This window comes from Astyanax mexicanus, chromosome 4 (assembly GCF_023375975.1).
Source record: "Astyanax mexicanus isolate ESR-SI-001 chromosome 4, AstMex3_surface, whole genome shotgun sequence".
Taxonomy (NCBI): Eukaryota; Metazoa; Chordata; class Actinopteri; order Characiformes; family Acestrorhamphidae; genus Astyanax; species Astyanax mexicanus.
In genome coordinates, this window is record NC_064411.1 from 39755689 (window position 1) to 39827777 (window position 72089).

Below are 72089 nucleotides of genomic sequence, written 5' to 3' on the forward strand. Positions count from 1 at the left end.
CCATAAAACAACTAAAAATAAAACAACCAGCAAAAAATCCCCAAAAAATAAATATTAAAAAACTACCAAAAAAAGTTTACATAAAAAACAACCATAACAAAACAAAAAACTACCCCCTCAAAAAAATAACCACATAAATATTGACACATTAAAAAGGAAAAAATAAAAGATTACAATAAAAAAAGTTGGTAGATATTTTTAATCAGATTTTGGACTTTTTTTTATTGTTTGTTGGCTTATTGCCAACATTGGAACGTTCATGTCAGTGACGTTCCAGTTCAGTTTACCGCTGTGGATATAACTATGACGTCACTGTTGAACAGTATAAAAGGTGCAGCAGCGCGAAAAAACTTCAGTCGTCAACGGATATTTGCAGCTACAACATGTGTTCAGTTCGAGGGATACTAGGAGCAGCCAGCATTGCAGCTCTAGCTGTAGCGGCCGGTGGATCATTTTACTACCTGTACCGATCCAGAACTCAGAAGCCGACGACAATGGAGGAGACCATAATCACTCAAGTGGAAGGAGACCCTGAAACGGTGGAGAAGAGGCAGGCTGAGCCGATGGTTGAACCTGTACTCTCCGAAACTGTGATGGAGTTGATGGAGGAAGATGGAGGAGTTGACTGCCCACAAGAGGAAGATCAGGCCACTCTCATTATGAATGAGGCACCAGAAGCTCCTACCCTGCTACAGGTCAGCGACTTAACAGAGTCAGAGGAAGCTGAGGTGACCCTTACTACAGAGCTTTGTGAGAGTGTGGTGGAAATACTGGTGGAAGATGGAGGAGTTGATTGCCCTCAAGAGGAAGATCAGGCCACTCTCATTATGGATGAGGCACCAGAAGCTCTCAGCCTGCTACAGGTCAGTGACTTAACAGAGTCAGAGGAAGCTGAGGTGACCCTTACTACAGAGCTTTGTGAGAGTGTGGTGGAAATACTGGTGGAAGATGGAGGAGTTGACTGCCCACAAGAGGAAGATCAGGCCACTCTCATTATGGATGAGGCACCAGAAGCTCTTAGCCTGCCACAGGTCAGTGACTTAACAGAGTCAGAGGAAGCTGAGGTGACCCTTACTACAGAGCTTTGTGAGAGTGTGGTGGAAATACTGGTGGAAGATGGAGGAGTTGACTGCCCACAAGAGGAAGATCAGGCCACTCTCATTATGGATGAGGCACCAGAAGCTCTTAGCCTGCCACAGGTCAGTGACTTAACAGAGTCAGTGGAATCTGAGGTGACCATTAATATAGAGCTTTGTGAGAGTGTGGTGGAAACACTGGTGGAAGATGGAGGAGTTGACTGTCCACAAGAGGAAGATCAGGCCACTCACATCATGGATTGGGCTGCCAGCCTGCTACTGGGCACTGACCCGGCAGAGACTAAGGAAGCTGAGACGGAGGCTGAATGCAGACCCGAAGCTGAATCCGAAAAGAAGCAGAGGAAACGAGGGAGACGAGGAAGATCACGAAAACTGCGAAGACTAGGAAGACTACGAAGACGAGGAAGACTAGGAAACTGAGGAAGGAAGCTGTATAAGTAGAACAGTGTAGGATTAAGTGGTTTTGTGCCAACGCAAATTAGAAATAAATCTGCATGAATCAAAATTTCAGTGTAAGTGGTCTTTTTTAGGTCTTTTAGTCCTTTTGAAGTCTTGTATGTGAAGTACAGTAGCACACTCCATAAAAAAAAAAAACACAAAAATAATTAAATATGAGAAAACAAGCAAAAAAATAATACATAAAAAATCAACCACAAATAAAAAACATCCATAACAACCAGGCTGAAGCTGAGGTGATAGTGGAGCCTGTACTCTGCGAGATTATGATGGAGTTGGTGGTGGAAGATGGAGGAGTTCACTGCCCCAAAAAGGAAGACCAGGCCACTCTTATTGTAGATGAGGCATCAGAAGCTGCCAGACACTGGTGGAAGATGGAGGAGTTCACTGCCCTCAGGAAGATCAGCCCTCTCACATTATGGATGAGGCATCAGAAGCTTCCAACCTGCTACTGGACACCGACCCAGCAGAGACAGAGGAAGGAAACTAAGTTAAAAGATGTAACTGCTACAGAAGCTGAGACAAAGGCTGATAATGAGCAACCAGGAGGTTGTTGGGGCAGAGGTGGGATGCGAACTTTAGTCACGAAAAGTAGGTAGTTAGAGCAGGTATTTATAGGGCGGTTTATTGATAAGAGGTGGAGTTAGAGCGTGGAGTTTGGGCGTGGTCCTTCTCCCAAACTTTTTTTACATAACATCATTTATGGATATGAAATAAACCAAGCAACAAGAACAGATTGATCATAAAATACTTATCATCAGTAGATGATAAAAATACTAAAAAAATATATCTGTGCAAGTAAAAGAAAAATCTTTAGTAAGATGTATTTGAATAAAATGTAATAGTTGAGACCAAAACTTGCTGCTTTAGAAATATTGGCAAAACAAGTGAATAACATCTTCAGAAGCACTTTTACAAAATGTGCAGTCAGTTTCCATATCACACTTATATTTTAAAAGAAAATTCTTCACTGAGTAAATTTTATATATTAATTTCAGCCCAATTTCTCTCACTTCATTGGAAATTAAATATTTTAAAGGTAAAGACCACACTATACACTCTACAATACTATTCCAAAATGATATTACTTAAGGAATTGTAGCAATGTCTTTCTGAAATAATTCTCTTATCAGTTTATTATTTTGCTGCTGTTAAGCTGAAAGCATACTCCCAACATAAGTATCCAGTAAATCAAGTGAGTGACAAAATGGCCAAGGAACGTTTACACCTCTCAGTAGTAAATTTGCACCAACTGGTATAGCATTTATCACTGTAAAGTATTCCTTAATCTGGATGTCAATTTTGTATTTATTAATTAGGTCAATATAACTGTATGGTCTACTATTTGATTCAAGTAGTTGACCAACTAAAATAAAATGATTCCAGTTTTCATAAAAAAGCGACTTGCTTTTGTAGAGGATACTTTGTTATTCCAGATGTAGTATCTGTGAGGAGAAAAAGTGTGCTTATACAGGAGAAAACATGTCAAAAGCATTAGTTTATGAAAATTTAAGATTTTTTGTTCATCATAGTTACACGATAAGTCAAACTTTAGTCCACCAATTTTGGAAAGCACAATATTCGGGATTAAATTCCAGAGAGAAGAAGGATTATTTATTACATTGTTTATTCAATTAATTTTAAATGTGTTATTCAAAATTGTAAAGTCAAGAAAATGAAATCCCCACATTTACTTGTATTCATTAATACATACTTTTTAATAAAATGTATTCTATTTTTCCAAATGAAGTTAAACAACATGTCACTTTTTCAGCATTTTGTTTATTTATCTATGTCCAGAGCAAGAGCAGAATATGTTAATCGAGATATCCCTTCTGCTTTGGAGAGTAAAATTCTTCCTTTAATGGTCAGATCTCTTTGTAACCATGCATTTAATCTCTTTTGTGTTTTTTTTTTCAACAAGGGGAGTAAAATTGAACTGACACCTACTTTTCTAATCCTTAATTATTTTAATTCCTAAATAGTTAACTTGATCTCTAACTGGAATACTACAGATGATGTCAGCATTACAATCTTTTATAGCCATTAACTCACTTTTTAATTAAGGCGAAGGCCATAAGCCTTAGAGAAATTATCAATCAGTTCTATATCAAGAGGAATTTGAGAGTCATTATTTAAGAAAAGTGTTGTCTCATCTGCCAGTTGGCTAATGATAATATTGTTTATCTTCTATTTTAATTATTTTTAATAAACTACTGGATTTATGAAGAGTAAGAAATTGGGAATCAATTAAAAATAAATAAAGCAAAACAGGACAACCCACGTGCCACCATACATTTTCATTAACTCTGAACAACTATTATTTTTGTGTAATGTTTTAACAGCTTTACAAAAAAAAAACTCTTCAAAACTAACCTTAGATAGAGCTTGTAGAATGAATCCATGAAGCTTTATAGAAATCAAGGAACAACATAAAGCTATTTTCACTGACTAATTCAGTGTAATCCAACAGATCTAAACCCAATCTTATATTTTGTAATATGTGTTTTTCTCATAAACCCTGATTGGAATTTATCTAACAGAATCCAAAACCTCTTTGATCCTTCCTGCAGAGATCGACAGTGAACTCTTTTCGGCACAACACCAGCAAACTCCGGCTGCATGTTTACAGCATACAGCATCAGTGCCCTTTCTGATGAGAGCTGAGTGTTACAGCAGAAAATCACAAACAGGACAGAGTTACCCGAGAACCAGCTTTAAACACTGTAGCACGTTTTACCGTCTTTTTTTATGCAGTGAAACAAAACTAGAGATGTTTGGTGCTTCTGGCTCGTAGTTTTAGTACTGCAGAAGCGCCCTCTAGCGGGCCCGTTTTGATTATGTAAAGTAGAATGCTTAAAAGCGTCAAAAATTCTAAACACACCGACCAACTAACCGACTCATATTCTTTAGTACTGCTTTAACTACCTGCATGCTAATTGTCAGCCATCTACATGAAACCAGCCGCCAGAAATCTTTCTCCAGCAGAGATAGATAGAATCTATCTATCTATCTATCTATCTATCTATCTATCTATCTATCTATCTATCTATCTATCTATCTATCTATCTATCTATTGTGAAGTGTTATTTTGCAAAAATGATGTTCTTTATTGCATTAATTCTATATAAAACAAAGGCAATACATCACAGTGAAAAGTGATTTTAGCAAAAAAAAAAAGAGGGGAAGATAATCTTGTAGGCAGAGCGGGACACAAAATGTATTCTATTAAAAAATATAAAGAACTAATAGTGTGGCAGAAAAATAAACTGTTGATGGGAACAAAAGCTGTGAGTTATATTGATACATAAACATTATTTGTAATTTATTATGTAATATGTATTATATGTAAACTTCACCAGAAGCATGATGGGAAATAATCTCAGAAAGAGTCTAGTTGCAGTCTTGCCAATAGTTTCCCAGTCTTTGTACTAGTATGTGAGAGGGTGTCAGACTTTAGTCTGCTTAAAGTATTTTCAGAGTATTTTCAAAGTCGTGTAGTGTACGGACAGCATTACATTTTCACCAAGAATTGGACCTGTTTTCTTGGACCTGCCCTTATGGCTGTACACATCACAGTACCTATAGGTGGCGGGCTGGGTGATAAACTGAAACTGAACTGTGGTGAAGAAGAGCTGAAATAGGAAGAAGAGGCATATGAAGAAAAGGAAAATGATAAGAACCTACAGGCAGATGGAATAAACTGCTGGTTTATTCCTATATTAACCATCCAGCTAGTTATATCCGGCTAATGTCGCATTTCATCAGCTTTAACCGCACCTGCTTTTAAACAGCGTCTTCCTGCGCTCGCGCTGACATGTGACTCTTATCTTTTACTGCGAGGATATTTTTAATTCTCTATTAAAAGTCCTGAACTTGGCTGCGCGGTCCGTGTGCCAGCAGGTGAACGAGAGGCTCAGAGGAGAAGCAGAGCTGGGAGTTCATCCGTTAACGAGTTAAAGGTATGAAAACAACCAAGCTAATCTCACCTAGCTAAAGCTAAGCTAAGATAGCCTAGCTCCGTAGCTGTCAAACAGCGGAGCCGCCTGGGGCTGGTTTCTGTGCGGCTAACGCAGCGTTAGCAAGGTTAGCTTAGCTATAAACAGCTAGCTGACGTTACAGTTATAGCTTCACTTACTGCTCGCCTGGTTCTTCTGAAACAGCTTAATGTTGTTTCTTATTTAAGGGGTTCGTTTAAAGACCCTCTAATGGTGCTTTGTGGCTAAATGAACATTTGATAACTGTCTATTTAACATCATAGTATTGGTCTAGGTAATACTAGTTAGCTAACTAGTTAGCTTAGCTGTCTAGCTGGGCTGCTTAGTCAGCTAGCTGGTTAGCCAGCTAACTAACCTACCTAGGTTCGATACTGTAACCCAGATGTACTATTTTTTAGTATACTGTGTTGAGAATAACTCGTTTATTTCTAAATAAGGCGGTCTAATGCCTGAGTTCTCAGCAATGTTGCTTTATAATGAGTTTTTTTTGTCTTTTAAAGTTTAGTTTCCTGTATCAGTAAAGTTATTCCTGCAAAAAAAAAAAAAAAACTAACAATTTAACAGTTAACGTTACCTAGGTTAAGTAAGCTAATAGACACTAGTCACTTAACTTAGCTAAGCTAACGAATTCAGTTAACTAAGGCTGTATTCGGAATGGCATACTACTATACTGCGTACTGCATACTGCACTAGTATGTACTGCATACTACACACTGCCCAGTATGTAGTATTCGGTACTGCAACACTTTTGATTGTAGTACCCTACATGGCCCCATGACACACCAGTCAGTCCTCTGTAGTGCTCCGAATTCCTCACAGTGAGTTGTAAACAGAAACAACCCAAGAAAGTTCCAGTTATATTTAAATACGGTTTCCTATTTATTTTAGTAGATTACTATTTTCATCTATGTAAGTACCATCAAGAAGAAAACATTTAAACAAACTCTCATTCATATTTACACAATCTCAACAATAAAAGAAATGAGACACGTTGCACAAGTGAAACAATTTTATTAATTTGTATTCAAATCATTCCCTTATTTAAAAGAAAAATATGTAGTAAAACTGAGGGAATTATTTATTAAATCAAAAGAACGATTTTTTAAACAAATGTAATTATTTATTAAATTAACAGAACGATTTATTGGAATTATTTATTAAATAAAGAGAACGATTTATTAAAACTGAGGGAATTATTTATTAAATCAACAGAACAATTTTTTAAACAAAGGTAATTATTTATTAAATTAACAGAACGATTTATTGGAATTATTTATTAAATAAAGAGAACGATTTATTAAAACTGAGAAAATTATTTATTAAATCAACAGAACGATTTTTTAAACAAAGGTAATTATTTATTAAATTAACAGAACGATTTATTGGAATTATTTATTAAATAAAGAGAACGATTTATTAAAACAGAGGGAATTATTTATTAAAGTAACAGAGGCTGTATTCGGAATGGCATACTACTATACTGCGTACTGCATACTGCACTAGTATGTACTGCATACTACACACTGCCCAGTATGTAGTATTCGGTACTGCAACACTTTTGATTGTAGTACCCTACATGGCCCCATGACACACCAGTCAGTCCTCTGTAGTGCTCCGAATTCCTCACAGTGAGTTGTAAACAGAAACAACCCAAGAAAGTTCCAGTTATATTTAAATACGGTTTCCTATTTATTTTAGTAGATTACTATTTTCATCTATGTAAGTACCATCAAGAAGAAAACATTTAAACAAACTCTCATTCATATTTACACAATCTCAACAATAAAAGAAATGAGACACGTTGCACAAGTGAAACAATTTTATTAATTTGTATTCAAATCATTCCCTTATTTAAAAGAAAAATATGTAGTAAAACTGAGGGAATTATTTATTAAATCAAAAGAACGATTTTTTAAACAAATGTAATTATTTATTAAATTAACAGAACGATTTATTGGAATTATTTATTAAATAAAGAGAACGATTTATTAAAACTGAGGGAATTATTTATTAAATCAACAGAACAATTTTTTAAACAAAGGTAATTATTTATTAAATTAACAGAACGATTTATTGGAATTATTTATTAAATAAAGAGAACGATTTATTAAAACTGAGAAAATTATTTATTAAATCAACAGAACGATTTTTTAAACAAAGGTAATTATTTATTAAATTAACAGAACGATTTATTGGAATTATTTATTAAATAAAGAGAACGATTTATTAAAACAGAGGGAATTATTTATTAAAGTAACAGAGTAATTTATTAAAACTGATGGACTTATTTATTAAAATAACAATCATTTATTAAAACTGAGGGAATTATGTATTAAAGTAACATAATAATTTATTAAAACTGAGGGAATTATTTATTAAAATAACATAATAATTTATAAAACTGAGGTAATTATTTATTAAAATAACAGAATAATTTATTAAAACTGTATGTTGCTGCACACTGCGGAGGGTCCCGGCCGCGGAGAGCGTTCGGCGCGGCAGCGGAGGGTCCCGGCCGCGGCGGAGAGCGCTCGGCGCGGCAGCGGAGGGTCCCGGCCGCGGAGAACGCGCGGCCGCGGCGGCGGAGGGTCCCGGCCGCGGAGAGCGCGCGGCCGCGGCAGCGGAGGGGCCCGGCCGCGGAGAGCGCGCGGCCGCGGCAGCGGAGGGGCTCGACAGCGGTGAGCCGATACTTTCCAAAATAATTCCCTTAATTTAAAAATATATATATTTCCATAATTTGAAAATCTCTCGCACTCGCCACCATCTTGTTTTTTTCTGAAGCGAGCTGGAGGAGCCAGCCGCAATGCATGTTGGGATGCAGTACACCACGAAGACAGCTCTCCATGCACACTGCGAAATCGGAGCGGAGTAGTACACCATCCGGGTACCTGTAGTGCACTACAGATCCTCAGTTTGGTCGCATACTGCGTACTGCATACTGGCTTTAGGCAGATTTAGTACGCGAGTAGTATGTAGTATGCCATTCCGAATACAGCCTAAGTTAGATACTAGCTGTTAACCTAGTAAACATGTTTACTTGTTTGTAAACTAAGCTAGCGTAATTAGTTACCTGTCTAAAAAGCTCTGGAAAAAAATAAATAAATAAGAGACCACTTCAGTTTCTGAATCATTTTCTCTGATTTTATAAATATTCTCCTATTTATATGTATATGTTTGAGTAAAATAAACATTGTTGTTTTAATCTATAAACTACGGACAACATTTTCTCCCAAATTCCAAGTAAAACATTCTCGTTTAGAGCATTTATTTGCTCTCAAACAATGCAAAGAAATCAAGTTTATATTCATAAAGTTTTAAGAGTTCAGAAATCAAAATTTGGTGGAAAAAGTTGTTTTTTAACCACCCTTTTTTCAGGCATCTTGGCATGTTCTCCTCCACCAGTCTTACACACTGCTTTTGGATAACTTCATGCCACTCCTGGTGCAACAATTTAAGCAGTTCGGCTTGATTTAATGTCTTGTGATCATCCATCATCTTGATTTTATTCCAGAGGTTTTTTAGTTTGGTAAAATCAAAGAAGCTCATCATTTTTAAGTGGTCTCTTATTTTTTCTACCCCTGTAGCAGCTACCAGAGGGAATCTCAGTGCTTCTGTCAGAAACCTGTGAATAAATCTTTTATGTGGCAGTCACGTTCATATTTGACCCTATTTTTTTCTTAAATGAAATACAAGGAGGTAATGTTTACGCCGTGTTTAATATAAAAGCTGCATGTAAGTTAGTGAAGGGGTTTTCTTACTATTACAAAAAAACAAACAAAAAACGTAAGTTATTATGTATGAACTAGAAATCTTAATCGTAACCAAGAATCGCTTATACGTTTGAAGAATATCATAATTGTACAATATCAACTAGCTCTGGGTTAGCTACTGTAACAGTATCTTTGTAACATGTTGTTTAAAGAATAATTTGTTTAGTTCCATGTTTCCACACTTCAGTAGTATTGCTTTATAATGAGTTTGTCTAGAAAAGTTCAAAAGTTTAAATCCGTATTCCTGCTAAATAAAAACCTTAACAATTTTAGCTCACCTGCCCAGCTGCTAGACACTAGTCACTTACCAACTAACCTATCAAGTCAAACTATTTACTTGTTCGTAAACTTAGCTAGTTACCTTTTTACTGATAAAAAAAAAAAAAACAGACTTAACAGCTTAAGCTAAGTTGGAAGCTTAAATTGTGACCAGTACAGGTTATGTTTTGTTTGAGTGGAGTTGATGATGAACTCCACACTGAATTGTGGAATGGCTGTACTTGTGAGATATGTATCTGTGTTACAGCTCATATTAACTCTTTAATATTAAGCACTCAGTCACTTCTTTTCTCTTTGGCAGTGTGAGAACTGAAAGCATCATATGTGTCACCTGGAGAAACAAGATAATGGCAGATGACAAGGATGTGCTGCGAGACGTTTGGTTTGGACGGATACCGACATGTTTTACACTGTACCCAGACGAGGTCACAGAGAGGGAGGCAGAACCATTTTATGTAAGTATCGTGGTGTGAACCAGCAAAGCTGGTTAAACAAGTAAAAACTTTCTATGGTTTTAAAGGGCCTGTTATAAGTGCAGTTTTGAAGAGTATGAAACATGTATGTATGTATGTATGTATGTATGTATGTATTTAATATAAAAAACACTGTTTCAACTTCTAACATTTTAATATAACATTTGTACAAACTCCAAAAAAACATGATCAGGATTTATCATCATATTTCAAGCATTGGCAGCTCTTGTCATTAGACCATCAGCCAGTATTTTTTTTATGTGAACTGTAAAGTACCCCATGGTAATGTGTGGGAATTAGCCTCCCAAACTGCCCACCGCCATTCCCCCAGTCCCATTTCCACACTTGTGGTTACCATATAGAGACAACAGCACGCAAACAGTGTGCTGAAGCTGTGAAAATGGAAGAGCTAGCTATTAATGGACCAATAGAATAGCTTTAAAGCTTCAAAAGCGTCATGCTTTCTATCAATTTGTTTTGCTAAATTGGAGTGTTACATGTATCAGTTTAGCTGCGCTAGTATGTTAAAGGTAGTGTTTTAGCCAGGACTGCTTTTGTTTCGGCCAATCAGAATAGAGGTCACATTCGATTGGAATAGAAGTCACTAATATGTGATTATTTAATACAGATAATTCAGAATCTGGTTCAGGCTTTCTTTGTGTTAATATTTTCTTTAGATTTGTAGTCCTTGGTCATGCTCATTTACACTGTATTTTTTTTTTCATCTTCTCTTTTTCCAGCTCCTCCTTCCAAGGGTCAGTTATTTGACGCTGGTGACCGATAAGGTTAAGAAGCACTTTTTGAAAGTAGTGAAGACAGAGGATGTAGGGGAGATGTGGTTTGAATATGAAGGTACACCTCTTAAATGGTAAGTGATGACAGAATTTGCTCAGTTTCTGGAAAGAAATATGTATTATTATTGTCTTTTGTTTCTGATCTGTGCCTCCAATATCAGACCCTTTCTTTTTAAACTTGGCACTTTGGAAAGTTAGATTTTATTATTCATTTATTATTCATAAAGATTATGATTTTTGTGTCATTGCATGCTTAAAGAAACAAATTCTGTGAAAATTTGTGAACACAAATTCCAACAATGAACCCAACTTCCTTTAAATAAAAACACACAACAAGACTTACATCAAAAGTTAAAAAAAAAACAAAGTTAAAAATTTTGAATTTATTTTGTACTGTTTGTAAATATTTAATTGTGTTGCTTTTCTAAGTGTAAATACATGCACAGCCTTAAGAGACATGCCCCTCCACATTTAAAGCATTCATCTGTGTCCATATATAATTATTCTATTGTGCAAAAATGCTAAATGTGTGTAAATTGTTTCTAATTGTTTGTTTGATTCAGAAAATAAATAGAAATATTATTGTAATAAGATTTGTTGTATTATGTAATTACTTAAGAATCAAACAGCATGATATTCTTGATATTTGGTTGATTTGGATATGGGCTTTGCCTGATTTTAAAAATGTTTTTAAAAAAAAATCAGTTTGGTGCTGTTTTTTAAACAGTTCCTGAGATCTGCCACTAGATGGCGATGCAGGCTAAGAATTTTGATAGTAGTGTAAAGTGTCTGGGCAAGCCTGCATTTCATTTATCATCAGTCTTTTACTTTCTCTCATTTTTTTTCTTCCTTTTTTAAGGCACTACCCGATTGGAGTGTTGTTTGACTTGCATGCCTCAAATACTGCTCTCCCCTGGAGTGTCACTGTGCATTTTAAGGTATGTGGACTAATTCTGTGACCATCTAGAGACTTTGTCTTTGACTGCTACTATAAAACAGTGTTTGTTTTTCAGGCTTTTCCTGAGAGAGACATCCTCCACTGCTCCTCCAGCTCTGTGATAGAGGCCCATTTTATGTCCAGCATTAAAGAAGCGGATGCACTTAAACATAAAGGCCAGGTCATTAACGACATGCAGAAGAAGGATCACAAGCAGCTGTGGATGGGCCTGCAGAACGGTAAGAGTAGCCCGAGTGCAGGAGGAAGTAGCTCACTGTTCTGGAGCTTATTAACAGGTAGAGAAATAAGAATATCATGATGCTGATAGACTTTTAATGACGCATGAAGTATGTCAAAATAATTTGCAAAATTTACCGGCTGCACTCAAGATCTAATAATAGCAAAGTTAATTATTTAATATTTTGCACTAAATCCAGTTAAACAGGACATACTGAAAAAATCAAAATAACAAAACTATTTTGTGTAGTTTTGGTGTTACACTTATGTATGACAATAACAATGAAATTATTGCCCACACCTAATAGAATTTAGGTATTGGATTGGATGTTTTATCAGTTAAAGATGGGACATAAATCCAGGCATATTTTAGATGCATTGTTATCTGCTATTTTAAGCCAGATGCAGTTTTGGTCCATTGTTTTAGCAGAGCGCCATTTAGTGTTCTCAAGTTGCAATTAATGAGCATTATTCTGTGAGGAGCATTTTCACAAGGTAACAGCACACTTGAGGCTGCTCTTCACATATCATAGATGAAGGGATTTCATTAGGGAGGACGTCTGAATGGATTCTAAAATATAAAACACACTGGTGGGCTGTAAAAAAAAAAATTATATATATATATATATATATATATATATATATATATATATATATATATATATATATATATATATATATATATATTAATAAATAAATAAACAAAACCTTTAATTGGTTATGACTGGTAAAAGCGAGTCATTACATTGGTTACAGTTGCAGCCATAGAAATGTTAATTACAATGACATTAAGTTCAGTTACAACCAAAATAAGATGTGAAAAATTACATTAGCAAAGTGGCAGTTCCACCTATAATAATGTTTTTAACAATTACATACATAATATTTTTAGCTAATTGTGTCTGTGATACTATTTAAGTTTTGTACATGCTTTGGAAATTCTGCATTAGTACCGGTACTAATTGCATCCATAGTAAACAAACAAATAACTTAAACAAATAACATGCACAAATTTTACACCAACATTTATAACAATAAGTGTTATTCATAATGATGTTTATAAAAGTTCCATAATAATTATCTAATAATAACAGGTACATCTTTGTTAATTTTTCTAAATAACATGTAACAATTGCCTAATAAAAATATATACATAATAACATTTGTAACAGTATCGTAATCAAAGTAATGTGTAATAATTTGAAAAACAGTTGTTTGTATTTGCATTAGTAACAACTGGAACAATTACATAACCATATTTTAATTTTATAACGGTTACCTGCAAAATAACTTTTGTAACAATTATGTAATAGATTGCCTCGATTATATTATTTGTAAACATTAAACATTTACAACTTTATAATCTAAATGATATATGTAAAATTTGCATAGTACTAATTACATCCATAATAATACATTTGGAACAAATTTTACTTACAATTACAATACATACAATTGCTTAATAAGTGTTATTCATAATAATGTTTATAACAATTGCATAAGAATTATCTCCACAATAAAATTTGTAGCCGTTACATAGTAGCAAATATATCTTTAATAAAATTTCAAACTAAAAATGTAAAATAACTTCAAATAAATCCATACATTTTGTCAGTTTTGTCATTTTAGAAATGTGTAACTAAAAACTATTATGTCTGTATTTGCATAAGTAACAATTACATCTGTAGTAACATATAGAACAATTACATAAACATATTAGTATTTGCAACAATTGCATTTATTTGACATCAATAAAAACATTTGTCAAGACACACATACAATATGCAACATGATGCATAATTATTTTAACATTTGCAGCAACTGCTTAGTAAAAGTTTTATTCTTACGCGCAAATTTCGGTATAGAAGAGTGTGGCTGTTTTTTCTAGTATACACAGTGGAGGTAAGATTTAATTTTAGTGTAATATTGCAGTATATAAATGTATCATTAACACTCAGCACTAAGCGTGTTGTATGCAAAGGTGGAATCTCACATTATCAGCGTTGGACTGCTGCACGTGCAGCAAAAAAGACATACTATTAAGCATAGGTCACACACTGCACGAGGCAGAGGTTATAGTTTAGTTTAGTGCAGAGAATGTTTTTTGAACTGAGGAAACCAGAAGGCGTGCACAGCTGAAACTCAAATGTGAGAGTGAGTCCGCTGAAGCGAGAGAAACAGAAAAGTCTTCGTTCCTAATTAAAGGTGAAAATGAAAAGCTGTGACGAGAAGACGAGTGAGAGCTTTGAATACTAAGTTTCAGTATTCAACTGTCTGTGTGCCGGCAGGGCAGGAGGAGATGTGTGACCTTGTGAAGGGTAGGTCAGGGTGGGGTGGGGTTGGGGTGGGGGAGCAGAGAGAAAGTAACAGTTGTTAGTCCTGAATTCTAACACCCTGGAGAAGCTGTGATCTCTGCTGCACAAATCTCAGAGCCGCACATGTCGCCCTCTCTGATCTGCTTCCTGCTCTAACCAGCAGTTTAACAAATCATTAAGTGCACAAATCATAAACAGCATACGGCAGGTTTTAGATGTAATGGAATGTGATGAATAGTTTCAGTACATCAAGTATTACAAGAAATAAGAACAGGAGTTTTTGATATTTGGGTTAAATGCTTTCCACTGTGGAGTTTGTAGTTTACACACAGGGTAATTCCAAGCCATTAAAATCACTTGTCATAGTAGTACAGTTTGTTTTGTTATATATGTATATTATATATATATATATATAATGTGTGTGTGTGTGTGTGTGTGTGTGTGTTCATTGTAATATCTTGTACATTCAAGGTTTAAATGTTAAAAACCTCAGAATAAACTTACAGACATAATATCTGTAATCATTCACATAATACATATTATGGTGATGTTTATTTTATGGAGCACAAATGGCAGGTTAATTTGAGCTTGTTTTGGAATTCTGACGCCCCACATTAACTCTGGTACTAACCAGAACCTTTAAGAATCAAAATGTTGCCAATTAAACACTAAATTCTTGTAACAAATGTATTACATAGAATCAAAATGTTGCTGATTAAATTCTTTTAAATATTTGTAATATTTAGGCTCAATATGTTTTTAAAGTATTTATTGTAATTTATCAGTGACGTACAGTTATGTGCAAATGAATGTTCTTATAATTAAAGATTAATGCACAGTGAAAAAACTTTCTTTTTTGTTTTCCAACCTCATTGTGATTATTTCTAATTATTAGTGCTGACAGGTGACAAAAATTAATAATTAATTACATTATCTGTGATTTAATCTAAATTTATCACATTTAATCACACATCATCTAAAGCATTTTAGACTCTAAAATTCAGTCAGATTTTAACTGAGGATCGAATGAATGAATAACTGGCATACACTTGCCACACAGCTGCCTATAATGAACATCAGTCAGCAACAGATGCTGTTAATACTGTATATTTATTTTAATTCTACACAAATTAATTATAGCTTCTACTGTTTTCACCTAAATGTTACAAATCTATTATAGAAGTCGCTCACACATGCCAGAGCTATGTGTGCATTATGCATTATTGCTAATGGCTAACTGCTTTTGCAAGCTGAATTGATCAAACTAATTTTTGGTAATAGATGGGTAGTACTGGGCTGGTTAGATTAATCATTAATTTTTTGTGTTTAATGTGACAGCTCTACTGATGAATAATTGTATTAGGCCTAGATCAGCTTTCTGTGTCATTTCACGACCACGTCTTGTTGTGGGTGTGCCTCAAAACATTGCGTTTCACAGCTTTTACAGTGTCCTTCTAATTCTTTTTACACAAGGGAAGCTTTTTAGATTGTGTGGGTAATGGGAAAGAATAAATGTGTGTGGATATGTATTAAAAGTAATTTCATTGACATGGTATACATATATATATTTTTTCAGCAGATAAATTTGACCAGTTCTGGGCCATGAACCGCAAACTGATGGAATATCCCACTGAGGAAGGAGGCTTCCGCTACATTCCATTCAGGATATATCAGGTATATCAGGAAAAAAAGCGTGTAGTAAGAACACCTGAGATGTGCTTGTTATTTTTGATCAGCAATTACCAGCAGGTGGGGTTTTAGTCAGAATTTATTTTCTGTTTGCATGAGTGGACCACATTTACTGAAGGGTAGGGGGGGGACCTGTAACTTGCGCATTTGCGATTATTTGTTCTTGCAGAGTTTAAGTTTGTCTTTAGCTTGTTCTAGAAGTACGTTTATAATGAGAAGGGTAGTGGAGTCGTTTTGTCCACTGATTAATCTACATTTCTCTAAAATGCTGGTTCTTCTTAAGTGGCATCTACTGTTTACCAGGACCATTGTAAACAAAACGTATTCTTAAAGTTTTACCTGGTTAAATTAAAAGTTGAGACAAATAATTAAAAAATAAATGATTAGATAAGTCGTTTTAAAACAAATAATATTTATAGAAAATAATTTCTATTAATGTTTTTAGAATTTGTTTATTAATTTTTGAACTTCAGCTTAAGAAAAATGCTTTTTTTTTTAAGAACATTTTGAACATTTAGTTTATTGTCAGTGTTAACCTATATTTAACACTTCCTTTGTCCAGCTATTGAAATGCACAAGTTGGACTTTAAATGATTAAATTAAGTTAATTTAAGTAATTAATTAAGTTAAGTAATTAAGTTAAATGATTTTTTATTGATATTCTATGTTTAAAACTTTTCAAATTTCTTCATGTCTGCACATTTTAGTAAACAAACCCATGTACTTTCTTTTTCATTTGCTTAACTTGTTCCAGTATGCTAAAATTAGAATATCATATTTGCAGTACACATAAAAAAAAAACAATAAATCATGTAATTTGACCAAACATTTTCAAAAGAATATACTGTTAGTTGAAAATTGTGTTGTAGAAGTAAAAGAATTGCACTTAATTACAGAACATACAAGCAAAATAAATTTTAATTATTTAATTAACTTAATAACTACACATAGTTTTAGAGTTTAGAGTTTTAGTTATAATATAGACTGAGAGTTAAAAACAAAAAGAAGAAAGTCAAATAGATGAGCTTGGGGCAAGTACATTGTAGGTTTTATTGTGTAATGAATTATACAGTAATATAAGAAACTAACAATTAATTAGATAGTAGTTATATAATCATAATGCAGTGTCAGGTTACTTTGTAATTAAAGTTGGTTTATAAGTGTAAATTCTTTAGACATAGTTATAATTAGTTATAGTTATAATTCATCTAAAATTGTACTGTAGAGATTTTGTTTCTGTTAGAAAATTGAAAATGTAAAAGAACATTTTTTTTGTTTGTTTGTTTAAGTAGTAGAGTCATCTTTGAAACCTGAGCATTTCTGTAGAAGTTCTAACTCCTGGCCAGCAGATATATTTTCCTTGGTATACGCGCAGGTTTTTTAGCTGGTGCAGCATTTATGAACGTTTTGCAAAGTAATTGTATCATCCAGTCTTCATGTGATCATAAACCACATTTTAGATCTCTTGGTTTATGAGAAATGTATGATGTTTGCACGCCATGGAACACTGCTGCTTGTTGTAAACTTCCTGTTTATTGATTTAAGAACTGTGCCAGTAAGTTCTGATGTTTTGTTTAGGGTTAAATTTGAGCTGAAGTCCATATGTAGTGTCTTTACTGTAAGACTTTTATTATTTACAACAGTGAAATGCTTTCACAGTAGGTTTAAATGTGGTGCTTTATTTAAAATTGTTTTGTTCATTTCTATTTCACCTTTTTAATTACAACCTACTTGAAATTACTCAAGTAATGGTTTAATTTTATTATATTATATTGCTGAAATGTTTCTAGCCATGAAGAAATGTTATATTACAGAATATAGTGATTTAATTATTTAAGATGTTATTGTTTTGATATCCTCCACATTTTAAATTTATAAAATATATTTACAAATGTAAAGTATGCATTTTTATTCATTTGCACTTGTGCTGTGTATTTCCAAGAATTATTTTGGAAATTAATAAAATTTTCAGGAATCAAGTTTATAATCAGAGAATCCTTTACAAACATGTAAGGTTTTTTATAGGTTAGTTTTTAATTGTTAATAATTATATGCTGGCCTGTTTTCTACAAAATCAGTTGTCCTCAGATAGGAGATAATCATTTCAACTTTAGTAAAAATAAAAAAGTAATAATCGAATAGAATAATATTTTTACCACATTACCACGTTTTACAAATTTATCTAAAAAAAATACATTAGATTATGACATAAATTTGTATTTTTTTAAGAAGACGTTCTGTCTCCAAATGGTCTCAACAAATGCTAAACTATAATTACTGATCACAGTAAATACCAATATGACCTTTAATGTTTTAATAACCTTTTTTATATGTTTATTTCTGTAGTTCCTTTATATTTCTTCCATATTGTTTGTTCCTGATGAGGTGTGCATACCCTCTCTCAAGAATCAGTGAATTATAACAGTGGGATCAAAAGACAGGGTAAAACACTAGTGGTTGGAGTTTAAACACAAGTCTTTACATGTAAATTAATAATTAAAAATCACATTGAAAACAACATTGCAAAATACATTTTGTGATACAATAGGATAGAATATTTGCATCTGATGTAAAAAAAGGAAATAAAGGAAAGCTTAAGAGGTGATGCTTCTTCTTTTTTTCATTGTTTGTAGAGTGTGCTGTGAAGTCTTTCACATTCTGGAATTTTGCAGGCGTACAGCCATTCAATTTCCTAAAATACTGGAGGCAATATCGTAGAAAGGGTAATTACACTGTGCCATATCCCATCAAACATGACTTTGGCATTTGCTGTGTGTTGATTGGCAGTGAGGCAGTGAGAAAGTTGAGTGGAAACTGACTAAACCCTTTAGGTTGATATGCGTTTACACATTGTGCTGTTTCCGATTTCCATTACCTTGCAATCACTATAACCGGATTGCTTAACTTCTTTGATTCAAGTCTTGCTGGTAAATGTCATCAAATTTATTCAAGTGAATTCATGAATGTATTTTTATTTTCTTACTCCCAACTTTCCTATGACTTTCAGTGACTTCCCAGTCACAGGTTCCCATAACGGCTCCGCAGGTTGGCTGCCTGTTCCGAGCAGAAAGTGTGGGCTGTATCTGAAATGAAACCTCTAGTTATGTGCATCGCAAATGAGTGTCTATGGAAAGAAAGTGAGTGATCTGATTAGGTCACAAAGGGACTAGATTTACTGGAACGCTGGGATACTTAATCCTTCTGGAAAACTTCTGACGTCACATGTAAACAACCTGCATGCTCAACTTCGGTAGTGCAGCACTAGGCATCTGCTAACTGACTGCCTCCCTACACAGACATTAGTAGCCTCGGGGCAAACGACTTAATGGCTTTCGATGTATTGTATATTTCATCAATAAAAACAAACGTTTTTTAAATGTCCAAAAAAGGATGGATTAGCAATAATACAGATATTAATTCGTATTTTGTTCTACTCATATGCTTGATCATGGATTCTGGGATTCCCCAAACTTGTAGTATACCACAGGTTTCAAGTCCAAGGAGTCCAAGTCCAATATATCCCAATTCATCCAGTCAGGCAGGATCAGATGTGATGGATTGGGGGTAAATCCAAACTCTGTGGAAGGGTAGTTCTCCAGAGGCAGGGATAGAGATCACCGATTTAGATAATTTGACAAGTTGATCATATCTTCAATCTCTACGTTCAGGAATGTCTTAAGAAATAATTGTTCCAGTTCCCAGTTTGACATAATGTGTATGTGGCAGTTCCTTCTGATTTCCTGATTAAGCGACCAATAGAAATGCTCCAAAATGACTTAATACCCTGAAGTTTTTACATCTCGGTAGCGAACTTTGTATGTGTATTTGATTTTTGATCTACAGCTCTGGGAAAAAATTAAGAGACCACATAAAATGATGAATTTTTTTCAATTTTACCAAATTGAAAACCTCAGCTCAACTGCTTGAATTTTTGCACCAGGAGTGGCATAAAGTTATCCAAAAGCAGTGTGTAAGACTGGTGGAGGAGAACATGCCAAGATGCATGAAAACCAGGGTTATTACACCAAATATTGATTTCTAAACTTTGAAAATGAAAATGAACTTTTTTTGTTATTGTTTTTTTTTTTCGTTATTTGAGGTCTGAAAGCTCCAAATTTCAGTGTTGATTAAACAGTACTGCACAACATAAAGTGCTGGGGAAAGAAATCCAGTGGGAGAGGGATAAGGGCTTTAAAACATACAGTTTACACTCAACCTAGTCTTTGTCTCCAAAAGTACCCAAACCCACAGAATACATATTTATATATACTATATACAAGAACCATATTTCCATCTTTTTAAAAAATATTTAAACATTTATAGGCATTTAAATACCTTGTTCAGCTATTTTCTTTTGATTTTAAAGCAATTGAGGGCATGGCAGAAGTAATCGCTGACTAATTGAAAAAAATAATCAATTAGTAGACTACCAAAATAATAATTAGATGCAACCCTACTAGTTGGCTAATTCGTACAACAGCAAACAATTTTTCTCTCTTGTTAAACACAAATTTGTAAAGCAAAACTATTTTTTTTTTCCATTTACATTATTTATTATTATAAAGACCTATTTGGTATACACTTACTGATACACCTAATTAATATTATGTAAATACACATTTATTTAGGTGCATAATTATTCATATAATTGCAACACAGTGGATATTAAATTATTTGGACATATTGATTCTAAGTTGTTGGATTGTTGAGGTGATTTCAGTTTTAATCACCATCTAAAAACTGATGTGAAAAGAGCAAGAGCAGAAAAGCAAGCAATTCTTGCTGCAAGTTACTGTAGCTGTACATTTCAGTTTTCTAAGTATTAACGAAACTATTACATACCCTGTATACACTAGCATATCCTCACGTTGCCCACCTCTCGTCAGGACACCTATAAAAAGGTGATTAAAAAAAAATATCCTGTTACTTTTCTCCGTTCAACACAAGAGGTCAATCTGAGACACGCCCCTTGTCTTTTCACTGCCCGCAGGCTTCGGAGAAAGGCTAGCGATGCCTCGTTGCAATGTGGTCAGCTGCCAGCTTGGGTGTCAGGCGAGCTGAAAAGAAAGTGTCGGCGTCCAGAGTATCGCGCTCCTCATCAGTATTAATGGGCCTTTTCAATGGTGCCGCCCTCAATAATTGATTGCGGCATTTAAAAATGCATCGAAGTAGCTGTCACTTATCGCACTCTCTCCACTCCGGCTCCGGGGCGAGTCGCACGAGAGTGGCCGCTTCCTCGCGCAGTGAGTCAGCTTTTCTGGTAAACCGATCGGGCTGTGAAGCAGCCTGAGCCACCTTCGCTTCCTGGAGCCTGGCGGTGTTAGTTACAGCTCCGACACTCGAGTCACCCATGTCACCGGTTTCCTTTTCAGAGCTCCGCGATTGGCCCCTATTGTTCGCCAGGCCTCTCATTTGTCACCCAGGACCCTGATCCCGAAGAATCAGACATGGTCGGTCGCTGACCGCATGCGAAGCCGTGTGAAAAACTGGACCTGCTCCAACACTCGACACCTAGCGCCGAATGCCCGCCTGGGGCTATTTACGGCCAGCCTTCTCCATTTCATGTTGAATGGCACCTAGTGGCAGATAGATCACCTGTAGTCTACAGGCATAGCTTGTCATGAGTACAATGCTTATTCACACTACAGGCGTTTGTCAGGCTGTCCTCAACAGCATTCTACAGGCTTTGAATTCCTAAGAGTTTCTAAACGAGTACCCAAATACTTGTTTTCTTGCACTCTTCTTGTTATAACCTGAGAATATCAGCCACTGAACTCTACATACACTAAAAGAGCTTTGCTCTTTTGCTCATGTTCATCAGTTTATGGGTGTGAATTGTTTAGGCTAATGATTGATATTGGTTTTTAAGTGTTGGATATCTTTGCATTAAAAGAGATAGTGAGACTAGCCTTAAATAAATGTAGTGTAAAGTGAGAAATTTGTTTTCGATCAATTAAGTCTTACACTGCATTCTGACATGCACACTGACAAAGCCACAAACAAACAAGAATTTTCCATGAGGGCATGCAATTTTTAGTCGCAATTTGGCGACAGAACCACAAGTGACAAATTATTTGGACCAATCATAGTCTATGTTTACACAGCAGATAATAGTGGCCCAAATCTGATTTTTACCTAATATGTGACACAGATGTGTAGGGCTGCAATGATTAGTCGATATAGTCGACAATGTTGATTTATTGAAATTTGTTGGCTACAAATTTCATTGTCGACTAACCGTTAATTTGTAACAGAACTGCATTGCACAAACTGCTGGGGACAGACGCGCAAAGGGAGATGGGTAAACAGGTCCCTCACACAGTTTACCTTAAACTTAGTTTGTGTCCCCAAAAGTGCCTAAACACAACAGATTGCATATTTACTCGCTAAATATCAGGACTCTCCACGTTTAAACAACATCTAGATATTTAAATACCTTTAAAATCTCATGTTCAGTTGTTTCTATTGTTTTTAGAGATGGAGGACATGGCAGAAATAATCGTTGGGTAATCGAAAAAATTGTCAAAAGATTAGTCGTCTATAGAAATAATTATTAGTTGCAGTCCTACAGATGTGTCATGTGTGGTAGTGTGAAAAGAAAAAACATTGAATCTGACGTTTTAATTTCCAGTTTGAGCCAATTTATCATGTACGGTAGCTTAAAATCTGATGCACATCCAATTTGTGGCGACACAACAGTCTTAACAGCCAGACCAGATTTCATGTGATGAGTGAAAATGAAAATAGACGTGAGTAGACGAAAAAATGCACAACAGCTGTGAAAAAGGGTTTTCCTGGCAGGTTAATGAAATAACCGAGCTCATACAGTAATTAATCAAACGTGTCGGTTGTAATAATTTTAAAAGCCTCTTGTGTCACAACAGCTCAGTGTTTCTAATGTATTGGCCAATCACATGGCCAAAAGACAGGACTGCAAGATGTGCCGGAACTTTAAATGAAAAAAAAGCTTGACAATGAAGTTTATATAAAGTGCTGGCTGACTTTAGACTGTTTTCACCTGCTGTGTGTAAGTAACCCTAGATTTGGCACTTCAAGGTCCTCAATTTCTTCTATTTTAACTTTTTGTTCCTACCAGCATTTCTGTTTATGGTCTTAGTAGTTCTAAACTGATAACTACTGTTTCATCTTCTTGTCATCAGTCGCCAGTAAGAACACACGATTAGACAGCTACACCATCCCTAATTGGATATTTTTTAGACCATAATTGCCCAACACTACTAATCTTTGATTGTTTCACAGAAAATCAGATTTTCGATAATAATTGATTTTTTTTTCACCCTACTATCTCTCCCTACTTATACTTCAGAACGTGAGTTTGTTCAATGAAAAGTAAGAAATAACACACTAAATGAGTCACCGAAGAAATTATTATTGTTTTCCAGTTTTTAGAAATTGTAAGATTTATTTCTAGCTTAATATATATGCTTTTTCCCACCGGGTGTTTGTGTCGCAAGTGCTAGAACTTTTCCAATACAAGCTCAATCCTCGGCGGAATGTTTAGAAAATATGCGCGGGTTGGTTTGTGGGAGGCGCCGCTAACCAAGGTAACATGGACAAACACTTCAGAAATGAGTAGCATTTTTTTAGACATTTTAGATTAAAAAGGTAAAATGTCTGTATGTAAAATCAAGATTACTCCATTTTAAAAATCACATGAAAACTGTAATTCGAATTCGAACCAAATTAATCGTAAAAATCTCACAGCACTAATGTTTAGCTATTTTAATAGCATAGTAAGTGCTTTAATTTTATGCACTGTAACTGAAGATCCTGTCAACTTGAAACTATACCCCTCCCCCATTTTTTTAAAGAGACACTCCTTGTGATATTTGTCTGTGAAACTACACTTACATCAGCTTTTGTTTCACTGTACAAGTCATTTTTTTTTCTCATCTCCCCTTTTTTCCTTTTTCGCTTTCCAACACACGGTGGTGAATCAAGCCCTGATATGAGCAGCACTCAGAGTGTTTAGTCATTGCAGCTCAGAGCTGGATAACACGCAGGCGCAGCTGCTGTGGGGATCCCCGTCTTCCCGCTCGGCCTGCGGGTGTGGGTGGATTTGGCACGTCTACATGATGTGAATCCACTAATAGTTGATCTATTCCCCTATGACTTTCCAAATTACGGCTCAGGATGCCATCATGTACAGGCAGCGCACTGGGGTCATCCCGATGCCGTTGAGTGTTTTGGAAAGCAAACGGCTGTATACTAGCAACATCTGGTGGGATCTGTGTGTGTGAAACTGATTTAAAAAAATTCAGTATTAGTACAATATTTAAGTTAATTATATTAGATATTAATAGATTATGTAACTTTGTTTTAAAAGGTGGTGTTATAAATCTGGCATATAAGATTGTGATTGGACTTATGCACTTTTCTCTTGAAATGACAGCGATTGAACTTTTACATAAGGTAGCACAGAAAAATAAAAAACTCTGATTTTTGCACCAAAACTAAAGGCAGGAGCTGTCTTGGCCACAAACGAGTCCTTCCGAAAAATAACCATATATCAACCGTTTCTCTGTTTTAGGAATTTGCTGTAATTTTATTTATCAGTTATTTTTAAATAACTGTATTAAATTTAAAAAGCGACAATGTATTTTATTTCTACTTAAATTTCTTAAATGAGAAATCCAGTGTGAAATGGACTTTGGGTGTACTGAAACATGATAACGAGTATGGACTTTTGTTGAACAGCATTCCAAAATACAGCGCCTTTAACTGATTTTCCCAACATGCTTACAGTGCTGGGGATTGGGGCATAGAGTAACCCATGAAAAGAATTGGTTGTTTTTGCACTGTTCACAAGCTCAACGTAGCTCCACACTTCTTTGGTAGAAATCCAAGGGTCCTGAGAATTAAAACAAGGCGCTGAGAACTTTGAAAGTGCACACAGGTAGATTATTAAAAAAATGTGTTTATACACACACTACCTTACTGTTCCTGCACTTTCAAAGTTCTACTTTGAGATTTCTCTGCATGGGCAACAATATGCCCCTATCTCTAGCATTGTAAGCCTGTTGTGAGCTAAAGGTGCTGTATTTGTGTCGGAGGAGGCATGTGCTTGTCCACATCCCCCTAGTGTTGGGGCATTGCTAGTGATGGGGGGAGTGCAGCAAATTGGGGAGAATACATATTATTTGTTTTTCTTATTTCACTTTGTATTTCTATAATTGCAGACTGTATTCAGGTATCTGTTTCTCTACATACTATATTATCTTCCTTTCACCGTGTTCTTCAATGCTCAGGAACCCACGAGACCACCACAGAGCAGGTATGATTTGGGTGATGGGTCATTCTCAGCACTGCAGTGACACTGGCATGGTGGAGTGATACCTTAGTGTCACTGCAGGACTAAGAATAGTCCGCAAGAAAGAAATTTCCGGTGAGCAGCGTCCTGTGACAACTGATGAACGACAACTGATGACCAACACAAACTGTGCAGCAAAGGCTTACAGAGCTTCTGTCTCTGACTTTACATCTACAAGTTGGACCGTTTAGGTGGGAGAGTATAATAGAGTGGACTGTGAGTAAACACAGTGTTTAAAAACTCCAGCAGCACTGCTGTGTCTGATCCACTTATACCAGCACAACACACACTAACACGCCAGTGCAAAGAAAGAAAGAGAATGACCCTCCACCCAAGTAACAGCTGCTCTGTGGTTGTCTTCTGGGGTTCTGACCATTGAAATACAAGGCGAAAGGAGGACAATAAAGACTGCAAACAAAAATTTGATTAATTATTGGACTTAAAAAAACTACCGTATTTTTCGCACTATAAGGTGCACTTAAAATCCTTTAATATACCCAAAAATCATCAGTGCGCCTTTTAATCCAGTGCACCTTATGCATATATTTTACCAGTCAGGTTGTAAGGAGCAGTAAAGCCACTCTGCTGAAGTACATCATAATACAGGAGTTTCAGTTTAGTTCTCCAGCACCGAGGCTGAAGTAGCATTAGCGTTATCCGCTAACTAAGCTAGCTCTTTTGGCCCTCTCCTAACCCCGGCTAGCACTGCTGGAGCCGCATTAGTGTAAGCCACTAACCATGCTAACTCTTTCGCCGTTAAGAGGCGAGTATACTGAACTGTAGTCTACACATTTACCGCGTTTAAACATGCTACGTGGGACTAGCTAGTATTGCCCTGGCTTACCTGAACACTCAGTTTTCCTCAGTGTAGCGTTAGCTAATTCGGGATTCTAAGGTTACTGTAAATAAATGGAAGCACCACCCACTCACCCAAAATTAACAGTTTTCAGGGGAGAAATCTGTGTAGATTAACATCAAGCACTCATTTGGCTTAAAAAAAAAATGCTTTTTACAGTTTTGTTTACTTAGCTTAGCTTGACTTAACTAAGTTAGCTACCCCCCACCACCACCTAGCGACAAGACCTGCTGAATTAGAAGTTTCTTATATTGTCTCCTAAAATGCGCCTTATAATCCGGTGCGCCTTGTGTTTGAAAATAGACCAAAAAATAGACGTTCGTTGATGGTGCACCTTATAGTGTGAAAAACATTGTATTTAAAGTCTTCTTCCTGTCTCTCTACTGTAGACGATGAGTGACAGACCGTTCATCCAGAAGCTGTTCCGGCCTGTCTCTCCTGAGGGCCACGTTCTCACCCTGGGAGACCTGTTGAAGGAGATGTTCCCTGCTGCCATTTGCCAGGATGGTAGGTTATATCAATGAAACACACACACACACACACACAAACGTTTGATGGTAGGTGAAGCTTATTTTGCTCAGGGAGTTTTGTTTTGCAGGAAGTTTGAAGGAATATGATCTTGTTTTTTTATGCCGCACAAATAGACCACCCTGATTCCATCTAGAGATTAGAGATATGCGTGACTAAGAGGATGAACCGGGTGAGAGGCGGACGGGGGAGCAAAGGCAGAGTTAAATTCACAGCCAAAACAGGAGCTGTCTGGATTTCTCCTCAGAGGAAGTCTGATAAGCAGACAATGGGCAGAGCACAGAGAGAAACATAGAACCCGCAGGTGGAACAGCCTGCATGGTGGAGCTCATCGTCGCATGGCACATGAGAGTGGTATGAGGTACACACACACACACACACACACACACACACACTCTCTCTCTCTCTTTTTTCATCTCTCCAGCTGAGGGGCTTGGTGTTGGTGTTCAGGTGAAAGTGCCCCCTGCGTTTGTTTGGCTTCCCTCACTTCCAGGTTTGAGTTGTGCTCTGATGATAATCTGCTTTAAGTGTCTTTGGCTCTGTGAGGTGGAACCTTAGCTCAGTATAATATATTATCCAGTGTCCTTCATTTATTTAATTTCCACTCAGAATGACCAAAAATAAGTAATAAGAAGTTCTTCTTGTTTTAAAACTAAAAAACACACTTTATTAGGGATGCAGCTATCGATTATTTTAGTAATCGAGTATTCTACTGAAAAATCTATTCGATTAGTCGAGTAATCGGATAAAACATAAAATAAGAGATTTCATAAAATGAGAAATTTTACTTAATAATGAATAATAATGGTTTCATTTTTAAATTCACAACATACATTTCCACATTGCAAGCACAAATAGAAATGAATAAAACACAAAATAGAAATAAATACCACAAGTAATAATTTTAATTAATAATTTGATAAATTAAGTTAAGTTATTTCAACTTAGGATTTCTTGCAAGTATTAATTATAGGGCATTAATAAAAAATAAAGGCATACACATTGGCTTTATGTTGTGCATCTTAGCTAAATGACAATACAGTAAGTTCATGGCCAGCTAATTTTAACATGTATTTATTTATAAACTCCACAGCGCTGAGTTTACTGATTACATAAAGTCTGTATTAAGTCTAGTTGTAATAAATTAACCACCCACATTAGACAGTATTAATAATAATAATCAGCGCTCCACAGCACTGTTTTTGTTATTAAGGTTCATTAATGTTAATCTCATTGACTGATTTATTATGCTCACCGCTTCAAAAACCTCCGCCTCCTCCTGGATCTGATCTCCTCTGTAATATCTTGAGAAAATTGGACTTCGGATTTGCACAGTGTAACTTCTAACACATTATGAGTAAAAAGTATACCTTACATACCTATACATACCTATACCTATACATTTCACCCAAATTGAATCTGGGTGGCCGTTTATGGTCCTAATATAGCAATGATATTTTTGGCAATATATACAAACACTTGGTAATGTTTTATTTAAGAAATTGTACTACTGCAACAATAAATAAAATTAACATTATATTTCATCCAAGTATAACAGTTTTAAACATTTTAATATAAACAAACTTAAACAAAATTAATTCAAATAATTTACCAAGGCTCTGATTTAGTTTAATATTACAATAATGTAACATAAAAACAATGTAATGTACCAAAAGTCTACCACAATACTAAAGTGCAGAATATGTAGAGCATGTATATAAACTACAACCATAAACAATAAGAAAAGTAATGCTGAGTAGTATTACCAGAAATGTATTTTATAGTATTCTTTCAAGATTCTGATAGTGCATCACTGTATGTTTATTATTTTTATTTTTATTTGTATTTTTATTTTATTTTATTTATTTTTTTTGGATGAGGCTTTATATAGGTTTGTGACTTACTCTACTGTTAGGAGTTCATATAATATAAAACACTAAGGCTTTAAATTAAAGCTTTGATTACTATTGGGTTTACTTTGTCCCACAAAATTACACAATAAATGAAGAAATCAGACTTCATTAACAGAAAAAACAGCTGAAGAATTTAAACAACAGACCTTAAAAACAACTTTAACACGGCTTCTTTTACAAAACTAAATATTTTCTAAATAAGTTTAATAAACACGATAAATAGACCTTAAATACTATATGTTTTCGTATTCGAAAAAGATATTTCCTAAAAGCTTTATTGCACAAGTAAGACACAACTTTATCTTTATAACAACGTTATACCCCAAAGCTTCTCAGTAAATATAAGACTTTCAAGACAGGATAATATCACAATATGGATTTTTTTTTATCTTAAATAAATACAACATAATTAATATTAACCACTGTCTTTAAACTTAACATCTGTTGCATACTGCCTCATTTTTTTCTCATGTTAAAGGGCTTTCCTGGCAAAAAAAAAAAGTAACAGATACAATGGGCAATATTGAGGTCAGCACACATTATTAAGGTCACTACCATATATTTCACGTTAAGTCGATAATTTAACGATGATTATTGTGACAGTCCTTTATTTTACTATAGATTTAACAGAAAAGCTTTTATGTAGACAAAAGTCTACCGCAAAAGAGACTTACTACAGCACACTGGGTTTATTTAACCGGGGGATTCCCATGAAAAACGCCAGCCGGGGCCAAGAATGCTCTTTGCCCACCAGTACTAACATCAACATCTCCTGTTAATTAGCATCTGGCCTCAGACACAAAAGAACACTCTGTTTTTTGGCTGTAAGCAGTTATAGTGGATAAGCAGAGACATGTAGTCGTGTGTGTGTGTGTATGTGTACCAGATCCCCTACGCTTCTTCCAGAGTTCGATTTCGAAACGGTAGAGAGCCCATCTTTTTGAGAAACCCCCACGCTCAGCTTTAGAAGTCAGTCAGAAGGGGCGAAAAAAAATCTATTTTTTCTTTTTAATTCTGTTTTTTTTTAAACATCTTCTAAGAGGTTTTGCGGTGGTATTATTTCAAATAAATGAATTGCTCAAAAAAAGCCCCCGCCCATCAAACCTTCACATCAGCCCACGCTCGTAGTGGGGAAACCTACAGCTGGCCCACCCACCTATCCACAAACGCAGTATCACTACTGAGCCGCTAGCTCATCGCAGCGCTCACTCTGAGAGTGCGTTTTCTCAGATGAGGCTGCGTTTGTGTCTCAGTGAGTGAGTGAGTGACTGACTGACTGACTGACTGAGAGTGTGTGAGTGGATGTGTGTGTGGCAAATTCGGGGCATTCCATTTCACTTCTCTGAGTGTTTCAGCCATCACCTCAGACCATAGCAGTGGAAAGGGGTCACTTTCAGAGAAGAATCACGGCCCGACTGCTTCCAACAGTCACTGGAACAATCAAGTCAGATTTATTCAGAACCTCATGGTTCCGCATCCAGAGCTACGCCTCCGTTCTTCTCGTATGACCCAACTCTTGGCCTCTCCGCCTGTGTAATTGGGCAGAAGTGAGCAGTTGCGGTTTGAATAAATAAAGTGTTGGCCATGCTTGAGCAAGAACACTTAATGTTCGGCATCTCGCCGCTGCCACCGAGCTCGACCGCGCTGCAAGCTGTTTTGTGTGTCGTCAGAAACCTCAAAGCACGACACGCCAGCCTACAAGTTCTCCTCCACTCAGAGCTATATTTTTCCTCTGGATTTTTTCGATTAGCAATTCTGTAGAATGAAGAGGCCTGCCCTACAGTCTTCTAAGAAATGTTGAATTCTCCCCAGTGCCCACTTGCTCAGTTCGTTCCACTGGAAATGTGGCCAGGACCCTGGCAGTAGTTCAAGTCAGTCTTGTGCCAGGGCTCTATGCTACTGTCACTAGAGACTGGGAAGTCATATTCTGGTGTTTACCACTGTTTTATACTTGTTGGTGGTACTTAAAATTGTGCTTGGATTATACTTGGAAATCTCTCTGAGTACAACGCTTCTCTTTTTTATTGTTAGTTAATGTAACCTGTAAATCCTTGCTTAAAATCTTGACATTTTTAAGTTTAAGTAAGAATATTGTAGTTGTTCTATAGTAGTTGTGTTCAGATTTCCCGATAAATGGATCAAGGGAAAGGTTCCAAAATTAATTTAAAGTTCAGAAGGCTCTGTCCTGTTATATTGTATTAATTTTTTTTTTCCATTTTATCCCTAATTTACGCGGCCTATTACCCAACCCACTCATCAGTGATGGCCAAACACCAGGAGGGTGAAAACTAGCACATGCCTCCTCCATTACATGTAAAGTCAGCCACCGCCTCTTTTCCAAATGCTGCTGATGCGGCATTGCCTAGTAGCATCACAGGGCACTCGTAGGAAAGCGCAGCGACTCTGTTCTGATACATCAGCTCACAGACGCCTTGCGCTGCGGACATCACTCTTTGGAGTGATATGGGGAAAGAGCGCCATCTACCCACCCGAGAGAGCAAGGCCAATTGTGCTCTCTCTGGTAGCTGATGGCAAGCTACATGAACAGGATTCGAACCAGTGATCTTCTGGTTTTAGTGGCAGCGCTTAGCCCGCTGAACCACTCGGAGCCTCAAGTTTCTGTCCTGTTATGTTGGCATTTTGGAAGTTATATATGTATGTACTGTTATATTTCTAAATCACACAGTGATTTGGGAACTAGATGGGAACTAGAATCCTGTCCCATGAATTTTCATGTCCCATATAAGCTAAAGAATGCTGAACTGTCCTGTGGGATTTGCGTTTGAGATCTCCTGCGTTGAAAGTGGATGTGATTTCTATTAGAGAAGAAGCGTATCTGTTTGCATGGACAACTCTAGCCAGACACCGCTGGTCACTTAGCCTTTGGTCTATTCTCACATACAGATTTCCACCTTTGTGGTTAAAATTTTTAGCGCTGCAGACACTCAAATGCACAAGTAGAAACACTCATAACAGCATAGGCTACAATGTGTTGTCTCAATGCAGAACTGTAATTCGTCCTTAAGTTGGGGCACACAAAATCTGGCGATAACCTCTTTTTTGTAGTCAAATGCGGGTTTAGTTTTTTTTTTTTTTTTTTATATATATATATATAATAATAATTTGACCAGAATTTGACTTTGAATTGTGAGTATGTTTGTCTTTCTCCATTTATAGAGGTAAGCCTGGTGTTGTGTGACTGGAAATAACTGTCCAGTAGCGTTTTTAAAATGAGTGTACAGGCTTGCCTATAAGGACTCTGGATGTGGCTTTCTGAAAGACTCATTATCCAACATTATCCCAGCATTTTGGGGTCAGTTGCATTTTTTTGGGGTGTTGATTACAGGGAAAAACAGTCATTTTTGAGAGAGCGGAAACAAGTATATTTTTAATTTTCTTCTGAAGTAAAAATGTAAGATTAGATCTTCAACGTAGGAAATCCCCATATAAGAGACCCCAATGACAGCAACATTGCCTTGAATTATTATTATTTACTACAGTTTTCATCAGAAAACCTCAAAGATGCTGAACAAAAACAAACATTTACTTGGGTTTTACTGGCTAGATATATTTTGTCTCATGTAAAATATAGCAATATTTAGTTTAGTAGAACTACATGTCATGTTCATCTGTTCTGTTAGTGATATAAGATAAATATTTACATTTAGTTGCAAGTTAGGTACAGTGGTTTTGATTCAATTGCTTTAATAGTTTAAACCCTATCTAAAAGTATAAAAACTTAACAAGGCAGTAAAATGTGTGCATTCAAATGTGTTTGAGTCCTTAAATAACTAACACCTTGTTAACTGTGTATTAGAACACTCAACCTTCCATTTTCAAGGCTGTTCCAATCTATGTTTTTCCCCCTTCTATGTTGGTCTTTGCGTCATTTTACAGGGTACATACAGGGTAGCCTTACAGTAAATGCACAGCACTTCAAAGGGGGGGGTCTCTTTTCCCCATTCCCCCGTAAGTTGAGGTGTTGTGCTATGTAGGCGTCACTGAAAGATTTAGTTAAATAGAGACTCTGAATCAGTCGCAGTGTCTGTGGTATAAAAAGGGTAAAAAAGGTGGCATAGTTCCAGGTCATTCTAGCTTTGACTTACATTGTAATAACTTTCACATTCAGTTGATTTACAGTTTTTTGTTTTTTTGTTTTCTGGTTGCCTTTTTTGCATTTTTTGTGCCTGTCAAGATAATTATGATATTGAGTTATCAAACAATATATGGATTTATTTTACCAACATCAATATTGCCCTTTATCAGAGCTGTTGATTTCTGGCAGTCCTGTTGTCTGCTCTCTGTTTGAGGTCAGGAAAAGTTTGTAGGTAGACTAGAGCTTCTGCCAGAATTTGGCGCGAATTTCGCAGCAGCGGAAACTAGAGCTTAGATTAGCTGCCCGAACTTGACCCAACCCGGGGCCCTACCCAAATTCGGGCTGGGTCAGGCTGATATTTTCACCACTTTTCACGGGTCTGGCTCATGAGAATGGTCTGTGATGTAGGCGTCTGTTTTTTAATGCTATATATATTTTATATAAAACTATGGCGTGATAATCACAATATAGCTAAGTATTGTTACTTAGCTATATTGTGATTATCACGCCATAGTTTTATATAAAATATCAAACTGTTTTTGTTCCAAACTGTTTTTAGATGCACAAGTTTGAATGTTATAATCACGCAGCTCTGGGGCGCACACATGAGCTTGTCCATTTAACTTGCAGTGCTGTGTGTAGCTGTTTTTAAAAAATATTTTTCTTAAATAATAGGTCTATGCTTCTTCAGTGTTCTGAACAGATTTTGCTTATTCAAACAGCCTGAAAATGTTTTTAAAATGCTCAGTTTTAATGCTCTACTTACTAAAAAAATGTCTGGTTTAAATCAGGCTCGAGCTCATAATGACAGTTTTTGAGGCGGATTATCAAAATTAACTATCAAAATTAACTATCAAAAATGTATTCTAATTTTCCACAATACAGTTTTACCTCTGCTGTAGTCTTTTACACCAGCGTCTAAGGGACCTACCAACTAGTATACACTCCATACGCTAAGAGACCTACCAACTAGTGTTCCAAGGAAGGACAGCCAGTGAACCGTCCTGTAAACCGACCTGTTTCTTTTGGCACAAGGTGGACCTGCACAATATTAAGGGAGGTGGTTTTAATGTTATGACTGATTGGCGTAGGTATGTTATGACTGATTCTTGGTAGGTATGTCCAAATATTTGTTCACACCCTCCTAAAATGAATGCATTCAGCTACTTTTAAGTTGCACCCATTGTAACTAATACAGATGTGCAAATTGACACACGCAGCTTGTCTAGTCCCTGTAGAGAAGTATCACCAAAGAATAGTACTCTCTGCAGCAGATAAACATCTGGAATGATGGTGCTCCATCTAATGGTTTTGGGATTTTTAATAATTTATTTTTATTGCCCTGTACAATCAAATCTTTAGAGCAATGCTCCAAAATTGAAGTCAAAATACTTCCCTGGACAGTAGAGGTATTTAATGCATTTTGTTTCTTTTGTTTTCCTTTTTTAAAGAAAAATCAATTACAAAACATTGTTTTTAAATTATTTATTGAAACTCTTCTAAATATCCCAGCAGACAAACCAGCAAAGCACGAAACATTTACCTCAGCAGTGCTAATTTAATCATGGATTTACTTCAGCAGTGCTATTTTAGTAATAAGGAGCCTGTTGCCGCTTTTATTCAAAATCTTCTATACTTTACATTCTATTACAGTAAATACTGAAGTACTGACTTTTCCCTACTTTGGCCGAATGCTGAATGCCATTTTTCATAAATATTTATGGTGGCCAGATACTTGGTGCATCTCAATTTTTACGTCATCCCAAACATATTCAGTGATGCTGAGGTCTGGACACTGAGCTGTTCACCTCAGCAGTTTTGTCTGTTGTATTCTTCTTCATTTTATTTATTTATTTATTTATTTATTTTTGCCTGTTCGCATTTCTTAGAAAGACCCACAGTGATTTCAGACTCAAAGATGACCTATTAATTTCCAGGTTATCACACTGTAGCTATCGGCTTATCTTCTAATTTTCAGTTCAGTTATGCCTGTGCTAGGCGACCTTGCGGAAGATAATTGTTGTGTCATCCTTGAAAGCGTTTGATTGTGTTGTGTAGAAAATGCATCATGGAAACCCGAGTCCAGATGGTTCACATCTGCTGTGTGAAGCTACCTGAGCATGCTTCTTGTATGGGTGCTGTAAATAGAGCATCAATGCCACAACATCCCCTTCGTTCAGGGCTGGTTTTTAGGGCTTCCTGTTAAGGCCTGAAGCTTTCCTGTTTTGGTTTAGAATACCGTCAATCTCACCAATGTCTGATGTGAGAGTGCCATCAATGGTGTGTGTCTGGTGCACCCAGAAGGCAAGCTTCACCCCAACCCACCAGCGTGAGGTAAGTGTGTGGGCTTTAGAGTAGGCAGAAAGCTGGTCCCCACCAAGATGAATGTTTATCAGTTTCATTTCTTAGCAGTTTCATTTCTTAGCAGTTGGATGTTACAGGTTTCAGGTTGTTTGGTCAGACCCAAAGCTTTAAAGAGAACTTTTGATGACTCTATTAGTTCTGACCTAGTTTATTTTCTAAACTGTGCCGAATTACAGAAACACAGAGCTAATACTTAATTAAAGACTAATTTAAATATTTCATTTCATAATATAGGACTGAGGCAATATTTTTGTATTATGTTCAGTGACATTTAGGGCCCTATTTTAGCAATGTTTACGTGAGCCATCAACAACATTTAGGGCAAGTCAGTGTGTCTTTGCTATTGTAATGGCGAGAAAAGTACGCCTTGTCCTAGTGCAGCTCGAAACTTGCAAAAGGCATGTACTAATTCTCTTAATTGTTAATAGGTGTGTTTTAGGCCTAAAGTGTTATAAACTGTTCAGTGTGTCACTTGACATTCCCTTTAAGAGTCAGGTGAGCTCTGATTTGGTGCATTGCTATTTTAGGAGTGCAGCTACCTGGAGGTGCCCAATGCTTCTCAGCAGCGGAAACTGACCTGCTCGTTCAGGCTAGTAGCTGTGGCCTTTGTCATGTCATGTGGTGCGACAATTATTTATAAAGTGATAAATGATATAATAATTAATTTCCTTAAGATGCTTAACATTTTTCAAATACGTTTTCAGAAGTGTAATATGCTTAGAAAGAAAATGTTTAGATTACTTTTTGTACATATAATAATCTTAGATTTTTATTATATAATGTCACAGTCTCTTGTGTAGTGTAGTTAAAAGACTTATTTTTTTCCTCAAATTGCATAAAACTGAAGTTTCAAAAATATCGTTTGTAAAATCATACTGATACGCCACATTTTTTTTTTTTTTTTTTTTTTTTTTTTTTTATAAAGGAGAATTTTGTCTCTGACTTATATACAGGTATATGTCAACAAATTTGAATTGTAGAGCCATGTCATCTGCTTATGTTGGTCCACTGTCTTATATCTTCCCTCTGCTGACAACTTCTATGGAGATGCGGATTTCATTTTCCATCAGGACTTGGCACACGCCAAAAGTGACTATTCTAGTGAATCGAGAAATGTCAAATTTCCACAGAACTGAAATGAAGTAAAATGTACCGTCTGCCTTGCAGATGCCATAGTGTATTTGTAATAGAACAGTATTTACATTTATTAATGTATGGAAATTTGAAATCTAGTAGTATCAATGTATGGAAAATGTAGTAGTTTTGTGAGTTCATTATAAGGGAAGTCAGGAGGTATTTTAGATTCAGCCTGAAACATGCATGCATTATGATGTATATAAGAAATTTCCACCTTGCACTGTATATTTAAAAAAAAAACTCCAGTTTTCCAGAAACAACAATGCCAGTCTTGTATAGATAAGATGCCAAAAGCAGACAAAATCCGCTTTTTACATGTGGACAAGGGTCCATAAAGCCAAATATAAGCTTTTATGTGTTTTCTGCCAAGATAAAGCTGTCTAAACAGTGTGTATGTGTGTGCCTAAACACTGTCAACACAGTTGTGGGTCTGATACCTGGGCTTGGCCTACTGCCACTGTTAGGCCCTTCTTAAGCAAGGCCCTTAACTTTCACTGCTCCTCCCCAGGTAAAGCCGTCTCTTAATTTCTTTTCTGCCCAGGTGTCTATCAGCAGCTACATCTGCTTCATAGCTCAAATACAATACTGAAGAATTGTTGTTATTGTAAGTCGCTTTGGACAAAAGCGTCTGCCAAATGTAATGTAATGTAATGTAATGTAATCCATATTATGGCAAGAACTACTCAACTAAGTAAAGAAAAAAAATACTATTATTTGCACTTCAATATTGTAAGTTGCTTTGGACAAAAGCGTCTGCCAAATGTAATGTAATGAAGAAGCAGAGGAAGCTACAAGGGCTTCCTCCTGAGCTCACCCCGTAATCTGTGTGTGTGTGAGGAGACACACGTGGGCGTCTGAGATTCTGAACTTCTGAAGATTCTGAACACTGTACACGGCCTTGTTATTTCTTTTCTTAGTGAATTCCCCCTTGTGTCATAACGAGAGAAATCGAGGGGGTGCACCCACCCTCCAAAAGAGAACGAGAGAGAGAGAGAGAAAGAATGAACCCTGGCTTCTTCCAGGGAGACACTCAACCCTCACCACTGGCCCTTAACTTTTACTCTCATCACAACCAGGTGTGTGTTTCAGAAGTATCTGTGCGTCTTGTTTTGGTCCCTGCAGGCTGTGCAGAACGTGGTGAGGGCCACTGTCAGTTCTAGGCCTCATCTGCTGGAGAATCAGTTGAAACTAGCTTAGCTTTTCTTAGAAAAGGACATCTCTTAAGATTATCTTAGGCTTTCTTGTATTTTTCTGCAGCTCGGTTTTGTCAGTTGTTTTCTCTATGCGTAACCTTTCTGCTGTTTAAATGTTTGAAACCGCCCTTGTAACGGTTATCCTGTTATTACGTGTACGGCTTGCGTTTGTGGATTTAAACGGTCAAGGCAATTAGTCATAATGAGCCGCATGCATCGAGCTCCGCCCAGCTGTGCATCTTTCTCCGCCCGCTCTGCCAAACCGAGGTTTGATATGAGTGAATGAAAGGGGTGTGGCTTGTGTGAGGTGGTGATGCTTTTGTCAGGTGTGTGTGTGTGTGTGTGTGTGTCCGTCCTCAAACTATCTGTGGCCTAGTGTTAACCCCTGACCCTGTGTACCGCCTTCAGCTAAGACTTGTCACTGTCTGATCAATAGGGCCTGCATGGCAAGTGTGTGTGTGTGTGTGTGTGTGTGTGTCGGTAATGATTACTCACTGTGGCAGTTTATGGGAATTGTATAATTGTAATTAATGGGATGTCAGCCAAAGGTTTGCCAACATGTTCATACGGTAACAGTGGCGGCACTTATTGCAGTGAACTGTTAAATGAATTCATAAATTTCTCTTCTATTTTTGTATCACTGGATACAAAAACATCAGAAAGCTGCTGATGACTTACAAAGCTGCTGAAACAATATAATAAAAAAAACTGTATTTCCTGCACATTATTGATATAAAGAAGTTTTAAAGCAACATTATACATAATTTTGCATATACAGTTTACATATACAAACTGCTTTAAAATCATGCTGATGCTCCAGCAACTCTTTTTAAGTAGAGTTTTGTCTCTGCCACTGTTATTTCTCATTTGATTTTACCTCTGGAATATAATCAAGAGGAATGTGGATGACCACAAGCCATCAAACCAAGCTGAACTGCTTAAATTTTTGCACCAGGAGTGGCATAAAGTTATCCAAAAGCAGTGTGTAAGACTGGTGGAGGATAACCCGCCAAGATGCATGAAAACTGTGATTAAAAACCAGGGTTATGATTTCTGAACTCTTAAAACTTTATAAATATGAACTTGTTTTCTTTGCATTATCTGAAAGCTCTGCATCTGTTTTGTTATTTCAGACATTTCACATTTTCCTCAAATAAATGCTCTAAATGAAAATATTTTTATTTGGAATTTGGAAGAAATATTGTCTGTAGTTTCTAGAATTAAACAACAATGTTCATTTCACTCAAACATTGCTTATACATATAACTAGCCAAATCAGACAAACTGATTCAGAAACTAAAGTGGTATCTTAATTTTTTCCAGAGCTGTATGATTCTAAATGCTTCATTCACTTTCAGTGACTGTTCTGTATCTCTCAGCTTGTCCAAAAATGCTTGTGAAAAGCATGTTCTTTAGTGGTGACCCAAAGTGCAGCATACATAAGCTTAAGAACAGACCATGTGCTGTTCGAACTGACAGTTCTAGCCAGATTCTGCCAGTCAGAATCTGTACCACCTACTGCACTGTTCACTGTGGGTGGTAATACCTTTCTTTGCCTATGATGTATTCAAGGTACACATAAAACACTGTGGATCAAGAAATGTCATATTTCCACACAATTTTGGAAGTGGAATGTAGAATGTGTATCATACCCACTACCAAACCATATAAACTTGCTAACAAATTGCACGTTTTCAGTAAAGATCATTTGAAGCTATAAAACAAAGCTAATTTTACCTTAAGTAATTTGTATCCTAGTTTTTTTTTAATATGCCAACAGTTTCTTTGTGAGATCTCTCAACCCCATGCAGCTGCTTTCCTGAGTGAGTCAGGCTTTTTTGTTTGTTTGTCACTAACTGGTGGAAGATTGTGGCTGTATGAGTACAGTAATCCTTGAGCTTTAAACACAAAGTACAAAGCTGAGCAATCTCTGAGTTCATTTGTGGTTCATTTTTGGGTCAGTTTAGAGGGGCTTTGTTCATATACACTCAGAAAAACCATGACTCTATTGCCTAAGACCACCTGAAAGTGTGAAAACACCCCACTGGGACTGAACTGGTATATCTAAACACACAGTATATCAGTTGTAGCTAGAATAAGTCTATCAAATAATTCAGCTTATAATAAAATTATTAATGCAAACAATTTATAAAAAACATTGTCTGTTTTGCAACCAGCCTGGAATAATTTTCTGATTATATATTTATATATTTTATTTTTACTTTTATTACAATATTACAATTTAAAACTACAGCTTAAACATGTTAAATGTTTAAATGGTATTTTTTATAATGTTTTTTTTTTTTCAGTGCAAGGCAAAATAAAATATGTTTAGGCTATTAATGCCAAAACATAATCGAGAACTTGTGAAAAACTGTGTTTTTAGTATTTGTCAATCTGCCTTCAGTTTCATTTTTTTTGCTTTTCATGTTGGTGAATCTCTACTTTCTGTTCTACTGTAGTACTGATTCTATTGAATTGAGTTTCACTAAATATATCTGGAAATCTAAATTATTCAGCCTATAATGGCAAAGCATTTTTGATTCGTTGGCGTGTCTTCATTGAAAAGTAAAATAAGTTACATTTAAGTCATTTAATTTTTTTGGAAAAAGTGACAATGATGATAAGTCTCAAAAAACTGTGTTTGGTATTTGGGCTTTCTGTCAAACATTTAATTTTGTTGTTTTCGGGCGCATATTAAAACTAGATTTCGGTACATCACTGCTTTTTTCAGTATAATTAAAAAGTTGAGATGCACTGAATATTTGGCAACCAAAGTTATTTAGCTAAAACAAGTAAAAAAAAAAAAACTTACAGCAAATAATGACTTTATTTTATGTTATATTGTGCTGTGTTGGTTTGTCTTCTGGGATGCTGAAAATGTTCAGTGCAATATTTTAAAATGTTACTTTTATAAAAGCTTTTTTTTTTTTTAAATGTGGCTATTTAATTTGTATTATTAGTGTATTTATATATATTTTTTTAATTGGTGAACAAAGTGCTGAAATAATGAAAACCTCAAAAACCTGTGTTGGGTATTTAGCCTTTGGCCAAATGATTCATACTGCTTGATTTGACAAAATCAGTATAAGTAGTAGATGCACAAAAAAATGGCAGCTTAAATTATTAATATAACTTGTATTATAACCTAATATTAAAACTAGGAAAAACAAACACAATAGCTAATTAATGTAATTGTGTACAAAGTGCCTACATGATAGAAAATTTTAAAACAAAAACGTTGGTATTCATTGTTTCATTTTGGTCAGATTTTGCCAAAATTTTGAGATTTTGGCTATCCCTTATTTTTTCTTGGTATAATCTGAAAGTGAAGCAGTGTGTGCGCTGGCGGCTGAGCCAGCATTTCAGTCTCTTGGCCTGAAGCCCACCACCCACCTCCCCTCACTTGGCTGTTTAACCTCACCTCCTCTTCATAGGTCAGGAGGCTAATGTTACTGCTGCCAGCGGCTCCCTGCACTTTTTCCTCAGAGTCCTGGGCAGAACACCATGAGGTCAGCATGGGTAGCAGTGACTAAAAGATGATGGAGAGAGGCTGGACGACGCGATGTGGTCGCTCTGCTCCTGCCAGCAATAAACAGTGGAGCCATTCATGACCTCATACCACATCCAGCCTGCCAGCTTGCTGAGCTCGGCATGCTGAGATTCCACCTTAGCTGAGAAACGTGGACTCCTGGAGTGTGTGAAAGTTGTGAAAGTGAAGAAAGAAGGAAGTTCTCAGCAGCTATTAGATGATTTCTTCAGAAAAAAAGTGTTGCACATCTTATTTAATTACATGACATACACACACAGGACACGCTTTAGTCGACGCTTGAGGCCGAAGGAGCCTCATTAGTCTCTGTCTCTGACCATTTGAACTTTTGCCTGCCCCTCGTGTCTCTCGGACAAGATGATGGATAGAGGTCTTGCAGAGATAGTTAGGAAAAAAAGAGGGAAATGGACACCTCTCTGAGTGACAGGTCAATAAAAGTGACCCATCATTCCTCCAGTGTTCTTCCAGTGAACTTTAGGATGCCTTCACACCTACCTTGCATAGATATTTTATTGTATTGTGATAAATCTTCCTATTTTATCGACAATATACTCAAATAAGCATATCGATGACATTTCTGTTTAATTAGATTGAATGATGTGCAGCAAAAATTTAATAAAAATCAGTGTACTATGCATGGAAATATTTGAAAAACAGTTTTTAACCCTCGTATGGTCTTTGGGTCTGTGGGACCTGTTTTCAGTTTTTAATTTAATAAAAATTATACAATTACCATGGCTCACGTTCTGTGAGGAACATAAATTACAGAACATAAAGAACATAAATATTTTCAATGAGGACCACATTTCTGAACATTCAGAATGAGTTTGAAGAGTAGAAAACATATGCAGTACACACTCTGCCCCTTATGTGTGGTATAGTGGTCTAATGTGATGGTGAGGCAGATGTTACGTTAAATTTCAATAACAATTTCAAACCAATATCAATATGGTTTTGGAAACACTTGCTTTATTTGTACATTTTGTTTTTTTTAATTTGTTTAGAAATGGCACTCGTTTTTGCTAATTTTACATTCATACATGTGATTTAACATGGGTAAAGGTAATATTTAACACGTGTTGTTTATATTGCATGCAATTGGGATGAACTAAAACATAAAAAATATATATTATTTTGAATTAGAAGCCCCAAATGCAATGGGTCCACAGACCCAGCAGGACTCCATGTCTAACAAAAAAGACTTAATAAATAAGGTGTAGGATGCTGCCACTGCCAATGCATTTTGTCTGCTTGTCAATAAATTGTCTTTTAATATCATGAAATTCTATATTTTTACCATATCACTCAGCCCTATCAGTGTGCAATTATGTGCACTACCATGGTGGCTTTTATACTGGTTATTTCAATATCAGTGTTATATAGTTTGGACTTAAATTAGTCAATTTTGCTCATATCATTTTGCCTTCTACCTTGTTTATACCAAACTACAATTGCAGGTGCCATAAATCATGGTCCAGTCCAAAGTGTGGTCAAAAGCAAATGGAGTAAAATAGATCATAATCCAGTTTGTTTGTTTGTATTGTGAAAGCACTTTTTCCTAGATAGTTCGAACTTCACGGACCAATTACATGAAGTTGAGGCAGGCTATCATCACCCAAACATTAAACAATAGAAGAAGAAAAAGACACCTCTGTTGTGTTGAAATTTGACTGCCCTTTATGTACATGCACATCACACAGCAGTACGGTCACGTACGGCTTGTGACTCCTGTGTCTACTGCAACTGTAGATTAACACTTATTTAAAAACAGAAATGACCCAAACACATATATGCAATGCAACAAAACACATAACACTTTCAGGTGTGACAGTACCCTTAATGGATGTTTTTTCTTCTATTTTTCTTTCCTTTCCGATCAGATGAGCCAAAGAAGTACCAAGTGGTGATTCACGGGATCGAGCCACTGTTTGAGACGCCGATCCAGTGGCTGAGCGAACACTTGAGCCATCCAGACAACTTCCTCCACATCTGCATCATCCCGTCACCGAGTGACTGAGCCGTGAGATTTTCAATGTTGTCGCGTCAGGATCTGGACAATCAACAGACGGCTCGAACAACAGATGAACGCGGTTTTGCCTCTCTCCGCCTTGTCCCTGAGGGAATTTATTTTTTCCGGATGAACTTTTCACTTCACTTTTCTTTCTGTGCTTTTTTTTTTTTTTCTTTTTTCTTTTTTTTTAAAACAATTTCTGCGTTCACCTTCATTCGTCTCAAAGTGGCGGAACTCTTGGACAAAAACAGGAACTTTGTTTTTCCGAATCATCTGAAATGAAAGCGGAAGACCACTTGGAAAGCAACCGATTTTATTATGCATGCCATCGGGATGTAAAGAACAAACTATCTGTTTGCTATCTGGTCATCACCGTCAGTATCCAAATGGTATCTGCGTATCGTATCCGTCATGTAACAAGTTAGCCTAGTAGTAACAGTAATGTGCACTTAACTGCTTGGAAAACGTGTCATCACTATGTCCTGTATTTGAGATATACATTTTATATTTTATGGCATTTGACTGACGCTCTTATCCAAAGTGACTTGAGTGACAGAATTGGGCCAATGTAGTGTTGGGAGTCTTGCCCAAGGACTCTTATGGGTATATCACAGCATAGTCACCCAGACAGGGAATTGAACCCCTGTCTCCTACATGATGTGGTAGCTCACAAGCAGGTTGGTGTGGTGATGTATGTGTTATCCACTGCGCCACACCAACCATCAACAACCATATTAATCTAATCGTTTGATGGGAACAGGTAATCAGGACTTTTTAAAAATTTACATTACTAAACAATATAAATATTATTGAGTTATGTTACTTGTTGCTACTGGAGTTTAAAGAACTTGAAAATGTTACACCAGCTGTCAAAGGAATAGCGTGGAGAAAAAGCAAGTTAACATGATTAATTGATTTAGATTCACCAAGACATTTTCATATCTGATGTTGGCTTCTTAATTTTAAAGGTTTAGATGGTCGCTTATCTTAATTTAACAGGTTAAATAATGATTTGGTTAAACAGCTTGAGCACACCTTATTTACCTTATAACCACAGCTATATAGTATTGTTTTGCTTTGAAATTCTTCCTAAGAAAACAGAATTATACCAAACATTGTGCTATATTTAAGATTAAAGTGGTTCCATGTATCTTAAATAACCTTCACCATTAGGAGAAATAGATTTTGGGTGCAGTGATGCATAATAAAGAGTACTCACATTTGTTGAATAGCCTACCTCTGCTCTCCCGCAGTTTTACGAGATCTGGTAACTTTGTGCAGTTTGTCAAAACAGGCTAGAATGGGTATGTCACTGTACTGATCACGACTTCACTTTAAGATGGTGGTGCCTGGAGATGTAGGTTACGCTTTGGGTTGTAAACAGTGATTTTTAATTAACTTCTTGTGCAATTTTTAAAGTTCTGAATGCCTCATTTTTAATGTCAGGGTTGTCAGAGTTCTACCAATGAGGTGTGGAGCTACTTTGATCCTGATTAACGGTGTAAAAAGTGATTTATCTGCAGGGGCAAAATATGCCCTGTTAAAACTCATTTTAGCCTGTTTGGACAAACTGCTAAAAGAAAATGCTGGACCTCAGGAAGCTGTGGGAAAGTGGAGGTGGGCTATTCAACAAAGGTAAGAACTCTTGAAGATGTTTTACTACATCGAGAGACAATTTCACAACAGAGTTCTCCTTTAAACTCAGTTAAGAAGTTTATTGTTTAATGGTTTTTATGGATGTAGTAAGTAATTCATACCATGTTTTCTCTTAACACAATTTAAGAGAGAGAGAAGTCTTGTTCACTTGGGATTGTTATTGTAAGGTAATTACGATGCAATTAGAATAGCCTCCCATGACTTTTGACATGTCTTATAGAAGCTAAACAAACAACACTACATTGACATGTGGGATAGCCTGTGATTTGCTTATCACTTGCTGCATAGGTATTTCTGTCTAGATGCTATCAGTTACAATCATTACTACCCACTGTGCTGTCTACTGTGAGTGGTAATGCCACCCAATCTGTTCCCAATACACAGGCGAAACTGTAAATTAAGGAATGTTAAATGTATAATCCATCAAACGCCAGCTATCGGTCCTTGAAATAGCTCTGGCATCAAGCTAATTCCCGTTTTGGCCAGTCAGTCAGTGTTTAATCTTTGACTCACAAGATAGCTCCTCACAGCTTACACAGGTGTGGGTGTTTCCAATATGTTTGCTGATTTTTGCCATGTCCGAAATGTATGTACAAACGTACAAAGAAAATTAGTATTATTAATAGAAATACGTTTTTTTTAGCAGTGTTAGCCTAGCATCTCCTATTGTAAATGTAAAGAAAAAGCACACATCAGATATAAAACATGTCTTTGATCTCTGATTATAACTGCATCTAGGATCAGCAATGAATCATGTATGTTGATTGTACTGATTTTTCACCAAACTATTCCTTTAAGACGTTTACATCCCTGGTATGCATTCCTGGAATTTCTGACTTTCCCTTCTACGATCATTCAGCAGTCTGACTTGCTCTCTACATGATGCCTTAGATTTCATACTATAACTGCTGTGTCTCACCACCTTCACACCAGCTCATACGCGACAGTACCGCCGCTGCCGCCGTCGCAGTGTTACAGAGCCTCATATATTCTTCAACCTCTCTCTCCTTCCGTCTCTCTCATCATGACTAACGTGCTGCCGATGCTCTTAGATCTTCTCTCGGCGCGCTGTTAATTATCAGTTCCGATCCTGTTTGTCGTTAAATGAGACCACTAAACTGCTGTACTCTGCCAAGCCTCCTCTGAGGGGGGTAATTACAGACACGGTTTACAGGCACGCACGGGGGGGTAGGTGGAGGCGTGAAAAGTACGAATGGAATTATGTCTTGTCTGTGGCAGGAACTGTCATACCGTTTATGCCAGGAAAACGAGGAGAACAAGCTTTTGGACTCTTGGACTCTAGGCGCCATGATGACATCACACGCTCAGCAGATCCCCAGATCCATGTGTCAGACTATGTGACTGCAGGCTGGGAAGATTATGGGAATATGGGAAGATTCAGCAGGAAAGAAGCCTCTTGGGGCGTCTTTTGGAGGATTCTGTCTGGTCACAAGAAAAGTCGAACTGGAGTTTTACCATTCCACTCTTTCGGTTCACCACTCTTCATGACTTGAGATTGATTTTGTTTTTTATTTATTTAATTTTTCCACTGTTTTTTCAATTTTCTAAATATTTCAGAGGTGATGTAAGATGTTAACAGTCAGAGTGGGTTTCCAAAAGAGTTGAGGAGAGCAAGTTTATATATTAATACCCTTAATTTTAGAAGAAAAATGCAGGTGTCTCGACACTTGGACAGATTAGGCCCCCCGGGAACCTAAATCTGTATTTATTTTCTTTATTCTACCTTGAGTGGTGGGCTTATGTGTTATTCCTACTGTAGGACTTCAGTAAAATTTATGGCAGATACACACAGGGTAAAAAATCTCGATGGGAGTAGCTACTCAACCTCCAACACACACACGCATTGGTAGTGATGACCAATATTATAACCCAGTTATATAGTAATAATGATTTTTTTTGTTGGATTTTTGCAGTTTAATGTTCATAGGCTATGCTCCTCACTATAGAATGGGAGATCCTAAAAGATCCTAAAAGTCAGGTTTATGTCAGCACACCCCTGGCCAGTCAAAATGTTGCACAATGAGTCCAGCCTCTCTTCTAGTCTGAGCAACCTGGAGAGTTAAATCTAAACCTGGAGAGCTAAAGCTAGACAAGCAAAGCTAAAACCATACTTCTCCTTTAGATTTATCTCTCCAGATTTATGTTATGCCTACTGCCCATGCCTACTCTCACCTTTATTATCATTATTTATGGTGGAATTGCCCTTTCATTGGCTCTATAGATAAAAATAAAAAAACAATTGTCAAGGTTTTACCTTTTTAACCATAATGTGGTTGATCAGCCAAGTTCATGGTTTCACTTTTAGAAGCAACAGTTTCATACAATGTTAGTACTTTTAAGCGCGTCCAGTAAAGAAAAAATACTTTGCAGTTTAGCAGTGCATTTGGCTATGTTAGATTTGTAACTCCTGTACAAACCAGTACGAAATAAGCACAGTTTATACAACACACATACACTGGTCTTTGCTGATGAACTACACAACTACACCATGGGTTACACAGCTCCTGAGAGTTTTGTAAAATGAAAACAAGAGATTAACTCCAAGCTTATCTGTTCTTACATTAAAGCAGCAGTCTGTATGTTTATACCTTTCTTTTTATTAATAGCAGTAATATTTGTTGCGAGGGGGAAATGTTATAATTAAACAGTGATACTTAAGAGGGAGTGCTATAACGTGCCGTGCAGTGGCAATATTGCACGTTATAGCAAGAACCTCGAGTGTATTATTGTGATCATTCCACATTTCCATTATCGATGTTTACTGAAAGATTAAGAGTTAAAGACGATGCGAAAATATGATCTGTTAGGTTATAAACACTGCGAGTTAAAATAGTTCCATTGCTGCTCTGTTTGTATCTGTGCTGTTTGGCTTGTAAGCGCTGTATCATTGCTAGGTTACCGGTATGTGGCAGAGTAATACGTGGAGCGCTTCAGTTACAGTGCATTACCGGCTGATAACAGCACTCATAGAACTGTAGTATAATTAATGGTTAATCAGTGTCCTGCGTGATCATCCCTACTATGTCTAATTTATCATTCTGAAAACAGAGTTTGGTCTGGTAGTTTTTTTATGTAATGTTGACCATTTTTTTTTATAAATTAACACACAAAATGAACAAATGATACTCAAGAATATCATGCATTTTCTTTTGAATGCTTTGTGCAATTACACATTCTCACCAGAGAGGTCTCTAAACCTCCGTTTCCTCTAAAACGTACAGACTGTTGCTTTAAGTAACATTTAACATTGGTAAAAATCACAATGTGTGCATCCTAACATTCTAACATCCTAACAACGGTTGTCTTTTTTTGTTGTTTGTGTTTTATTCATTTTATTCATTCAAAAAAAAGCTTTAAGGACATTTGAAGTTGACGAGGAACACCTTTGGCTGTTGGGCGTCCTTAATCTCGGCTGAATTTGCTGTGGTTAGCTCAGGTTCAGCGCATCTGTCCATCATATGAGGAGGTTGAGGAGTGCAGTGTAGTCTTCAGAGTGGAAGCTGGGTGAGTCAGAGGTCAGCTTGCTGGGGGAAGTCAGTCGTACTGATTGAAGATTGAAGGTGATAGCAGACGAAATCTCTCCTGTTCTGGATTTGAAGCCTCCGGCATTCTAACTGTGCTTGTAAGTATTTCGGCTCAGCAACATTTGTTTGTGTTTAGTTAGTTTGGAAGGGATGGAGGAGGATGGGGAGGGAAGGGGGGTGGTGGATGTTAGGTGGGGTGGTGGTGGTGGTTTCAGACGATTAACAGCTGAGAGTGATTATTCGCTTATAGGAATAAGTGAGTGTACTCGCTCAGACGCAGACACAGACAGACTGCACCAGGATACAAGTAAGCAGAACTGCTCGGACAGGATGACCTCGCTATTCGTTTAGGAGGCGCATCGTGGGATTGTTTACGGAGTCTGATCTTTTTTTTTTCTCGAATGTGGGCTCCAGATTCCCTCTGTGATTTGAATTAATCTACGGAAATACCAACGCTTAAATGTGTCCCTGCACTCTTTAACACTTTCCAAGCAGTTTCAGTCAAGTCACTTTTACTCACTTTCCTCTCTTCTGGACACTTTTTTCATGCAGTGACTTTTGCTTTTCTGTCTTTTGCTACTGTTAATTTAAAATTTAAAATGTAAAAACGCTCACCATATGATTAAAATGATATTTTGTAACTATGCAATGTTGTCTGATTCTTTGGATGCAATTTTTGATTAATTGATGTGATCTCTGAAATATTTTCATATAACCTGTGGTTCCATAGACCTGTAAGGCTGTTATACCTGTTCTACTGCTCAGCCATTAAAAAAATAAAACCACTTAAAGCAAGTATGAAGACAGCAACATTGATTATCTGGTTTCAATGGCACTGAGCTTTTATTTGTAACATAAATATATATCTTAAAGTGCTTCAATTTCTAAAATTAATTTTTATTTCAAATATCCATTTCAAAAACAGGCAGTATAAAAACAATACAAAAATATATAAACTGTTAAAATAAAAAATTGCAATAAAAACAAAAAACTAATTTATAAGTGAAAAAGAAATGAAAGAAAATAAACACTGTAAAAAAACATGTTTTAAAATAAAAGTAGCATAAAATACCAGTGATAATTAAAACAAATCAATACAAAAGAGAGATTATGTATTTAAATAAATAATAATAAAAAAAAGTCTTTAGCTACCTTTTAATATTGAGTAATGATGTACTATGAACACATTTTAAAACTGAACTAAACTGCTAGAGTAGAAAGTTTTGATAAAATGATCATATAATTGATTAGAAGGCACTAAACAATCGTATTTACTATAGCCAGGCTAACTACTGGAGTGAATGGTGTGGGATAAAATAAGTGAATTAATTATTTAAAAAGTGGCCTATTAAAATAGTTTACTAACCTACATTAAACGTCACATTACATGAAATTCATTGTAAACTAAAGCATTTCTGTTGCTCCATTCATCATGATATTTTGAAAAAAAAAATAGTTTTTAACAAGAAATAAGTGTTGCATGACTGCAAAGTTTGTCTTGGTCTTTGTTGGCAAAATTTTTTCCAAATTAGCTTGTTTAAAAGATGAAAAATTATTGTATTGCATGGTTTTCACAGACAAAAAAAATCTCTAAAATATAAACAATGAAACCAAAATTAATAGAAGTTTGATTTTTGAAGTGTGCTGAAAAAAAGCCAGAAAATGTTAACTCCCTTTAATTCAGGTGGCCTCATTCCCAGTGGAAGGGGTGTGAACAAAATGAAAACAATGTTGTTGCTGAGGGAAAAAAACAAACAAAAAATCTTATTTCTAACATTAATATAATAATTTTTAGCATCGTTTTTAGCTTTCATGGGCAAATGTGAGCGCAGTTTGCTTTCCCAGTCACTGGAGGGGAAAGACAAGCGTATGAGTTTGTGTATGTGTGTGTTGGGGGAGGCTGGTGGGTTGCTCTTCTTTGCGCTGGAGTGGACATCAAAGCAGGCCGAGCCACTCTTCATGAGTTCATTAAGTAAAGCTGTCCTGGCCCTGCTCTCTCATTCCTGTAAAGCCGTCACTAAAAAGATCACAGGCTCCTGTCTCCTCCTCCTCCTCCTTTTCCTCTCCTTCCTCCTGCCGGTCCGTGTTGCGTCCGTTGGCGCATGGTCGCTAGCGCCTTCCTAGTCTTCCTAGACTTGTGTCTTTTCCTATACGTGAGTGGGAAATGGTTTGGGAAGACTTATGACTTTTTTTTTTTTTTTTTCAATCCCAGGAAGGCTGCTTTGAAGCTGGTTGGTATAATGATTAAGCAGACAGGGGCTTAGGCCGCTTTCCCTGTTGGAGACCCCTTGCCTTGATTGAGAACTTTTGCCTTGTCACCTTCGCATGTCTGGGTCTTTCGAACCTGGATGTCTTGGGGGTGTAAAAGTTAAACGAAGACGTCTTGAAGCCCATAACCCAGCCATGGCCTGTTAAGTTATACGAGGTGTTGGGAGAAAACTTTCCCCTCCGTCCTCACCCTCCCTCCCCCCTCTTCGAAGAGTTGAAGAGTACACCTGGATCGGAGCATTGGGAATGGGGGTGGACAACTGTGTAGGAACAAACAACAAAACTCTCCCTTCTTCCAGAGGTGCCCTCTCATTTTCAACAACCACCACCCCCCCTTTCCAGCCTCCCACTGGGGTAGAGCTAACCTGTCATTAACCCAGGCCCCTAATTGGCAGGTGCTGAGGGGCTCTGAGACGCTGTGATCAGTCAGAGGACAGGACAGACCCATGATCATGCCCTCTTCATTCACATCCTTGCAATTTGCTACTGTCTTTGTTTGGCCCCCCCTTGGATCTCCTGACCAAAAGAGAGTCGTGCATCTCACTCTTGGGGTGTTTTCCGGTTAAAAGTCGAAAAAGTGTCTGATCTTTGCATGGCAGAAGGGAAAAGTTGTCGATGACGAGAACGAAAGGCAATGAAAGACAGCTTCGGTGTACTTCTGTGCATGTTCAAGTCAGACTGGATATGTGGTTTGTGGCTCCTGGCTGGCTGTGAAGAAAGGAAGACTGTAATTTGTTGTACAAAGAAATTTAACTCTTGGCATATGAGGAAATGGCATAATCCAACTCTTGGCGCATGAGAACAATTGGAATGCCCTAGCCAGACCCAAACAACTGGGAGAAACAACTTTCTTGCATGGAAAGCTATCTACTTCTGGAGCCATTCCTGGACTAAATTTGAACCCTGCTATGTGTTGCAGCTGCTGGAACAACAATGCAGTTTCTCCACAGGCAACACCACATGCCCCACGTCCTTGCCTCTCTCAAAAGCGGTCAAAGGTTACAAGTCCTACTCGAGCCCACTGTAGATAATCATCAGTTCATCATGGCTCTAAACCCTTTAAACCAGGTGCCGCACCGCTGGATGTGCTGGTGGTATGACCTTCTTTACAGTAAATGGCACCTCATTCTCATTTGCTGTGTTGCCTTATTTAGAAAGAGAATCAAACAATGTGTTTGAAAGAGCAGATGGTTCTTGTCAAGCCTGGTGGTTTCACTGAGTCACTGTTGCTGCTGCTGCTGGTGGTGGGACCCTACAGGAAATGAGGAAAGTCAATTATCATTCATAATTCAAAAGCTCACATGTGGCCCATAAATTTACATGGAATGTGGTTCGGAAGTCCTAATCATGCTCTGTGATCTGCTGCAGTCATCGTTCCCTGGAACACTAAAGCAAGGTGGTGAACACTCAAGAGTGGAGTTGAGTTGTTAGTTCACGGCAGAGTCAAAGAGTCAGGACCACGTTTTCCAGAACGTGTTGTCATGTCACGTTTACAACGAGAGTAGCGCCACAAGTTCCTTTTCAATACTTTTCAGAAGAGCTAGATGAGTGTTGCTTTTGAATTGGACTTTATTTTTTTTTTGCTCTTCCTTTCTACCAGCTTCTTACTGAAAGTCAATCTCAGATGGCTGCTGACCCAAAGCTAAGGCCTTTGTCGGAGACCAGTGTCCTGATATCCTCTACTTCTGCCTACGCTCTGTATGTCTGGGTCTGCTCCCCATCTGTTTTGTCTTTAATGTGTATGGCCATGCTTTGGGCCTGATGGGACACATGGGAGGCATGTTACACAAAGGCCCCATGGGGTCTTTTTGAGTCACTGTCAACTGTTTCTTTCAACTGTTTAAAATTCTTCGCTGGAGAATGCATGTTTACTGTAAGCGGAATTCGCAGTGTCTGTTTTCTGGAAATTTCTGTGGCGTCATGAAAGATGAGCATTCTTTCAGCCCAAAATAAAAGTTTGTTTTTGTGTGGGCTGAAGACTTGAAAGCTGTAGACGTTGCCACACAATGTTTATTACGAATGTAGACACAGATGGTGACCTCGGCATTGAACTGTGTAGGTGTGAATAGTCTTGAATTGCATTACGTACTTTTATCCAGAACTGGACCTGAATTTAGTTATGATTGGCAGGGACATGGATAAGAGTGGCTCAAGCTGCCCTAAGAGGAGTCCCAGACCACTAAAAGTAAAAGCATCAAGTTGTTTTTTTTTTTTTTTTACTTTTTATCATTAACAGAATTTTTTTAATAAAAATGCAGCTCCCTCAGTGCAAATATATTATCACTTTCCCTTCATGCTGCTGCGCACTGGGCACGCGTGTGCCCACATGCTCACAAAATTAAACAGCATTTTTTTATGCTGTTGTGGTTTGATGTAGTAAGCTAATGCTGAAGGCTGATAATCAGGCACTGGTTAAACCACAGCTAAGAGGTTATCTGTGGTGCTAGTGTTGGTCGGTGGTTTGTGTGTTTATATTAAAGACAAGGTTCTAGACTAGTACTGTCTGTATGTGTCAGATAATTAATGCTATATATTCCGGGTATTTTTAAGTAGCTTTCAGTTTTTAGCTGTTTAAATTAGACTAGATGATGGAGAATGCAGTTGTGGAAGGTATTTTTGATGTAAAATATGTAAAAAAAAAAAATGTGCACCCCTTTTATCTTCTTATCTACTGAAAAGTGCTTAAAATGACAGCAACACACCTGCCCCTATGCATAATAGTTTATGTATCTGATCTAAATGTAAATTATTCTACTATTTCTGATATAAGACATTCATCCCTTCTGGGAACTCCAAAATTCCAGGACCATTCAGTGCTCAGCACCCGTAAACCTCTGATCCTAGATTTGCGCTTTATGATTGAGGTTTTGCATGCAAATGAGTGGGAATATGAGCTTCTCCCGTCTTACTAGGGTATTTTTCGTGCTCCGAGTGTACCAGCAGGCTAGGGTCTCCATAATCTGAGCAGCAGCTGGAGTCTGAGAGAGTATTGCCATGCTCTCTCTAAGTTGGTAGATGGCGCTCTCACCCCACATCACTCATTGACATTCACATTTACGGTATTTAGCAGGCGCCCTTATCCAGAGCGATTTACAACAGTGCTTCGATGTTACTTCAAATATCCAGAGCTAGTTTGTAGACTAGGATCAAGAGATGCACAGAGCTTGATCATGTTTAGAACCCTAGGAACCTAGGAACCACTCCAAGTCTAACAACAGTTTGAACAGGTGTCTGTTGGCTGATGTATCAGAGTTAGCGAGCTGGTGCTTTCCTCTAAGTGCACTGGCTACCCAGCGAAGTTGCATCATCATTAGCAGCTTGAAAAAAGGCAGGGACTGACTTTACATGTGTTTGAGGATGCATGTACTAGTCTTTTACCCTCCTAGTTTTGGGAGAATTGCTAGTGATAGGAGGCGTTTATAAGAACATGGATTAAACAGAAATAATTAACATTTTGCTTTTCGTTAAGCCAAATTAGTTCTGAGGACAGTATAGTATTAGTAAGATGGCTGATCTATGGTCCAGATCCTCAACTCTTGAGGGTGATCTCACCCTGTGTTTTTGACCTTAAATGAGTGCTACTCTAAGACGTCCAGACTCGCCCACTCCACAACGGTAAACCACGATTACGAGAGCAATGGAAGCTTCTTTGTGAATAGCTGAATATTCTGTTTCCCCAAGAGTAATAATAAGATACTGGAAAGAAAACAGAGCACCAGTTTAAACGCATAGCGAAAACGCTGAGTCAAACAATGAGTTCCATGATTCGTTTAGTCGTTTGATTTAAAATCAAATAGGCCTAAGCTGGACTTCGATCTTTATGTGGATAGAAGCTTTTACATGAATTTGACTTCGTTTAGATATGATCAATTGACTTGATTGTTCCTTGAATTAATTGAATGTTCCCCAAATTAATATTAAACTGTTGAAAGTGTGTGTATGTGTATTTTTTTTTTTAATAATAATAATAATAACAATATGACGAAGACAAGAAAGGACACACACAGTTTCATTAGGTCAGTGAACATTTATATCATAATTTACATTTGAACAAGTTGTACTTAAATAACTATGTAAACCAGTATGTAAACAGAGACAGATTAGTTTCTTTTTGTCTTTTTTTGTTTGTTTGTTTAAAGCTGAAGATGTGGGGAAGACTTTGGTCATAGTTCAGGAAAGAGATAGAAAAAGAAGTTCGGAGATGCTACTGCTTTACGGCACGTCTTGTTGCCTTCAGAAAATAGATCATCTTAATAGCTGGACTTAACAAAACCTGGTCTGAAAAGAAATAAAAAAAAAAGTACAGATACAAGACAAATGAGGAAGATGAGGAAGAACCAGTGCATATAAAGACCAAGGCGCTTTGGTTTGTGCCATCCATGAGCGCAAAAGGGGCAAACAATAACAAAACAAAAAAACCTCTACAGAACAGACAACAGCTAAAGAGCAACTAACACTTCATAGACACGCATTGCTCTTTAAGTAAGTGAACTTTGGTAACTAGCTCCGCATTCCTTGTTTATCCCCAATCCCCTCCCCCTTTTGGTATCAGTATTGCTCCAAAAATATTAGTGAGTGAGTAGAGACGTACTCTCAGCTTTATAGCCAGTGTGCTACATGCGAGCAGACCCCTGTTCATTTGGACCACGTGGAGAGCTGCACTCCAGGACATTTGGTTTCTTCTTCAAGTAGAAAAGCAATAAATATCATATATGCCTCTGACTTCCTTCAGAACACACAAATAGAACTATATACACACACACACACTCATAATTTGAGGTAACTTGTTGAAAAATTATAAAATGCCCTTTTTATACAGAGGAGTGCTCGACAGAGATTAAAGAAAGGCCTGTGGGGAAAGTCATCTAAAAGCAACCTTGCCCTGCTGCCCCCCGACATTTGAAACAATGTGATTGTGGCATATTCAAAATTCCATCAAAGCCTTCCACAAAAAGAGCTACCTTTGTTTTGTTTTTTAAATACCAGCCTGCATATAAGAAATTAAAACCCTGAATTAAGGTGAGCTCCTTATTTTTGTTTGACATTATCACAATCAGAAGCCAAACAAATTAAACAGCTAATGCAGGCTGCAAGAAACTATGTACAAAAGAATGACAAAAAAGACAAAAGAAAATATACATAACATCCAATTGCAATGATTACCAAGTCATTGTAAACATTTTTTGTTTTTAAAGGAAAACAAATCGGACAATAAATTAAGGAGATTGCATACTAAACTGAACCAAATATTATTAAAGATTAACAATTAGAAACATCAATAACAACAATAATATTACTATGAATTTAAGAGTAGATGATTGTCTCTAAAGTAAGTGTAGGACACATTGGACCGCTAGCAGTCTGCAACAGTGCCTCTTAGCCCTGAGTACAAGAAGTCCCTGAAGACAAAGGCCTGAGCCTGGCTCCTTTTGAAAAGGATTTTGTACACCTGTGGCTGTCCACCGCTCAGACCCAGGGAGCTGGAGCTGATGGACAGCGTGTCTTTTAGTGGCTGTGTGCTAGAGATGGGGCTAAGGCTCCATCGCCTCCACAGTCTCTTGTTTCACCTTGACGGGCAGGAGTTTAATGACCGATGTCTCGCTGCTTGGCTCGTACAGGCCGTAGGAACTGGAAAGATGTGGGCCAAGAAGATCACTGCCTTTGTGGTACGATGACTTGAGGTCCATTTCCCGGCTGAAGAGCAGACTAAGGATCTGCTTCTCCACCAGCCTCTCCACATCTACGCCTTCGATCTCCTCCAATCGGTCAGCGTGGTCACTGATGTCGAAGCGCTCAATCTCCTCATTAATGCGATTGAGCTCATCTAGGCTGCAGCAGGGAGATGGCATGGCAGCCAGGCAGTATCCCTTAAGGTGAAGGCGAAGGCTGCAGAGGTGGATGTAGTTGCGGTGACAGTGCGGGCACTTGTGGGGGCGCTCTCGTGTATGCAGCCGTTTGTGCAGCTTGAGGTGAACAAACTGTGTGAACTTTGCTGGGCAAAGCTTGCACTGGTAGGGCTTTTCACCTGAGTGTAGTCGCAGGTGGGTCTTCAAGTTACTTGTGCTACTGAAACGCTTGTGACACACCTATGGAAACAGAACAAATGCCTTTAGTATTTAAAAAAAAACCTTCACAGGTTCAGAGGTGTTGAGTAGAGTAATGAGTGGAGACCAATCTCACCTGGCACTCATGGGGCTTCTCTCCTGTGTGGACCAGGTAATGCTTCTGCAGGTGGGCCAGCTGGGTAAAGCCTTTATTGCATGTCTGACACTTGAAAGGACGTTCACCACTGTGGACACGCAGGTGCACCTGAGAAGACAGTTGGGGGAAGGGGGGAAGTTAGATACAGAGTACCATTCATAGCATGAGGCATGTATATATTGAGAGGATTGAAAAAGAAGGGAAAGAGGGGGAGCAGCAGAGTGACTCTTACCTTGAGGTTGGAAAGTTGTCCAAAGGTCTTGCTGCATACATTGCACTCGTACTTGATTTTGCCATTCTGCTTTTTCAGAGGGTATGGCAGGGTCTTGTAGCCTGCTGGGCCTCGCTTCATCTTGCTGAGACGGATTTCCTCATCCTCCAGACGTCCAGCGCTTGGTTGGGCTGAGGTAGGGTTGGCAGGCTGCTGGTCAGGGGAGGCTGCACAGCCAGCCGTGGGGGATCCACTAGCAGGGACATGAGGGTGTCCATGCCCATGCAGGGGTTTGTCCTTCGGGGTTGTTGCTTGAGGGAAGGCACTCTTGGGGGGTGGGATCAACAGGTCCCTGTATGGTGGCGGCAAAAGCAAATTCCGGCCTCCCTCAGGAGGAAGCATGGCTGAAGGGTGGGGCATGTGAGGAGGCAGTAGGCCATTGATGAAAGGGTACATGCGGGGGAACACACTCCCCACTGGAGGAGCCCCATTCATAGAGTAGTGGCTCAGAATGTAATGTGGATTGGGGTAGAAGGAGGAGATAGGAGTAGGAGGGGAGAAGCCTGGGTAGTGGCCCAAGCTAGCACTGTAGGGGAGGGCAGGTAAGTCTCTAGGATCCCGTGGTGCAGGACTGCTCTGGGGACTGGACTCTGGGCTGCTGCGTGCTGGTGGGCTGGGGGTGGATGAGGATTGTCCAGGTGAGCGAGTGGCAAAGCAGATAGCTGTGCTTGCCTTCAAGAATTCTTCTCTGATGTGATGAGGTTGTGGACGAATGGGATAGATGACACGGGGGTAGATGGGTCGGTCAGGGCTGTATTGACAGTGAGGCCGTGTGGGCAGGGGCCTAGCAGGTACCTTCCATGTGTCTTTCAGGATCTCTGAAACAGTGTATTCTCTCTTCACCACTGGCATTTCTTCAGATGCTTGCTGCTTCGCTTCCACCAGACTTTGTTCTGTGAACACAGTACAACGGCACAATAAATTAAATATTCTACAACAGTTTTAATTTTCTGAGTTCTACAGCTCTCTTCACCATGCTTTGGCCCTGCAATCTTATAAAATGGGCTTGCCCCATTCTCTGTGAACTCAGATGAGATACTAATGGGCTCCTCCCCAGACCATTGACTTCTTGCTACAGGAGATCCATTGTTGCACAGCACATAGATCTTCTCAAACCGAGGAGGTTCAGAACACAAAGCAGCCTAGTGGTTCAATTAGGGGCGACAGTTTGACAGATTGTCCTGAGCTAAGGTCTGCAGACAGGATGTGAGGCATGACAGCAGATCCTGGTCCGGGTGGTGGAGTGGGGTGGATTCTGCTTCGAGCACTGATAATATCTAATGGATGTGGCAGCACATGATTGAAAGTTTCCTACTAATAGGCATCCACAAAGCCCCTAACTCCATTCACGGAACACTCCTCCAGGAAAGTTTAAAAGTAAGTGAACTTGGATGCAATTCTCTTAACACCCTTACCAAATAATACACTTTGATTACCTTCTCGTGAAGGAGGGGCAGTTTAAAGCCTTGTTTAAGGCTAGCATTTTAGAACTAGGTGTACCATGCAGACTTACTAATACACATCAGACAAATCTTTTAAGAGCAAATAATCATGTCCTGCAGTTTTGAGGCTCATTCTAAACCACTACTAACAGTCCACGCTGTTGCCACTTGCATGATTAAAAAAGATGAGGTCTTGAAGAGGTCAATTTTACGTTTCACATGGTTTTCTCTAATCTCCCTTTTTGTGCCTCTCCTCATGAAAGAAGAAACTTTCAAAGAAGATGTAAATAATCAAAATCACTTCCTGCCTCCTTTCCGGTGACCTGGCTTGAGTCTCTCTCTGGGCTCAAGTGTATGTGTTTGTGGCTAGCAAGAAAAGTATCCTCCTAAAAATCTCCCTATCATTCTTTCCCCATCCCTCTGCACCAGCAGCAACATGTAAACACAGTTAGAAGTTATCTGTATCACCCCCAATTCCCTTCCAGAGATAGCACCAGTCCCAGAGAGCTTGTGCAAAACAAACAGCCAGCGATCTCACAGATATCAATCTGTCAGCGCGGCCCTGCCGCCAGGAAGTTCAAGTAGTCAATGGAGCGTTCCCCCCCCCTTTTCCCTCGTTCATTCTCTGTAGGCCTCTTTTAAAGTGCCAAATAAATTAAGGAGTTGTGCCAAAGAGCTATCCACGCCTCCCCAGACATATCTTATATGTGTATAAGTATAAGTGTGTGCGCACCTGAGAGCGGTTACAAAACCTTTTTCTTTAGAAAAGTCAGCTTGGATAAAGCATCATTTTTACCTCTTCCGAAAGCAAAAGAGGTCCAGTGAACCATGCACTTAGCCTGCCTAAGCTTTTCTAAATCAGTCCCATGTGGGAGGCCCTGCCAGTCATCTCGGCCCATTCCATTATACTGAGTCATTTGGTGCATTGGCTATAAGGCTGTTTGTGCTATGACTAGCTCTGGTTTGATGGTTTGAGAGAGAACGACAGATAGCGAAGGAGGGCTGATCCCACTCTCTCAGGTAGCAGGTAGAAGCTTGGGTGTCAGCTGTGGGTCAGCAGGCCTAATTATAGACTAACATTTGTGTGAATACCTGCCTGTGGAGCGCAGGGGGCCAGGCAACAGCATCCAATGTAGCCTGAGGGCATGCGCATGGCTTAAGGGAGCGGAGACACTAAGACTGCTCTGTTCCCGCCACACCTGAGTATTGTCTCCTTCCTCCTCTGTGTGTGTGTGTTTCTCTCAATCACTCGCTTGCTCACTCACTCTTACACACACACACACACTCTCTCTCTTTTTTCTGTCTCTTACAACACAAAGGGTTTCACTTTGAGACTTTTATTACTGGTTGAGCAATAACAGATTGAGCGTGTAGAGCAAGCTTTCATGTTGAAAGAGTGTCTTTAAGTGCAGATGACTGTGGCATTGCACCTCCCCCTGCTATGTAATTAGGTTCAAACATTACTATGTCTGAACAGATACATTACGTAGAGAGAGACAAAAACACAAGCGATTGGAGTGGCGCAAGGAATCCTGATCTTCCGATGAAAGGGAGAAGAGCATGTTCTGTTGGCATGATAATAACAGACTCTGGCCTTGTAGTGAAGACAGCACACTTCCCCCTGACTTTATCTGAAGGAACGAATGGCCAAGAAAACAACTACCTGCTGCTTGACAACCACCCTCACAATACACACCCTGCCAGCATTATTATATGCTATTGAACAAATAGTTCAAATTAAATGTCCTTCATTTAATTCCCTTGAGTAACAGGTTCAGGCTCATTTTGAGATTACTTATTTTAATGCTATCTGATCTAATAAAAGGTTTAATCTTCTGCCTCATAATTAAACTTTTGACTTTGTAACTTTGTAAGATGTTTTTTTTTTCTTTCTACTTACTGAGCTTTTGCATCATGAGATCTCCCGAAAGAGGGTAGTGCAGTCGCTGGGCGAAGTCGGAGCAGTACCACACCAGCAGCTCTTGGTCAGCTGGAATCGCCTTCACTGTGTAGAAGTAGATGTTCATGCCGTTCTGGCAGGCTGCCAGGTTCTGCTCCTCCTGTGAATGGGCTGGGTTCACATAGCGCATCCAGTTGCTCCTCTCCTCGTCCAGGCCATCCACAAAGTGATGGAACTCGCCTTCTGTGTAAATCTGGCAACAGAAAAAGGCGTCAATTTTAGCGATTTGGTGCCAAAGGTTGTCTTGAAAACCACACACAGCTCTGCATTCTGGGAAAAGAAAGGCACTCTGAATCCTGACGTTGCCTTAGCCTATCTCCACTCACTTAGTTCCTCGTTGTGGTTCTCAGTGCCTGCCCTTGAGACTGACAGACAGACAAGTGGGAGATGCTAAAGCGTACAGTCTCTTATAAAGCCACGCCGTTGACTCAGCTTGCACGCCCCCACCAATACTCACACTCTCGTATTGAATTGCATGTCTTCTCTCCATTACTCTCTCTCTCTCTCTTACACACACACACTCACATACAGACTTTCAAAGTTATAAAGTGGAACAGACTTTTTTTTTTGTTTTGGGCTAGTTCTTAAGGTTAGCGAGTCTTGTTTACACTAACCTGTCCATTTCCAGGAACGCATCTGTGACGTCATCTAGCTCTGTGTAAGGCTTCCCTCTGTTCTATGACACTAGCTCAACTACTCACTCCTCTTCCGCTGTTTTGTACATGTTTTACTGTACTGTCCCACAACCTCCCCCTCTCTGGTATAGTAGAAGAGTGCAAATACCAAACTGTGGCCTTAAGCAGGTAAAGAGCACCTATAATTGTCTGTTGGGGAATTCTAAAACGGTGTGACAAAGATAGACACCCCGCAACTCCTGCCCCCAAAAGTCTAAAAAAATCATCAACTAATAACCTGAATACAAAGCAACTGATTAGCAGGAGCTGAAACTTTCCAGCTCTCCAGTTGGTGATTAAGTTGGTTGGTTATCGTTGCTACTGGATGATTTTAAAGAATTTTGTGAATCCCTTAACAATTAAACCAAAATAGCCTGCAACATTTTTCATGGTAGGCTTGTGACTGGAGTGACTTAGCACTTTCCCATGACGAAAGCTGCAGACTGCAAACAGCTGAAAGCCACAAGCAGGGGAAGAGAAAGCTAAAGCTGCACAGGCCTTACTGGCAGCTTGGTAAAGCTTTCCGCACCATACCGAGATCTACAGTCAGCACAAAAACCAGCGGGTCTTGAGCAAAAAGCCACCTGACTGACTGATGATGTGACCTCCCCACAGGTCAGGAGCAAGCCTGATGTGGAGCTTTCAAGTTGCAGAGTCATTCAGCACCTCTTTCGACATTCAGGAACAGTGCACAGTCAAAACAAGATCACGGAAGATGAAACAAAAACGTTCACTCTCTATCAGCCGAGCGCCGACGCAAGCTCTGTGGTTCCCAACACACCAGACGCTTACTCAGCGCTTTTTCTTTCTTTCTTTTTTTTTCTACTTAAAGCATGCTCTGATAGCGTCCATGATGTCACGCAGGAAGTAAGTCAATGGAACAGGACGTGACCTGCTGTTTCTTTTCTTTTTTTTTCTCTTTTCATTTTACTCAGTGTTGCACCCCTTTACTGAAAGTGAAGCTTCTGAAAGAAAATAAGCGATAAACTCACCCTCCAGAAGTACTTCCTGTTGGCATCTTTGGGGACATTCTCTGCGGTGTACTTCTCTCCCACTAGAGGGCCGAAGCGAGTGCCTTTGGGGATGTACTCTCGGCTCACTACACCGATTACCTAGAAGGGGGGAAAAAGGGCTTGTTATGTCAAGCTGTAATCCTGCAACTTCATAACCCTCAGCAAAACGTTCCATCATGTCATTAGGCAGTGGTAGGTAGGGTGATTTACAGGCAGGTTTACAAGGCATTTATGAGAAAGAATGACAGCGAGAAAAGAGTAACAGAGTGAAAGTGACTGACAGAGTGCAATAAAGACAGAAGTATGTTCTCGCAAGGCCAGGTAAGTGACCCTAGTTACTGTTTTTCATTGTGTATGAAAAATCTCTGTATAAATAAATTGAAAAAAAAAAAAAGAAATTCCTTAAACATCCTAAGGTCCCTACCCCACGGCTTTTTTTTTAGAGTCAGGAGTCACATCCAATACAAGGTCACATCCACATCTGAGAGAAAGAGATGCCACCGTTTGCCCCGTCTCACCTCTCATTAAGCACCTGGACCATCCCTCTTACCCTCATTACCAAGCTGCCCACCCCACCACATCAAACGCCACTACAGGCCTCAAAGCACAAATCCACACCTACGATTACAGCACGCTTCTTCCTTTGAGGTAAACAGCATCAAAAAAAAAAAGAAAGAAAGAAGAAAAGACCCGAAGGTGGAGAGGAACACCACTGTCTGGGCTGTTGGATTACAGCAAGTGAACTTCAATCTAATCTCCTCGGCCAAGATCCGCTCTCTTCTTCTTCCTCTTCTTCTTCTTCTTCTCCCCCCCACCACCCAACCACCACGATTACATTTCTTCCAGCGTACCCCCCAAAAACACAAACAGTTGTCTGGATAAAGATGTCGGAAATCCCCCTCCCCTGCTCTCCGCCTTCCAAACCTACAACAGAGCGGCGTCTCGTTTTGGAGATTAGGCGTCTTTTTTGATAACTCATTAACCAAGATTTACCCTTACTTCCTAGCTTAGCGCAAGGCCTTCTGCACTCACTTCCACATTGTCTTTTATCTTTTCTCTCTCTTTCTCTTTCCTTCTCTCTGTCTTTCTCTCTGTACATTGTTAACCATTCAGAAACGCTTAGAGTTTTCATCAGCTAATAATTTAATCTCCTCTCAGGTTTCTTTGTTTTTGATCCCCAACTTCAGTGATAAGACAAAAAGAAAAAAAGAGAGCTGAGTGATGAGAAAATCTATTGCACTGATCCTGGGAGCGGTTTAAAGGCCCATCCCCGGAGAATCAAGGGGACGTTTGCTCACCTCCACAGACATCACTGTCTGTCTCAGATAACAGGGTGTTTGATGTGAATAGATGTGATAGATGGAAAGCACACGTTTCCCTTTTTCCTTTTCAACTTGTGCTGCCTGTGCTTGGCAAACACAAATAACTTGTGTAAGGGGTTTGTGAAAGGAAACAAGGAGTTCTAATTTTTTAGACCAATGTAAGTTCTTGTTTTTGACAGTGTAGGAGATAAAGAAGATTAATTATGGCGTCATTAGCCATAAGGAGTGGTTTACGGAGATGTCATAAACACAAATCACTCTTTGTCTTGCTCTCTTAGTCAGACAGTCTCGCTCTTACTAGTCACTTACTCAAGAGAAAGGCTCTTATCTAAAGATCGGTAACTTTTTAAGACCTGAATTTTTACATTTTACATTACACTTTGTACCAGTTTTTGCTATTGCTTCAACTGTCACAAAAAGTTCCCAAACAAAGAGCAGATAATGATGAGCAGGTAATGATGATCTCTTAAGATGCCAACCGTTTCCTTTCTTTAAGTCTGCTTTTGTTAATCTGCCCATCGGCTATCGCATTAACAATAGGCACACTCACTCATGGAGGATTTTTACAAGCAGATGGTATATACAGTATCACGCATGAATCCAATGCCGCAAACCCAAACACCATCCTGCAGGCCATGAGTTCCTCAGTCTACGAGTGTGTGAGCCAGCATTGAGTCACACCACAGAGAGTGTGTGTGTCTGTGTGTGAAAGAGCAGGAAAGAAGGAGGGAGCTTGGTGTACCTCTTTGGAGTCTGATGAGTGTCTGAAGGCCAGGTTCCGGGGGAGTGAAGCCTGGGCCCTTGTAAGCTCTGGCTTGTCTTGTGGGTTTTCCCACGTGTGGTCCTTCACTATGTAGGTGCATTTCTCTTCAAACTCGGCCTCCGTCCACTTGGACATGTCGGCGTCCTCTACGTTCATCTTTGCGTCCACCTGGTCAGCGGTGTGGGGAGCCTCCTCAGTGGTCAACATGACAGAGCTATGCTGAGAGGCGGCCTAAAAATGAGAAAAGGTGTTAGTGAAGATAATTTCTTGTAGCTTTAAACTATTGATTCTTACTGTATGTTATTATAGAGAAATTGGCAAAGTAATGTAACTCAGCATTTCTGTATATCAGTAAAGCTGAAAGCAGATCTTTCACAAACCGTCGCAAAACGGAAATTAATTAGAATAGAACTTAATCAAGCACTCTGGTCAAATGAACTGGAAACTCGTAAGAAATTGCACTCATAGGAAAAGTTAATTAATCTATTATTCATTAGTAAACAGATGCCTAATGAAATGGAAACCAATGCCATTTCTAGTTAACTAGAAAAATAAAAATCACACTGAGATCAGCCTCTGGACGCCCCCACGCTCAGTTCTAGCCTTCCATAGTACTCTTAAACTAACGGCGCACTCAAATAATCCAACCACAATCTAAAACCCCTTGTCTTTAGTGAGAAAGTGAGGTCGAGAAGCACATCTCCACCACTCCCTCCGTCCATCTCCACATCTTCACCCTCTCTTTCCCACAATCTCTCCATCCTTTCCTATCTCTATTGCCAATCCCCCCTCCTTCTCCTTCTGGAAAGAAAAGTCGCAAACATGGAATAGCGGAGGAAGGAAGTGCCGTCTGTATCTGAATGGAGCTAAAATTGGAATCAGAGTTGTAGAGCAACGGACAGTGTAAACCCAGAGAATAACCTTGTTGTGTGTGTGTGTGTGTGTGTGAGAACAAAAGGAAAAGAAACACAACTTTTCCATAGGAGGGCCACAGCAGCGCAAACAATCTTCAAACGCTTCCTACCCAGGACTGTCTCACAAATAGTCCGAACACAAACTGTCCAAGCACAGACCCAGGAGCATTAAGACCACTGTTTCAATCCACTATAGAAACTTTTGGCAATATTAATAGAAAATACTAAAAAAAAATAATAATACAAATATTTATTATTTGCTTTCATATTACAAATAACTTTTAAACTTTTTCTTTTTTTTCATCTGAAAAACGAATCCCCAATTAGAACTGTCCGAATTTGATAAGTGCTCATTTAATGCATTTATTTGTAAATTGATAAATCTATTGTAAATTTCTACAATTTCTACAAACTGTTCCAGTTATATGCGTTAAATGATTTTTAAAAAAAGTGCAAGCTGGCCTTTAATTTGCTGTGTACAGCTGCAAGATCCAAACTAATACTGAAACTGAGAAACTGAACATGAGCAAACTGGGCAACCGTAAAACCAGTAATGCTTAACGCTGAATCAGAAAAGACTTCAAAATTCAAACACAAAATTAGGAGAGAAAAAATAGGAATTTGATTTAGGAATTATCTGAACAAATTACAAAATTACAGAATGCTTTTTAACATATTAAAAAGTTAAAATTTAAAACAAAACAAATTTAAATATATATACTTTTATAGAAACTTACATATAAACTTTTTTTAGATGTTACATTTGTTACATTTTAATTTTAAATAATTTTAAGTTAATTCTGATTTTTTCCATTTTCTTAGCAAAAAGACTTTTTACTCCACTTTTCAAAAGCATATAAAATTATTTCTAACAAACTAATTAAACAAAAAAACAAAAATATTATTTTTTTAAAGATTTTAAAATTAAAACTATGGTTTTAAAAATTCTGGTTTAAATTCAATAAAACAAAAAAAGTCATTTTATAAATTGCTATTTAAAACACAAACACAAAATGTAGAAATTTAAAAAAGTGGCTTCCACGTTAAAATCCTGTAGACGCATTCAATTTTGTGACATTTCTACTTTTGTGACTTTCAACTAAATTAACAACTTAACACTCAAGTGACCAAACCATCACATAGAACAACAACCCAGTACAACCAGCCAAAACAAAAAGACCAATATAAAAAACAGTATCACTCTTTTTTTTTTTTAAAGAACTTCTTCCCAAAGGAGACAAAAAAAGTAAAACACAAGCTAAATCAAAGCAAGACAAAACAGCAGAGGCACTGTGTAAGTTCTCACTCACCGACAGACTTTGGTTCCAGCCACACATAGAGCCGTCTGATCTCTCCCTCGCCTCTGTGTGTGTATGTGGGACAGGTGCAGATCGCCCCTCTATATCCCACTCTCTCTCTCTCTCTCTCTCTCTCTCTCTCTCCCTCTCCTGTCCCACCACTAGTCCAGATGGTGAGTGTGTTCTGTGAGCGTCTCGAGTTTGACTGACTGCCTGAGCGTGTGTCTTGTTGAAGGCAGTTGAAGGCCCCTCCCCTTATCCCTCCTCTCTCTCTCTGTGTGTGTCTCTCTCTAGCTGTCTCCACCCTCCTCAAGGAAATTACTCCTGCAATCACTCTTGCAATTACAATTACTCTCCTCTGCTTCAGTTATTTCTGTGACATGATCTCTCTTTCTCTCTCTCTCTGTCTCTTTTCTCTTTCTGTCTTTCACACGGACAAATTCAATCTATGCAGTCTCAGTCTATGTTTTTATGCAGTTTCCTAAAATGTGCTTGGACCCTTTTATCCCCATTCATGTCCCCATAGACCCCCACTCAACCCACTCCCATTGAAACCAAAAGAGGAGAACTAACAGGCGCCAATCACTATATCAGATAAAGTTAGGTTAGATTGGACAGAGATATGGTCTTGTTTGGAGAGGGGAGGGGAGTCGCTTGGTCGGATTGGGGGGTGGTGTTGATCCCCTTTCCTCTGACTCTCTTCCTGTGAAGGAAGGACATCCTGCAGCAGTGACTCAATAACCTGTTGCTGTTTACTAAGAGCAGGACTGCAGATTGATGACCGCGTTTGTCCTCACACCTCCTCCTCCTCCTTCTCCTTCTGCTACTCCCCACGCTCTCCTCTCCGATCTTTTTCAATCCTCTCCCTTTCCCCCTCTTGGACCCTAGGCTCTGCACAGACTGTAGAGGGCGCCACTAACTGCTGGAGGTCTTCTCTGATCTGCTGGCCTCCGCTGATCTTCTGAGATCTTGTCTTCTGCACCCGTTTAGATTGTCAGTTGTGGTGGAGCTGATTTGGAGATTTTAAGGGAGTATTTTCCCATCAATTAATCTTTTTTAGGCAAGTATTAAAACAATATGAAAACATTGAGTTTTTCAAATGAATTTAATTGCTTTAAATTGAGTTAAATCGATTCATTGTGACAACCCTGGCTACAACACAGTAAAGGCACATGGATAAAGCAATGTTTGGCTTTCAACATACCTCAGAAAGTTTAAAAAAGTGAAAAGAAAAAGAAATGAAAAAGTGCAACATACGTGGCTTAATAAATAACTGATTTAGTTAAAACTAACTCTAGTAATCTGTTTTTTTTTTCAATCAATATAATTTTTGCTACTGTTATCAATATTATAGAGATGATCCTAGAATTATATCTAAGATGAGACTTTTTTGTTTCAGGTTAAACTATCTCTAGGAATCTGTATTATTTTTAATCAATATAACTTTTTGCTATTGTTATCAATATTATAAAATCCATCTACAGATTTAGAGTTAGCAAATAAGAAGGTAATAAAACTGCATGGTGCACAAACATTCTACTATTATATAGATATATTTAAATATACCTAAATATATATTTGCAGTATACATTCAATGGTTTAAAAATCCAAACCAAATTAACACTTCAACACAAACTTAACTGATAAAAAATGAACAACAACTAAAATAGACATACTTTTTACTTTTATTTTTAGGGGTTCTGGACTCAATGTGGGCTAGATATGACACGCACTATGATTTACATATAGCACGGCTCTGCTTTGAATACTCCCTATAACGAGTATTTTATATCAGTTATAATTATCAGCATGGTTAAATAAAACCCAGCTTTGTTCATCTGCCTGTGGGTTTCTGTCATGCCCACGGATGAAGATGAAAGCATCAAAAAAGCAGGGTAAAGTGCAAGCGGCAGACGTAGTCAATCTCTAGTGGTCTGCCACGGTCTCGCGCCGCTCGCCGCAATAAGATTCTCCCATAGCAATAAGTGTTTAAAAAAAAAAAAACGAAAAAAAAAAAAAGCCTGGAAATCCCCTATTCCCCCTCTTCTATCTATTGCTACACCACACACAGTGACATAAGTGTGTGTGGGAGAGGAGGAAGGAGGAATAATGAGGAGGAGTAATAAAGAAGAAGAAAACAAAAAACAAGATCTCTAGGTTGTCTTGGAACGACTTAAACTCAGTGTATTTTGCTTACATTTAAGATGATAAAAGAACTGAGCTACAACAGTTACACTGAGATACACTGGACCCCCCCCCCAACACGACCCGTCACCCACCCAACAAAATCGTACTGGTGACAAAGATCTAACCACATCACTTGCTGCTGCTGCCTACTACTTCCTGGCAGCGGATGACCCAAAGACAGACCCCCCCCCCTCCTTCTCCCCAAAGGTCTGTCTCTTCCCCCTGCCTAGCTAGACCCAACTGCCGGCCCACGGCGAGGCCCGAAATCTGGCCTCCAGCTGGGCCTTCTGCAGCACAGCCAGGCACCAAAGAAGGCCCTGACTCAATAACAAGCCACAGAGAGAGAAACAACAACAAAGGTCTCTGAACGTTTCGAGCGAAAAACGAGCGCTTCCTTTGGAAATTGCTGTGCGGTCGCGTCTCGAGGGACCAGAAGCTGGGAACAATCTGGCGAGGCCTGGAGTTTGCCCCTATTGCCACGGCCATCGTAACCAACTCTTACCACCATCGTGGTGTACTCTCTCCGTCTCTCTTTTGGGGCTGCCCACACCATAAAGCAAAGACACAAGGAAAGAGTAGGCTGAAGATTGGGCTTGGGGGGGTTAGGGAGGGGTCTTTTTCTGGCTCTGAAGTCAAATTCAAATTGGGGCTTCTGTAGTAGTGGAGTTTAATGTGGCCTGTATGCCTGTAAGGGAAGAAAGGAGCCAAACAAAAGGGACAGAAGGACTTCCAGCAGCTTTGTTAGTTTTTCCAGAGGGCTACAATCAAGCCCACTGCTGGGCTTCTGCTGTGAGCCCTTAATACAGGTGAGAGACGCTGGTCAAAAGACTGTAAAAGAATGCGCAAGTGCAGGTACAGCTTCGGTTACCAAGGTACAAGCGGTACAAACTTCCCCTCAAATGTACAATGTGACTCTTTTAGGTTTAACTGTGTTCTTGTATTAGTAGGAAAAACAACTGCACATGATTGTATGTCCCTTAACTAAAGGTACCAGAGATACACCCTTGAGGGATAGCACCCTGACAGGGACAATGATTTTTTTTCTGAAAGTATGGACACTAACATAAACCTTCCCACTGTAGAAAACCACACAGAATGAGGCCACACTGCTAAGCTTTTACTATAGATCAACAGCAGAATGAAGTAGGTAAAATATTGAGACATTTAAAGCTCACACAAGCTAAGATCACTTCCAAGGAATACAGTTTTTTTCTGTTTCAACCCCTCACTGACACACAACTGCCTCTGGGCATCTAGAGTGAGCCAAATCTCATCTGCCCTTCATGACCCATTATTATTCTTGGCACTCAAATATCTGAACTGGATTATTTGCATTTATGTTTAATAGCCTCCCCCTCCCCGACCAAACAGTTCCCAACACTCCCAGACAGACCACACACTCCTCCCTTTCCAAACACATTTACAACTCAGCATTATCTCAAGGCAAAACCTTAATGGAGCTGCGTTTGAGGATCTGTGATTCTTCTCAACATGGTGCTGGAAAATTCACTACATGGACTAAAAGAATTTATCCTGCTTTTGTTGAAATAAAAAAACAGCTTTTGTCTCTACTGTCCAGGAAAGACATAGCAATTTTGGAGCATTGCTCTAAGGATTTGATCAGAAAACATCATAAGTTCATTCCACTGCTTAACAGCTCAATGCTGAGGGGGCTTTATATCCCACTGATCCAGTACATTCGTACTGACACATATCAGAAAGCTTGAAACTTTAGAGAAACTTTAGAAACAGGGGTGTAGTGTAATGAGTGAAATACAGTGTCTACATGGTGTCTCCCTAAACCCTAAAAGAAAACTGCAGAAACTATTGGAAATTGTGGCATTCCACAAGCTGAAACTTAGTTAAATCATTGATATTTTTGTATTTTTTGTTGTTTCTAAGATCACCTGTTGTACCATCCTTTTGATGCAGTGTGTATCACCAGTGCTACATATATCACAGTTTAAGAACCACTTTTTACAGGTCCTGTGAATTATATTAAAGTTCTATACCATTGCAAGGATAGTATAACATGATGTTAAAGTTCTTGAAACTGAATGTTCTGCCCACAAAATGATACAACTGTGGCAGGACTCATTAAGAATCATTAAGTTCTGGTCCAATAAGGACTCAAATAAGTAAGTTTCTTGACATCCAACACAATTTGATGACACACAATTACTAAACCTTAAATTGAATCAAAGGTGTTTAAGTTTGAAAATGACCAAAATATCCTTGAGGACATTGTTTCTCCAGGCCTGGGATTAATACACCTTCTTCGGCTGCGATACAGTTGGGAATAAAGTCATATTGATTTTATCAGTTACGTCCGGCTCTAACTCAAGGCCTCAATGTTAACAGCCTCTCCTTTTCATGAGGCCAACTAACCACATATTAGCCCAGGAAGAGGCACTAACGCAGGCGGGCTGGAGGTGGTAGCCTCAGGCTTGTTGTGATGGAAGGGGTGTGTGTGGTGTGGTATGGTCTGGTGGTAGGATGGGGGGAGCAAGCTTTCCTTTGGTGTGTGTGTGTGTGTGTGTGTGTACGTGTGCAAACAGATAAGTGGGGGAAATGGCCATTGTTCTGGGAAAGTTAATCCACAATGGTTGAGTCAGTCGCGTAATGTCCATGTGTGTGTGTGTTGACCATGTTGAGCCGGGGGGGCTTCAGCTCTGCACGTGTCCAGCATGCGGTTTGTTACCCCCCTGCCCCCCAAACTTGCTTTATGTCATGGACTGGGGATCTAGTGCCCCAACGCTTGTAATCCTGCCAATCCCAGCCCTGCCATCTGGGGACAATGTCCAGCTCAGCACTGAGAAAAGGAGGGGGAGTTTTTTCCTTACCACCCCACAAGCACGGAAAAAATTAATCATCCTCCGTTTGACCACTTAGCGGTGGGATAAGGGTGGGTGACATTAAGGCATTGTTGTTGTGATAAATTGTGTGATTATTCTGGTATTATTCCGTTGTTGTAGAGTGTATCATGGGTATGATTACTATTTCTAGAGCTCTAAACAATTTCTGAGGTTCTAAAAAAGACAGATTTAGACTTTGTAGACATCAGCAACTAGTGCGAAGTAACAAGTGGACAATTTAAAGCCCATTATCTGTATCATATTTTTTCAGATTTTACCTAATATTTGAAAAACTTTTTTACAGAGTATTTGTTGTTATATAATGACCTCTAAGTTTTATATCTGATCTTTCAGTATCTATCAAAAATACTTGGTTATATACGACGAAGGTAAACGCAAAGATTTAGCAGCATGCAAAGGAAAGATTTCGTTCTTTTTTTTAAGTTAGCCATAACTATAAGTACATGCACAAAAATCATTTTGTGTTCCTTTTGTGTGCCAAGTTTTGCTCAGTATTACTTGCTAGTTACAATTATGTATTATTAAGTCTCTGCACGAATGACAAATATCAATGGAGTTTAAAAAAATCAACCCCTCAATCATGCAAAAACCTTGTATGTCCATTGGTCTATTTTTCACTTTTTACATAATTTGAATCTGGCGGATGATAACTTGGAATAAAATCTTTTTTTATAC

General features: G+C 38.2%; 2 protein-coding genes across 5 annotated transcripts in view; one reads left to right on the forward strand and one right to left on the reverse strand.

The window, feature by feature from the left end:
• Positions 1–5036: 5036 nt before the first annotated feature.
• Positions 5037–46940, forward strand: atg5 (ATG5 autophagy related 5 homolog (S. cerevisiae)). 3 transcript variants are annotated; one of them, XM_022679090.2, is made up of 8 exons: positions 5037–5515; positions 9902–10055; positions 10814–10941; positions 11727–11805; positions 11881–12043; positions 15933–16030; positions 26622–26739; positions 26877–27179. In XM_022679090.2, exons 2-8 carry the CDS (start codon positions 9948–9950, stop codon positions 26894–26896), a joined length of 714 nt encoding a protein of 237 aa, XP_022534811.1. In that variant the 5' UTR covers positions 5037–5515; positions 9902–9947; the 3' UTR covers positions 26897–27179. The 3 variants fall into 3 exon arrangements, with proteins under 3 accessions (XP_022534811.1, XP_022534809.1, XP_022534810.1); XM_022679088.2 differs by lacking the exon at positions 26877–27179 and adding an exon at positions 42894–46940 and having other exon boundaries at positions 5041–5515; XM_022679089.2 differs by lacking the exon at positions 26877–27179 and adding an exon at positions 42894–46940 and having other exon boundaries at positions 5041–5515; positions 15936–16030.
• Positions 46941–54500: 7560 nt separating this feature from the next.
• prdm1a (PR domain containing 1a, with ZNF domain) overlaps positions 54501–72089 on the reverse strand; it is a 20072-nt gene continuing 2483 nt past the window's right edge. Inside the window, exons 1-7 of one of the 2 annotated variants that reach the window (XM_022679091.2) lie at positions 66364–66579; positions 64119–64370; positions 62034–62153; positions 60308–60560; positions 56927–57858; positions 56674–56802; positions 54501–56579 (exon numbers count right to left, since the gene is read on the reverse strand). In XM_022679091.2, the coding sequence (XP_022534812.1) occupies positions 56025–56579; positions 56674–56802; positions 56927–57858; positions 60308–60560; positions 62034–62153; positions 64119–64370; positions 66364–66390 (2268 nt within the window). In that variant the 5' untranslated portion in view covers positions 66391–66579 and the 3' untranslated portion in view covers positions 54501–56024. Of the gene's footprint in view, positions 56580–56673; positions 56803–56926; positions 57859–60307; positions 60561–62033; positions 62154–64118; positions 64371–66363; positions 66580–72089 lie in introns of those variants that run through there. The other variant, XM_049478745.1, reaches the window with a different exon arrangement.

Excerpts from the sequence above, each read along its gene's own strand:
- atg5 (XM_022679088.2), top strand. The coding sequence starts at position 9,948 with ATGGCAGATGACAAGGATGTGCTGCGAGACGTTTGGTTTGGACGGATA. Across the intron at positions 10,942-11,726 it reads GAAGGTACACCTCTTAAATG|GCACTACCCGATTGGAGTGT; the intron begins GTAAGTGATGAC and ends TCCTTTTTTAAG. Across the intron at positions 12,044-15,932 it reads GTGGATGGGCCTGCAGAACG|CAGATAAATTTGACCAGTTC; the intron begins GTAAGAGTAGCC and ends ATATTTTTTCAG.